This window comes from Xenopus laevis, chromosome 7S (assembly GCF_017654675.1).
Source record: "Xenopus laevis strain J_2021 chromosome 7S, Xenopus_laevis_v10.1, whole genome shotgun sequence".
Taxonomy (NCBI): domain Eukaryota; kingdom Metazoa; phylum Chordata; class Amphibia; order Anura; family Pipidae; genus Xenopus; species Xenopus laevis.
Window position 1 is genome coordinate 66610840 of NC_054384.1, and position 72089 is coordinate 66682928.

At 40.3% G+C, this 72089-nt stretch overlaps 2 pseudogenes; one reads left to right on the plus strand and one right to left on the minus strand.

Annotated features, from left to right (window-relative positions):
• The first annotated feature begins 11011 nt into the window (after positions 1-11011).
• LOC121396436 lies at positions 11012-13216 on the plus strand (annotated as a pseudogene).
• Positions 13217-37557: 24341 nt separating this feature from the next.
• LOC121396035 lies at positions 37558-42064 on the minus strand (annotated as a pseudogene).
• Between the last annotated feature and the right edge of the window lie 30025 nt (positions 42065-72089).

The following is a 72089-nucleotide window of genomic DNA, read 5'->3' on the forward strand; positions in this document are numbered from 1 at the left end:
ATGAAATTTTAATTTGAATTCGTCAACGTAATGTTGACTTCCAACCCCATTTCAGAATCAGTGTTATTTTGATGATGGTAAGTATGTGATGTGATACTGTACGTTCAAAGCTTTTTGTTATACAGGTATGGGACCGGTTATCCAGAATGCTAGGGACCTCTTATTCTACTAGTTTTTTTTATATCAACCTACTATATTCCTCCATTATTAACGGAAAACTATACCCCCCAAAAATGTAGGTCTCTATAAAAATATATTGCAGATATTGCAAAAAAACCCTGCTTTATGTAAATAAACCATTTTCATAATAATATACTTTTTTAGTAGTTTGTGCCATTGGTAATCATAAATAAGAATATTGCTATTTTAAAAAATAAGGGCCATCTCCTGGGATCCTAGGATTCACGGTGCACACAAACAAACCATATGTTAGGTCACATGAGCCAATTATCAGACAAAGCTCTGTCTTTTTCTTCCCACACTTCTTCCTGTTACAGTTAGAACTGTAGTATTTCTGGTCAGGTGATCTCTGAGGCAGCACACAGACCGTCATGAAATGGTGGTTCAAGGCAAGAAATGTAAAAGGGCAATATTTACTTATATACTATTTATTATATACGTAATATATATATATATATATACCAGTTTGGTAAGATTTCTTAATATGCCTCTTAATTTGAATATAAACTGTTGCTTAAGTCTTCATTTTGGGGGTATAGTTTTCCTTTAAGCATTTTTATCCCATAAAGAAATAGGGAATAACCATGAAATAGGCTAAATGGTTATAAGCAAGAGAGCCCACTGATACCTGGGCCTATCAGGAATTTTCCTGGTATCCCAGTGGGCCAGTCCAACACTGTCACTACATTATATTATTATTCATTTAAAACATTCATTTAATTTTTTGGAGTTACTGTTCCTTTTAGTCTCAGTGACCTGTCGACTTCTTACACCAGAAAAATGAAAATGTTATTTATACAATAACAGAAAACCCTGTCTGTTCTATAAAATATGCTTCTCTTATTGACCCCCACTCAGTGCTAGGGGATCAAAAGTTAAAATCTCTAGTTAAGTGTGACTGGATTGCAAAAATTATAGACCTTTATGGGCTACTATAAAGAAATGTAGGTCCTTTAATGTGTATGAAATGAAACAAGTCCTACTGAAGGTTGGTATTCCAATTTAGGGGTAGATTTATCAAAAAATGAAGTTAGAGATCTCCAGATTCCGCAGAGTGAAATACCACCTCTCTCCATTCATTTCTATGGGATTTTTAAAGGCGCATTTATCAAATGTGAACTTTCACTATCGCCCTTTGATAAATATGCTTTCCCATAGAAATGAATGGATTTAATTCATGTGTGCTCTCAAAAGCGGAACAAGCTCTTTGCAGCCCTGGGTGCAAGTTGTACCCCCTGCCAGGGCAAACATGAATCCAATAAAAACAGCAGCACTCCGGTATTGGCAAGGACCTGTGTAGCCCGAAATGTTGCCCTAAGGCACTTTAAGTAAAGTTATTCACTTTTTCAACAATACCGGAGTGCTGTTGTTTTTATTGGATTCATAGAAATTAATGGAGAGAGGTGCTATTTCACTCTGCGCACTGTGGAGATCTCTAACTTCACTCTTTGATAAATCTAGCCCATAGTCAATGGGTCGCTAGAGAAATTTCGGCAGAAATCCAATCTGCCGGCACAATGCCAATTTACTAACAGGCGTAGAGAACAATTCGTTAGCGAAAGAGACTGTCGCTAACTTCGTTTTGCGCCCCATCGCCTGGCGAATTTTCACCCAGCCGAATGATCGATTCTCCACTAATTCACTAAAGTGCGAATTTTACAGAACGTTACCCTCTTTCGCCAGAATTTCCTTCGCCACCTCAGACAAGGCGAACTGATTAAGATGAAGCTACATCCTCCAGTGACATTGTATCCTGCATGCTGAAAAGTCCTAAAAGTTGTAAAACATGCCGGTGTTTTTTTCATTTTTTAAAGCGGAATTGCCTTCGAAAGTCCTAACTATTAAAGATTTTTGTGTTAACATTTTTACCAACCATTTGAGGGCATGCCACATTTGTTTTAGCGTGGGCTCATGTCTAGGGCATTAGAGGATCTCTTTTGTCTTATTTTGCTTCCTTGAACATTGTTAATAATAAGTGGCCACTTCAAGCATTTGCACCAACATCTACAATAAAGACGTCTGTACGACCTATATGTACCCGCCCTATTTAAATTGACCTAAATTGCAAGAGTACTAACAAAGTTTCTATTGACGAATTTACCCTAGCGAAAACCTCGCCAGCGTTCGGCTTCTGAGACGCAACTTGCATTTTTGTGAATTAGCGTAGTGGTAACTAATTTACTCCTGGTGCAAAGTGTAGTAGAGCATTCTCTGGCGAAAATTCACCATTTCGTTAATTTGCCCCAATATTTTATTAAATCTTTTGGCATATAAACATGTGAGGCATGGGAAGGAATCAAATTCCATTATCGCATTTACTAGTTCATTGTGTAGCAGGGAGTTTCCTGCACAAAATTTATGGCCTGGTTTTCTGAATAGCAGTATATTTTGGCAAAATTGCACCACAGCAAGGGGTGACCTTGTGGCTCCCACATTTATTCTTTTCATGTGATGCCACAGTTCATTCCCTTTAAAGGAGAACTAAACTCTGAAAATTAATATAGCTAAAAATACCATATTTTATATACTGAACATATTGCACCAGCCTGAAGTTTCAGCTTGTCAATAGCAGCAATGATCCAGGACTTCAAACTTGTCACAGAGGGTCACCATCTTGGAAAGTGTCTGTGACACTCACATGCTCAGTGGGCTCTGAGCGGCTGTTGAGAGGTTAAGCTTTGGATTTGTCACTAATTGTAAAGCAGAAAATGAGGTTGGTCTGTAAGATAAGCTGATGCTACAGGGCTGATTATTAAATGCTGATGCTAATTGCACTGGTTTCTGTGCTGCCATGTAGTAATTATCTGTATTCATTACTAATCAGCCAAATGATGATGATATTGTGACATTCTATTCTATGTATATTGTGAGTGGATCCCTAAGCTCAGTAGTGACAGCAGCACAGAGCTTGTGCAGTGAATCAGCAGAAAAGAACATGGGGAGCTACTGGGGCATCTTTGGAGACACAGATCTTTACTGCTAAATGGCTGTGGTTGCCTTGGGATGGTACAGAAGCACAAAACATCATGTACAACATTTCTAGCTACTTCTTTAGTTAAGCTTTAGTTCTCCTTTAATGGTTCTTTCTGGTTCTAGACTGTATGTAGTAAGACCTTCTTTCCCAATGTTTCCTCTTTCCCTCTGCCTGTGTTATCTAAAATTGTGTAAAGCTCTGCATAAAGTGGTGTGCACTATATAAATAACATCAATATTAAATGAGGACAGACAGGCATTTTTTAGTGTAAGCCTGCATGTGTGTGTGTGCTCTCTGTCTACAGTTACTCAGCTATTGGTTTTGTTTGTGGTTCTCTATTGATTTTTCACTGTTTCTCTTCATGATTTCCTTTCCGTTGTTCTTAACTGCCTCACTGCCAGCATGCAACATTTGTTCTGGGTGTGGGTGGAACACTGGTGCAGGGCAATAGATGCCCAAGGGTTAGGGTGACAGATATACACAAAATAATATCTCATTTAACCTAACATTCCCAGTAACATTAAGCAAGTACTAGTGGTAGATTTATCAAAGAGTGAAGTAAGAGATCTCTACAGACCGCAGAGTGAAATATCGCCTTATTCCATTGATTTCTAGGGGATTTTTAAAGGCGTATTTATCAAATGGTGAACTTTCACTATCACCCTTGATAAATACACCTTTAAAAATTCCATAGAAATGAATGGAGATAGGTGATATTTCCCTCTGTGGAGATCTCTAACTTCACTCTTTGATAAATCTACCCAATAAGCTGGCTATACAAGCACACATTTGTAAGGCAACTACATGAGCAGTCTCTATAGGGATCTATCTGTTTTTTTCAGAAAAATTAAATGTTCCCAGTGTTGTACTGCCTCTGGTCACACTTTTCTACATGTCCTTATATGAACCCCTTTAATTTTGTTCTTATTGCCATTAAATTATAGGTGGCACAGATTGTGTGGCTATTTTTTTCACGCATTTCTTGTGTCCTCCTCAGAAACCAGAAAAAATACTGAATAAGTCCTCCTACCATTAAAATCATATAACACTCTCCCAAATCCCCCCACAGCAGCCCTTTGTCCCAACTCAGTCTTCATTATTATATGTCAATATCTCCTTCATACCATAAGTCCTAAGCTATTCCACTTATATCAGACTACCGCCCTCATATAGGCAGAAAGTTACCATGCCTGGTTTGCTTCTTATCATTTCATTATCCCAACTCCTGGCTTAAACCAATGTAACACACTCCCCTCTCACATCCTCCACTAGCACAGGCCTGGCATGTCTCCTGTTGCTTTGTAGGTGGCAAAATAGATTTGTGCTTCTAAATTTGGGTAAGCTGTGACTCCTCCCAGATACACATCACCAGCGTACAGTAAACCTTGCTGTAAATAACTGCATACCAGCCTCAGTAAATTCATATCATTATTTGGGGATCTTTCAATTCTAGAGTTTATTTTTAAAAAATAGATAATTGTCCATGTATTGTAATAGAAAACAAATAAGAGCTAGGGCTCTTATGTCGTCGAATGTTAAGAATCAAGAGTGTATATTTAACCTCTATATATAAAGAGGCAACTTGCGCATGCATAAGATGCAATATAACATACAGAAAAAACTAGGGATGCTCCAAATTCCTATTTTCAGGATTTATCCTAACTCTGAATCTTTCAGGAAGGTTTTGCCGAATCCCAAATTAAATTTGAATAGAACTTAAAGGGGAACTATGGCGAAAATGAAAAATTAATATAAGCTTCAGCATACTGAAATAATAAACTTTCTAAATACAATCAATTATGTTTCTGAAATAATCAAGTTTATCTTCACTATTCCTCTCTCATCATCTGTTTCTCCTCATTCTGTCTTCTTTCGGGAGTTGGGTGTTAGATGAATGATCCGATACATCTTGTAGGGGGCTCCTTTGGCCTAGAAGATGTATTAGAGCTCACTCTATTAAAATCACCAGAATCCCTGTCTCTCTACATGCAGAATTTGTGCAAAAGGCAGTTATTTTGTTTGTACTGGAATCAATTATTTGAGTGAGCTCTAATACATCTGCTAGGAAAGGGAGCCCCCCTACAAGATATATTAGATCATTCATCTGACAACCAACTCCTGCATGAAGAGAGAATGAAGAGAAACAGATGCTGAGAGAGGAATATTGAATATAAACTTGATTATTTCAGAAACAATGCAGAAGCTTATATTAAGCTTTCATTTTCGCGATAGTTCGTTCCCTTTTAAGGGGGAAATGAAAGTTTTTTTTCGGATCCCCTGTCAAGTGTTGAGGTAACAACTTCAGTTCAGCCAGGCTCTGGGATTCAAGCTAATTTAAATCCTGCTTAAAAGGCTCAGACCAAAATCTTGAACTGAATCCAGGATTAGGCACAATGAGCCACAGTGAGAGGTCAGCTTTATTAGGAAAATATTAAAATACAACCTTGGGCAACATTAACATTATACAAGCCCATCTCCTCTCCTCTTGTTGTTACCATGCCTGCGCCCCCTGTGGGCCTGCCAGAGAAGCAGAATGAAGCAGCTTTTTTGGTGTAGGAGTGCTGCCGGTAAGAGAAATTGTGCCTGGAGGGGGTCGGTCCGGTTGCGCATCCTGCACCTGGGACTGCCCAGGGGTAGTTACATAACTGTAATTAGCAATTAATTTAGATGCTTTCCTTATGACTGAGAAGAAACCAGAGCAGTCTACAATATATTTCTAAACCAAATGCAAATAAGTTATGCAGGATTGGAAGCTGGAGTTTTCAAGTGTTGAGGTAGTGAACTTTAGATATATTTATGGAGCCTGTCATAGTGTACATAGTGTATATACAATATGATTAGTAAGCAGCCAGTTAGAAGCTCTAGAAAATAATAACTCCTATAACTCTGCCATGTGAAATGTCATACATAAACCCATGTAAGACAGCACTCAAGTTATAACAGAACATTAATATACATATAAAATGCCCTGGATATTTGTCTGTTCAATGAGATATCTAAATCTGTTTTGGAGGGAATGTGCTAATGCTTGAATCTCTGAAGATGAAATAAAGTGGTCTGGCAAAACATATACCTACTTTCCTTTAGTACAGTGGGGAGAATACAACAGTCCCTGGACATTTGTTTACCTTTAAATAATATATGCTCTTTTAAACTTTTTCCCTTAGTCAACCTATAATTACAATATTAGGTTATTTAACCCCCTTGCCTGCTGACAACATAGACTGTGCTTGGCCATCAAAAAAATCAAAATCAGTCTACTGAGTATCCGCACTCCCAAGGCAAACTTTTCTTCCGTATGCAACCGGGGTGCACAGTTGTAATTTATGTATATCCACTTGTCATGGTTGGCACCCTAAAATTCAGAACCGATGTTAAGCACCCTGTTCTCGGCTCTTGCTTCTGCCTTTAACAGCCGCCTTTCAACTTGGGAGGAGCCTCGTCTAATCGGATGCCGCCAGGTCTTACTAAGAGAGGTGCCAAACGAAGGGTTCTGAAATGAGCAAAGGGGCACAATAGTAAAGCAAAAAGTCTTTTGGGGAGAAGGTCACGGATATTACGTCACGCGTATGCGCTTCAATAGGTTTGATTAAACCTGAGACATCAATAATATGCGCTCCGATTTGCGGACGCCTAACAGGGCAGTGTTAGAGGAATATGCGGATAGGCTCCGCTTTTTATAGTGAGGGATAAAGTGGGTTGGGAATGGGGGGGGGACAAATTCACAGCTTCCATCTTTGCAATATTTGAAGTTGACTGATTTGCAGACTTCTGTACCATTTATTGCCAGAGTTTCAGTCTGAATTTGTTTTTCTTTAGGTATCCGCAGTCTATAGGTGTTGGTGCTGGGGAGTAGTTCAATAACCAGTGGAGGGAAGCAGTTGCACTACAGCTTTATACATCACCTAGTAGGGACTGCCATACAGCTCTCCCTGCCCATTTAAAGTGATATGGCTTATTTACAAATGTAAAATGAACATGGTAATTAGAGGGTGTGGCCACAAAAATGGGCGTGGCCAAAAAAATTGTCCCTCTTTTGATTTACAAAATGTTAGGAGGTATGCAACTATCATCATGAAACATAAAACATGAGTGAGCTCAAGGATCAGAAAGCACTTTGGTATATAGTTTTTTCGAATATTGGATGAATACGGACTACTACTTGTAGTACTATATTATTTATTCAGGGTCTACTGCAGTATTAACACATATATCAGGTGGCTTAGTCCTAAGTACTTGTTATAACTGATCGCTAAATATTTGACTGTGCTTTTCACATTTAACAATCTGTTTTTTTTGCCATGGAATTAATTATTCCAGCATGAAAATAATTGTCAAAAGTCTTTCTCCTGTATGGGTTACATATACAGTTGCCACATTTATTTCCAAAACTCACTGGTCAGCTGTGATGTCATGGAGCAGAGGAGCAATAACATCACAGGGTAGAAAGTGGGTGGATCAAGGTTTCCAGATGGAGAGCTGCTTATCATGTAGAGTGGGGTCGGAGAACTTAAAGGAGAACTAAAGCTTAACTAAAGACTTAACTAAAGATGTAAGCTAGAAATGTTGTACATTATGTTTTGGGCTTCTACACCAGCCCAAGTAAACCACAATCCTTTAGCAGTAAAGATCTGTGTCTCTGAGAATGACCCAGTAGCTCCCCATCCACTTTTCTGCTGATTCACTGCATGTGCTCTGTGCTGCTGTCACTTACTGAGTTTAGGGACCAAAGCACAATATACTGGATATATAAACGTCACAATATAAAGCTGATTAGTAAATAATTCAGACCATTGATAACATGGCAGCTCAGAAACTGGTGCAACTAGCATCAGAATTTAATAATCAACCCTGTTGCATCAGCTTATATTACAGGCCAACCTAATTTTCTGCTTGATAATTTGCAAACGACCCCTAAGATTAGTTTATCAACAGCTACTCAAATCACACCAGGCATGAGTGTCACAGACACTTTCCAAGATGGTGACCCCCAAACATTCCCAGCCTTAACTGGTGACTTATGGTTTAGTCCGATACAGGCCATGTATATGTAGAGAGAGAGAGACAGGTGTCAGGATTCAGACAGATGAGAAATATCAAAACATTCTGATCTGCTCTGTGGTTAAACAGAGGGGAAAACATTTTGCTGTGAAAAATCTGATCCCAGTTTACACATAAAACACGACCATCTGGTAAAAAAAATAAAAAGACTATTGAAAGCAGAGGCTATGGTGGCAACCAGTATTGTGGCAAAAAGCAAACATCTTGTTTTTGCTTCCTGGCAGAAATAACTGTGTTGAATAAGAAAACAAATTAATCATATTTTGACAATATAGTGGAAGAGGCTCTGGTGCAGGGTTGCCGGGTCTAATGTTCAAATCCAGCTACAAAACCAGCCCAAAACTAGCCAAGAGTCACTTCAAAAGTAGCCCAAAAGTAGCACAATATGTTCAGTGAAAAGAAAAATTAATTTATGTGAAAATAAGCCTTTTTCAAATTTTCCATGAAGTAAAATGGGACAGATTCATCCATCACAAGGGGCGTAACTACAGAGGGGGCCCCGGATGGTATAGGCACCCCATAAGGCCTAATTCATATACACTTTCAATAAATATTGGTGAAACAGGTCAACCTCTAGACATTTTGGTGGCCAGCAGATTTTTGCCTCACAATTGTCTAAAATTGAGAAAAGGCGCCAGAAAAACGCGAGAAAGCTTAAGAGACTGGAATACAGAGCCCAAAATCTGGCAACTCCTGACTTCTACGCATTCAGTCCCATTGCCTGCTGAGTATTGTAGTCCTATAATACATTTACATTAAACTACACAGTTGGCAAATTGTTAAACAAAAACTACATTACCCAACATGCATTGGGAGACACAGGCTTGGCACATTAGTGCAACAAAAAACTTTGGCTGGTTTCCAAACCAGCCAAAGGCCCAAAAAGTAGCCCAGATCGTACCTTGGCTAGTGTGTACTTTCAAAACCCGCCTGGGCTTTAAAGTTATAGCCCAATTTGGCTGGAAACCCGCCAACCCTTACAGCACCTATTGCTCACAACCACCAGGGAAAAATGTACTGTTTTTACTTTCTATACACTGCCAGAAGCAGGAACTGTGACTAGTGTTAAAAAAAAAGAATAGCAGGTGGCTGGCGCTTGTGTGAGAACTTCCGCATCGTTTGCCTCAACCAGTTGCGTCTTACGTCACTGCGTAAAGGTAATCGACACGCATGAGTTGAGTCTCATCTCGTGAGACTTTGACGCGTTTGTCAGAGCGTCCGATAACAAGTCAAGGAGCGGGACATATAAAGTTGTGCTTTTCCTGTAGTGGTTTTGCTAGGTGGCGATGCCGAATATAGTCCTGGTCTTGTAAACATTAAAGCAGCGAGTTACAAATAATGCTGCCGTTTGACTGGGGCAGGGCTTTATCACGGTTCTTCCTCATTGGATTTGTAGGCATTATGGGCTTTCCAACCATTTAAATCTAATGTCACATACACTATTTTTTATTGAGACAGAGCAATGCTGGTGACCTATTGTTTAGTCAATTGTGAGGCCAGCCACCAAATCTGATGAGAGATTAGTACTATTCTTGCTCCTCAAACCTCTATTTTTTCTGTTTAAAGGGGTTGTTCACCTTTAAATGAACTATGATGATGTAAAGAGTGATATTCTGAGACAATTTGCAATTGATTATCATTTTTCATTATTTGTGGTTTTTGAGTTTATTCAGCAGCTCTCCAGTTTGCAACTTAAGCATTCTGGTTGCTAGGGTCCAAATGACCCTAGCAACCATGCACTGATTGGAATAAGAGACTAGAATATGAATGGAAAGTTGTCTGAATAGAAAGATGAGTAATAAAAAAGTAGCAATAACAATACATTTGTAGCCTAACAGCATTTGCTTTTTTAGATGGGGTCAGCGACGCTCATCTGAAAGCTGCAAAGTGTCGGAAGAAGAAGGCAAATCATTTTAAAACTATAATGAAGACCAATTGAAAAATTGTTTAGAATTTGCCATTCTATAACATACAAAATTTAGCTTAAACGTGAACCAGCCCTTTAAAGTACCAAAAATATTTCTTAAAGGAGAAGGAAACCCTGTAGAAAAAAAACCCTGTACCCCCCACCCACGTAGACCCCTTTCCTCCTCCCCCTATGTTAACTGCCTCCCCCGGGAAATGCCCCATACTTTATACTTACCCCTTGTCGCAGATTCTGGCAGTAGATTTCACTGGCATCCATATTCCGGGTCCTCTGTTAGCTGACTGGGAAATCAGTATGTCGGCGCATGGGCGGTTTTCAACAACTGCACATGCACCAAAATTGTTAGAGATTGCAAATCGCCCAGTCATCTTACCGAAGACCTGGAAGATGGATGCCGTGAAGTCCGTTGCCAGAATCTGTGACGAGGGGTAAGTATAAAGTATGGGGCATGTCCCCGGGGGGGGGGCTACGTGGGGTGGTGGGTACGGGGTTTTTTTCTACAGGGTTTCCTTCTCCTTTAACTGTTGTTCTGACTACACATTTTTATGCATTTAAATGTGCACGTATCTGTAATGTTTACAGACACTTGTAGACCTAGTCGTTTTTTTCAATTAGGAAAGGTTTAAACCCCCTTTAGTAAAGCCACTTAGAATGCCTATTTTCTGTATTAAATTAACATTCAGTCCACATAAAAGAAAAAGTACATAAGCAAGTAAAAGTCATATGGTTTCAAAATCCAAAATATGTCAAGCTTAATATCACTTTCCTTTCAATAGAAAATAGTTTGTAAAACTGCAGCTTTACTTGAATTATGTCTTTCAGTTTTTTTTTTTATCTAGCAGGGTTTTTTGTTCTAGTAAAAGATGGAGGGCCACAGGCTTGACATTCTAATACTGCATTTTAAAACTAATCAGTACAGCATTTTGTGTTTAACTGCTAACACACATATGTTTTTTTTGCAGGGAGTAGATGAGGAAAACTATGAAGGACGCATCTATTATCTTGCTCTGGGGATTCAAGTGAACATGCTTGATACGCTTTTCCATGAAGGGGCATACTTCCCCCTACGTCCCACCTGTTAGCAATTTCATATTTTTGCAAACATGCAGGCGATCATTTTGCTCCTCAATGGGCTTAGTTGGAGCCTGGACATGTTGCTCCTGTTGCTAGACTTAAATTACTTTCTTGTTTCCTCCATTGTATCAGTATTGTTTTGGACCATTCGCTTCATCTTCAATCTTCCCTGGACCATCACCTATGGCATTCTTCAGTTTTGGGAAGCTTTATTGGGATTTGTGTTTATGGTTGGTGATTTCTCCTGCAGCCTTGCACTGGACACAATACAGACAGTAGTGGATGTTTCCTGGGGGATGCCTTGCTGGTTTAGACAGTTTGAAGTTAATATGGAACTTGCTCTGTCATCTGCTATTCCGCAGCAGGGAGCTGATTCATCGAGGGCTCCTGAACATTGCTGTCTCTGTACAGACTTTTCACTGGAATTTCTGGGAAGCTTTAGGTATCACTGGAAGTTTGGCAGCTTACTTGGTTAATAGCCTAGTGAACAAATGTCTTATTACCATCCAAAATGTTTTATCTGCTGCAATGGCTCTATGGCTTTCCATGGTCAATGTGATCTTCATGGGTGCAGAACTAGTAATCATGATGTTTTCTCAGTTTTCCAACAGTGCTGTGGCAGTGGCAATTCTCTTGTGGACTCCTTGTCAACTTATTTTAGATGGCTTTACTTCACTTAGTAGAGGAGTAGGAATAATATTTTATAAAAACCTGTATGAGATTATCATCTTTCTGCTTCTCACTATTATTTGCAGAATCCTTCTTAGACCTTCCCCTGCTGTTCACCAGTTTCAGTTGAAGGTAATTCAGATGTACCGTATGGCACTTGTGCTTATCTGTTCACTGCTGCATTGGGAGGTTTTGAGAAGAGTTATTGCAAAAAGTGTGCAGGCAATAAGAATATTTAGAGTATATGGAGCAGCCCTGGTCAGAGGATGGAACTTGAGAAGAACGAGGATACAAAATCCACCTGCCAGGCCTGCCACTGTGCAGAATCCAGCACAAATAAGGGAACCATACCCAGTTGCCATGAGGGAACAGAACCCGCCATTGAGACCTATTCAAAGCACAGTTCCTAACAGGGTACAGAACACACAACCTGCAACCCCCATTCCTCAAGCCAGTTCAATGCATACAGAGAGAGGGGAGCCCTCACTAGACCCATGGAAGCTTCTGAAGCAGCAGGAAGAGAGCAAGAAATGTGTTATTTGCCAAGATGAGAACAAAACTGTGCTACTTTTGCCTTGTCGCCATTTATGCCTTTGTGCCTCCTGCACACAGATTCTCTTGCAACAGCCTGTTCATCAGCGCAACTGTCCTCTGTGTAGGCATATGATTCTGCAAACTCTAAACGTCTACACTTAATGAAACACCATTGATGTGTTACTATTCTGGACACTGATTATGGCTCTACTGACCCAAAGGATTTAAATAGATTGAAAATGTGAACTATGTAATATTTCGACATGTTTACCAGGACTGCCTTCTCTTAAGCCACTGCAGGACATCTGTTATGGCAATTCCAAAGATGCACAAATACATGAACTTTCCTACTTTCACTGTGCCTGCAGAGTTTTTAAATATAACATTGATCTTGTTTTTTTGACATACCTAGTATAAAATGTCTGTAAACATTTCTGAATGTAGGATGTGGCTGCGCACAACGTTTTGTCTCTAACGTTACCAATTACCCCAGTGTAATACATTTCTTTCTAGGGGGGAGGGCATAAAGTGTTTTATGCTCATTCGCTGTTTGTTTAAAAAAAATGTTTTTAAATGTATTGTGTGCTTTTTTTGTTTTAATTATCATTTTGAAGTACACAGTATGTTGTATTTCCAAGAAGATAAAAATGCTCCTTATTATCGGGAAAATATTTGTTGGGAACAATTGGATATTTTGGTTGGCTAAAAGTAATTTCAGTTTTGGCATGAAAAATGATTGCTGATTAATAATGGTTGCTAGTCGGAAGTGATCAGTTATGCCTTAAGTAAAAATATCATAAGAGCATTACAACCGTTGCAACATAAAGCACAGCAGGTAGGATGTTGCTAATGAAGTCCCAGCCCCTGACAAATTTTCACAAATATTCTTAAGGCACATAAATTCTGCAAAATCTCTGAAAATAATAAACTCCTATAAGTATCATATTCTAGAATAAACACCTGCACATCTCTGTAATTATATCTTTCCCACATCTGCATAACTAGCTGAGCACCTAGGTGGTTTCTTTAAAGGAGAATGAAAGAGGGGGTGCCAAAAGTTAGGTGATTATATTTACTTAACTATCTGGGCCGAGCGATCCTCTTCCTTATTCTTTCAGCTTAAGGCTGCGCGTACACAGTAGAGCAAAAAGCCGAACTTTAAGGAAAAAAAACTGCCTTTTTGGTTCCACTGTGCATGCGTCTGGCCCAGGAAATTTGAATAGCGAAGAAGCAGGAAGAGGATCGCTCGTGGTGGTGCTCGCTGGAAGAACTCCGGGCTGGTGAAGTTTTCTGTTGATAGGAACACCGGCCCAAAATGTCAGGTAAGTAAATACAATCACTTGGTGGTGTCTAACTTTTGGCACCCCAAGTATAAAAATACTTTCCTTCTCCTTTAAAGTACTCCAAAACAGTGCGAAAAGCTTTACTTCCACCAAGGTTATTGCTACTTAAGTAGCCAGTATTGCTCTTTGTACAGCTGCCACTTTTAAGGTTTTTTTGTTTAACTTAATTTTATAAACTGACCTGTTTGCTTCTGAAATGCTACTATAGTGTATATAATTATATTGTTGTGTAATCACGAGAGTAGCCATTCAAGCTGGTAAAAACGAGAAAAGGTACATGTTACATAGCAGATAACAGCTAATATAATTGTCTTTTATCTGTTTTCTGCTATGTAACCTGTACATTTTCTTCATTTTCTAGCTTGAATGGCGGTCCTATGGCTTCTTTTTATGAACTATAGTAATGTTTCTAAAGCAAACACACAACTCTTATCAGTGAAGGCTGACACTATGACTATACTATATTATATTTTAATTACTTTGATACATTGTTACTGTTTTCAGACATAAGTTTACATTTAAAACTCAGATGATGGTATCAGAGTTGAAACTGCATACTAATGCATTAAAATATGTAATGGTGTTTTGGAGAAAGGTATGCTTAAAAGTGAATTTTGGTATTTCCTGGTTGTTATATGCCTTTACTTTCAGTAAAAAAACTTTTTTACATGGTTATTACCACCAATATGGCTTTGTATAGATGCAACCATTTAACTGCCAACAACATAGCATTTTTATCACTTTCATCAAAGTTACAGAGTGCCAGGCTAGGTAGATTCAACAATTCTGACTGCAATTCTAAAGGAATCCCTTCATTCATTTTAAACTTTTCATATTGTGCTACATTTGCCGTATACTCCCTAAAGGCTGTCACAGTATTATCTACATAAAACATGGCAGATAACCTAGATTGTAATCTAATGTGCAGATAACCCAGTGGTGAATACTTAACTTCTTTTTACTTGTGGGACTAACATTCCTGTGAGCAAGCTGTGGCAGGTGCTGGTCAGGACATTTAAAGCAACAGTCTGGCCCTGCTCAGGAGTGAAGGACCAAAAATAAAAAACAATCCCCTTCTGTATTCTGTGATGGCTACCTGGTAGCCCCCGGGATAATGTGTCTGGAGAGACAGAAGTCTTTTACACATCATTTCTTGCATAATTGGGGAAGTTTTTGATGTTTACAAATGAAACCCGTATCTGAGAGTGACTTCTATGTCTGAGGCATAGAGGTGGAGAAAGCAATATACAGTACAGTGGTGTATAAAAGTTTTCTATATTTTTATATGAATGTGACCTAAAACATCTTCTGATTTTCAAACAAGTCCTAAAATTAGATTAAGAAAACCTAGTTAAATGAAACAAAAATTATTATATTTGGTCATTTACAGTTGTGTTTAAAAAAAAAAAGTGAATAAAGCTCAAAATCCTTATAATAGTTTTTATCTCCATACACACAAATGCATTGAGAACACTGGACATTCTATTCCAAATACAATATGAAGAAAACTTTATCATATTTGTGTTATTCCTTTACAGAAAGTTAAGAAAGGGGAATTTTAGGCTGATCCAAAACAAAAAAATTAGCAGTGTCTGCATTCTTCTTTACAAACTCAAACATTCACTGTATAAACTGTTTCAAGATTTTTCTTTTATTTGAATCACTGAACTAATATTTAGTCATATAAGCAGTGTTTCTGAGAACTGCTGCACATCTGTGTTACATGGAGTCGACCAACGTCCGGCACCTGTTACATTCCACAATTCTACATCTCTTGGTTCAGAAACAGCATTTTTGGTCACTTGTTTTCTATTGGATTAAGGTCCAGAGATTAAGCTGGCTACTCCATAACTTCAATGTTGCTTGTTAACTGCTGTGTTCGGGGGCATTTGGTTGTTAAAAACACCCATTTCAAGGGCTTTTTCTCTTTGGCATAAGACAACATGATCTATTCAAGTATTTAATGTATTCATGATCCCTAGTTTGCGATCAATAGGCCCAACACCAAACGATGAGAAACATCTAGATATGATGATGCTTCAATTAATTATTAAATTACACAGAATTGGCAGGGTCTGTTGATTTTTTATTACTCTACTACACCTACTACTAAATTATTTGCCATGTAGAAATATAATTTGTACCAAAAACAGTGATTCATCAGGTTAGTGATGGCAGACACAACTGAACACAACTGTATATATAGGCCAATATAATTATTTAATGACTTTTTTTTAAAAGGTATTTATTTTGTAGATCAACTTACAGAGGCATACAAAATGTAGTACTGACCGGAGAAAAATTGTTACAGGTATATTGCATTTAGCTGCTCTGCAAGCCATTTTTAATTAACAACCATGGGATCCCCAACATAGAATTAAGTGACAAGAGCAAAGAAAGAGAGAAAAAGTAAGGAAGAGAGAGCAGCACAGAGTAGAGGTAGGGGGGGGGGGTGGACCAACCTGCAAAGGAAATAATTAGAACAGGCAAAAAGAAAAAAAAAAAAAAAAAAAAATTGGTGCAAGTCAACTAGAGTCTAGTTGGGAGCAACAAGCCAGTCCATTGGTTGGGTGGGAACAGTTACAGTTCTATTTGTATATGTTTCGTTGCGCAATATCCAAAGTGTCCAGATTTTATTGAATTTCGTGGGGCACCCCCTTGCATAATAAATCTGTTCCAAAACAGGCAACGTTTGCTCCACCTGAGCTATCCAGAAAGATAGGGTAGGAGGACTCTCGTCTTTCCATTTTAAGGCTATTGCCCGTTTCGCATGGAACAGGAGAAAAGTGAGCAGAGTCCTTTCAGAGCGTGAGGACGTAGTATCTTGTAGGTAGTTTAGGAGTAAAACAGCAGGATGGAACTCCACTGGCATAGCCATAAGTTGAGTAATATAATCAGCAATTTCCGCCCAAAAGTGTTGAATTTGGGCACAGTCCCATACCATGTGAAAAAAGTCAGCATTAGGGCTATTGCATCTGTTGCACTTATCCGGGAAAGCCGGATTCATTTTATGTAGAATGTAGGGGGTATAATAGGCACGGTGCAAATATTTGAATTGGATAAGTCGGTCCCTGGATCTTATCAAGGGGGTAAGAGAGTTAGCCAAAATATAGGACCATTGCTCCACTGTTAAATCCGGAATATTGACAATCCACTTCTGCAGCAGATCCCGCCTTGTGGTTTGGTAACTGGTGCGCAATAGAGAGTATATCGCAGAAAGTGGTTTAGGTAGGTGCTCCTTACGTACAAGGGTCTCCAAACGGGAAAGTTCAATCCTGGGGTCAGCAGACCGAAATTGTTGAGTGAGAGCATGCCTCAACTGCAAATACCGAAAAAGCATACCATTAGGTAGGTCAAATTTGTCCTTAAGTTGTTGAAAGGAACAGAGGGTATTGTCCAAATACAAATCACCCAGATATTTCACATTGTAGTAGGCCCACAGTTGAGGGTCAGGTACAGTAAGGAGTTGTGACAAATTACCGTTAAACCATAATGGAGTATAAGGAGATAGAGTCTGGGTACCAGCACCCATTCTCTTATTACCCAGCTGCCAAGCTTTAACCACATTTTTCATCATTGGAGTAGCCCTGATAGGGAAAGAAGCCTTTCTATAAATCAAATTACACAACCCTTCAAGCGACCCTACTATTTGAGCTTCGAGAAGCGTCACTGGATCTTCAGGCGTTGGGGTTTGCCACCACCTCAAAGGTGTCAGTTGGGCTGCTATAAAGTAGTCAAACATATCAGGGGCAGCAAGACCGCCCTCCTGTGACAAGGATGTCAGGGCAGTGTATTTAACCCTAGCAGCTCCCGGAGACCAATAGAGTTTGTTAAGTTGCGTTCTAAGAAACTTAAAAAGGAGGCTGGTAGCCACACCGGTGACTGTCTAAATATATAAAGGAATTTGGGGAGGAACTTCATTTTAAACAGATTTATCCTGCCAATTAAAGATAGGGGAAGCTTGAGCCATTTATCAACTGTCTTTTGGAGAGAATCCATGAGGGGGTCTATATTCAGCGATTTAAATTTATCCAAATTCGGATGGATATGAATCCCCAAGTATTTCAATGTATCTACCCGAGTTAATGGAAGGGAAGAGTCAAGTACTTCGATAGCTTTCGGATCTAACAGCAGTAGGGAGGATTTAGTCCAGTTAATTTTGAGGCCCGAGAACAGGGTGTGATTATCAATTAGGGTTAAGGCGTGATTTAGTGAGGGGCCCGGGTCGTGTAAATAAAGTAAGGTGTCATCTGCGAATAAGGATATTTTCTCCCTAAGATTACCCAGTTCAAAACCCCGAACTCCTGTGCTATCTCTAATAAGGCATGCTAGTGGTTCCATGGCTAGTGCAAAGAGACCAGGCGATAGAGGGCAACCCTGTCTAGTTCCTCTGGTTAGTGTTATCGGATCAGATAGTTCAAGATTCGACAGTATTCTGGCTTTAGGGTTGTTATATATCGCCCTCAGCCATGTCAAAAAATTTTTCCGAAAACCAAACATTTTCAGAGTCTCCCACAAATAAACCCACTCAACCGAATCAAATGCCTTCTCGTTGTCGAGGGATGCAATGGCTCTAGTACCTGAATTATCAGAGGGCACAACAATATTAGTGTACAGCCGCCTAAGATTAAAATCTGCCGCTTTGTGAGGTATAAAGCCTACTTGGTCAGGGGCAACTAGTGACTGAATAACATGGTTGAGGCGTCTGGCTAATACCTTTGTTAAAATTTTAGAGTCCGAATTGATAAGTGATATGGGTCGGTAAGAGGAGTGATGTAGTGAGTTCTTACCAGGCTTTAAAATCAAAACTATCGTGGCGTCTGCAAAGGACGGCGGGAGAATTCCCGAAGTTAAAGAAAGATTAAAGAGCTCAGTGAGATATGGAGCTATAGTAGCCGCATACGAAACATACCAAGCGTTGGGTAAACCATCGGGGCCCGGGGTTTTGCCAGATGGAAGTGTAGCTATGGCCTCCAGGACTTCTTGTTCCTGTATTGGGAGGTCTAGGAGTTCTCTATACTCCAGAGGGAGATTTGGGAGACCCAGTTGGTGAAGGTAGGCTCGAACTTCATTAGGGTGCTTAGTAATTCTAGAAGTATATAGGGCTTGATAATAATCTGCTAAACTTTGATTAATTTGAGATGGGTTTGTAAGGAGCGTGCCATCATCTAGCTGTAATGCGTGTATAGCTGTCCTAGGTTGTTCCTCCCTTGCCAACAGAGCTAGCATTTTACCATTTTTGTCCCCTTTCTCATAGAGGGCGAATTTGTAGTGCAGATGTTTTTTGTGGGCGGTCTTCCACTGAATTTGAGTGTACAGCCTCTGGGCCACAACATATTGGTCTTTTGAATGTTCAGTAGGGGTACGAGTATATCTCGCCTCCGCCTCCCGCAACTCCCGCTCCGCTTCAGTCAAAGCATAAGCCAATTTCTTCCTCGTAAAAGCTATAGCTGAAATATACTCACCTCTAATAAAAGCTTTCATTGCATCCCAAACCAAAGGCAAGGAGGTTGTATTAATATTGTCACGAAAATAGTTAGTGAGCGAGTTTTGTATTGTTTTTTGGATATCTGGATGGGTTATCCAGTGCGGGCTAAGTCTCCACACCCTATTTCTAGGATCTGGAGACAGAGCCCATGTAATCAGCAGCGGAGCATGATCAGAGATTCCCCTAGGAAGGAACTCCGCCTTGATAATTTTGGGAGATAAGTCAGGAGAGGCAAAAGCGAGATCAATCCTCGACATTGCACCCCTAGAGTAACAAGAGAACATCTTCGTGGTGGGATTGCACTCCCTCCACACATCTATAAGCCCTGAGGTCAATGCCCATCCTCTCAGACCACCAGGATCGGCCCTACCTAAAGTAGACAGAGATAAGCGATCCTGCTCCCCATTCATGACTGCATTAAAATCCCCAAGGATCAAAGTTGGACCAAGAGGCAGGTCCGCAATATGTTGAAGTAACTCATATAACAGCACATCTTGGAATGGAGGAGGGACATATATACTAACCAGAATATATGGTGTACCAGCTAAGGAGGCTCGAATAAGGGTAAACCTTCCCTCCGGGTCGTTCTTTAAGTGAAGGAGTTGAAAGGGGAGTGACCGATTTATCAATATGGCGGTACCTCTAGAATAGTTTGAGTAGGCAGTGTGGTAGGACTGTGCAAGCCAGGGTTTCCTGAGGATGTTGGAATTAGTAGTTTGAGATAAGTGAGTCTCCTGGAGACATACTATATGGGGGTTACGTTTACGTAAGAAGCTGAATACCAAGGACCTCTTCAGTGGAGAACTTAGCCCCTAACATTCCAAGATATAGCAGTTATCTCCGTCATAGCATAAAAACATAACAATGAACCATCTCCCCCCCAAAGAGAGATACAGAGCAGAAAAGAAAAGGCAGAAGGAAAAGAGAAGAAAAGAAAAATCAGCAAAGAGGGACAGGAAAGACACAAAATAACCAACATTTCCCACCCTACCTCTCCCAAAAATGGAGAAGTTTTGTACCCTAAACATATTACAACCAAGGAGGGTGTACCCAAATCGTACACCAAGTTTGATTAACCAGCAGATCAAAAAAAAAAAAAAAAAAATGCAATGAAAGTATGCATCAATATAACTAGACGATATCAAATAACAAAAGTTGTGCTAAAGCACAGAGAATGTAGCAGGGCCTGTGCATTTTTGTAGCTCCGTAGGCCCACTTAAGCCAGGTGATATCGAGTGGCAAGTAAGGAGGGTACCCCTGAGGGTTGTGTGAAGGCAAATACGTTACCAAACCAAAACTACATGGCAGGGTTGCTGCAAGATTGAGGCAGGAGAACTTAGGGCTGTCTGCGCACTGGTGGTTGTTGGTCAAGCCAGTTGGAGACTTCAGTAGGAGTAGTAAAAAAGTGGTTGCGCCCTTCCGCTGAAATTCTGAGCTTGGCTGGGTAGAGCATAGCATATTGGAGACCGGAGTCCCTGAGACGCCGTTTAACAGCCGTGAATTGTTGTCGCAGCTTACGTAGATCATTAGAGAAATCAGGGTACAAGGAGATAACAGCATTTTCAAACCGTAGTTCCCCTTTGCGACGGGCAGCAGCAAGTGCGGCATCCCTGTCTCTGAAATTCAAAAACCGTGCAATAATAGGCCGCGGAGGGGCCCCAGGGGGTGGCGGTCTGCCTGGGATACGATGGGCCCTTTTAATAATAAAAGCAGTGGAAAAGGTCTCTGAACCAAGCTCCTGCTGGAGCCATCGTTCCAAGAACTTGGTAGCATCTGGGCCTTCAGCTCTTTCGGCAAAGCCTACAATTCTTACATTGTTCCTGCGAAGCCGATTCTCCAAATCGTCAGCTTTGGCCTCCGCAGCGTCAAGCCTGTGACGCAGTTGTTCAACGCGATCAGGTAAAGGGTTGCAAAGGTCCTCTAGGCCCCCTACCCTCCTCTCAACCTCGGTAGTGCGTTCTCTCACGTTCTGCACATCCTGTCGAAGTATTGCAAAGTCCACCTTTAATTCCTCGACCTTAGCCATTGTGGCTATATGGCAGGTTTGAATAGTGGCCTTCAGGACTGTAACCACTTCAGCCAAGGTTAAATCATCAGGCTGCAGCGATTCCGTTACGCCCAAGGGATCACCTACTTGTGACGCGCAGAAGTTTGGGGCCGATGTCGCCCCCGACTCCGTATCGTCAGATGTCGAGCGATCCCCTGAAGCATCGAGAGGTGGCTGAGAGGAGGGAGCAGGTTGTTCCTTCTGAGGAGCGGCACTGCGTAGTTCCGCCATCTTGGCGGGCCTCGTGGCGGTGCGGAGATGTGCTCTGATATCAGAAGATTCAGCGGCTTGTGGCTTCTTCTTGCCCATCTGCTAGGTTCAGTAGAGATAGATGAGTCAAATGGCTGGGTTCATGCCACTCAAATCAGGATATTTTACCGGATTCAGTAGGCGAGCTACGGAGCTAAGCAAAGAGACGTCCGCTCACATCGCTAGTTAACCACGCCCCCTATTATTTAATGACTTAAAGTAGATTCCAAAATACTAGTTAAGGTCTTGGCCATAGACCACAAGATTAGCTAATGTTATTACCACCCTAACAGAACCAGATGAATCCAGGTTCATGCCACAATAAGTCATGGTTATTCATAGCAGAAGGCTGTATGCTAAATTGCAGCTTTTTCATGACCACAAAGGATTTGACTATGTAGAACAGCCCTTTCTGTGGGAGCTATTGCGTAGGTATGGAATAGGGCCAAAATTCATCAGCTGGGTGAAAATGTTTATACAGTACCCCTACAGCAAGGGTCTGGGTTATGAAATCCTGTTCCCAGTAATTCAGCTACAAACCGGAATATGGCTGGGCTGCCCATGATTCCCCCACTATTTGCCCTGTTAATTGTGTCGTTGGCAACTATAACGCAAACTACACACATGCTGGGGCTTGTGGAGGCAAAAAAATTTATTTTTTTTGCAGATGACGTCCTCATCTAAGTCCAAGATACCGGACCATTCCTTACAGCAGCCATGGACAAAATACAAGAATTTGACACACACTCTGGGCTGAGAGTGAACTGGTGAAATTTACATTGTGTTGGCTTTGTAAATTAAAAAAATATGTACAGTGCAATGTGATTTGTATGTGGTTTTATATGCATCACACTCTATAGAGCTGACAGCCAGATGAAAAGTACCCCGTCATCCTTACCCTTCATACCCCCCGCTACTTGAATAACAAATATATATATTTTTTAATTAATATGTTGCTGAGAAACACTGACAAATTAGTGTAGGATGAATAAAATGTTTAAAAGTTAATAATAGCTCCTGACCTCTCCACACTTTTGACAGCTCCTTAACTACTGTTGCAAGGTTGGCAGCCCAAGGGGTTGATGCATTGTACAGGAGGCTTTACCAGTCCCAAACTTTCTTGACCAGGATGCTTCCTCTGCCTGTTTCTATAATTGTGCTAGGCTGTGTGCCAGTGGCTTTCATATAAGGATAGAGACATAGAAAAACTGCTTTAAATCAAGTCATCCCTCTTTAATTGCAATAGGAACCAGGGCTGAATATAAACAGTAGCTGCACAAAGGAAATGCCGAGATTTAAGTGCTTCCCCTGGTTTCAACAATCCCCATGTGGCTTATTGGTGCCATGCAGAAAGTGCTCACTATGGAGAATCAATAGTATTAAGGCAGAGACCTGTTTCAGCAAAAGCTAAAATCAAACGATTACCTACAGTATTTCATAACTGCAGTATGCATGCTTTACCTAATATGTAATTTTGTGTATGTTTATGCTGCTACGGGTTCCCCCACAGGATGGCTCAATGGGCACATGGATTATGGATTATCAGACTAAAAAGTGCCAAGAAAAGGAAAAAGATAAAAGGAAAATGGGAGAGAATGGGAATGATAGAACAAAAGAGACAACTGCATAACATGAGAAAGTGAATTGAACTGCAAAAAGGAGAAAAGGAAGAGGGAAAGACAGAGCAAGAGCATAAACTGGATGATGAAATTAAAGAGAAGAAATACTGCATATAGTAGGAAGATGGGCTAAGAAGAAAAACAAAGTTGAAAATATAAAGCAGTGATGTCCAATGTAATGGGCCAGTTAGGTGACATGATACATCTTTATGGATTGGATTATATCAAATATGATGATGTTGTACACAAGCAGTCTATGGAGCTCCTAGGGGGCTATAAAAATATTTTGGAGGGCTGCGTCCAGCCAGGAGGCCAGCAGACAGACACGTCTCGTGTAGAGCAAACAACAAAATTGAAAGGATATGAAAGAGGGCAAAATGGGAAGCAGGGCCAGAATGGAATAAAATGCAGCCCACATATAAATGTGCAACAGGGCCCCCAATAAAATGATTAACATAAATATTGGTGGTCAGGCCCCACATAAAAGGCAAAACAAAGAATTTGGTGGTCAGCCCCCCAAGTTAAAAAAACATTGGTCACCAGCCCCCCCCCCAGTTTAAAAGAAAAACTTTGGTGGCCAGCCCAACCCCAAGATAAAAGATCATTGGTGGCTAGGGTCCCCCTATTTGGCAGGTAGTCTTCTTCCTCCTAGGAGACAGCAGTGTTTTAGCTCTCCTTAGCGACTTTGGCTCTTTTCAGTTGCTTTGTCTCTCATTCAGCTTTGTCTCTCATTTGGCTTTGTCTCCCTTTCAGATCTGGCTCCCGTTCAAATTTTAGCTCCCATTCGGCTTCTGGTCCCATTTGGCGTCTCCAATTCCCCAGCCCACTTAACCCTTATTTGACTGGCCCACAGGGCTTTTGCCTGAACTGCCAGATGGCCAGTCCGGAACTGATAGGAAGAGATGAAACAGTGACAGTACACACAAAAGCATGGAATTGTTAGAATGGATGTGCAAAAGAAAAAGTTAAGAACAATTAAAGGGTAAAAACAATAAAGTGAAAGAGAAATGGTGAGAGTGGATAAGAATGAGAGAAGGGAAAATAAAGGGGGGGGAGATTTATTTATTATTTTAGATTTCTTTGGATAAAATATGAGGGTTTAAAGAATGTGACACCAGAAAGGAAAGCAGAAGATTGAGAGGTGAGGAAATGTAGGAATAAATATTATCTAAAATGGACCATAGGAGAAAGAATTGTGGGTATGATACAGAACAGGGTTATACCAGGAAAGCCGTGCAGAGGACATGAAAATAAGAAAAAACAGATTTTTCTGTAATTTGGATCTCCATACTGTACCTTAAGTCTACTAGAAAATCATGGAAAGATTAAATAAACCCAATAGGCTGGTTTTGCCTCCAATAAGTATTAATTATGTCGTAGTTGGGATCAAGTACAAGGTACTGTTTTATTATTTCAGAGAAAAAGGAAATAATTTTTAAAAAATTTGGATAAAATGGAATCTATGGGAGACCATTCTGTAATTCGAGCTTTCTGGATAATAGGTTTCCTGATAGCAGATGCCATACCTGTATAACTTTGAATCACTGGAACTAAAAGTGTCTTGGCCTGATAATTTTGTTTCTGTATCAAAAATTTTAACTTTAGGTAATACTTATGTTTTAATGTTTAAACTAGTTGCACAAGGGGCATTTTTGTCTGTCACTTTCACTTCTGACAGTATTACATGGCCAGCACCCTGGTTGATGTGCATATAAAAGGCAGTGGCAGTAAAAAAGCACCATGTGCCATAAGCTTAAAAAATTATATAATATAACAGAATTTACTCTCTGGATAAGAATACAAGCTACAAGTCGTGAATTTGAGAAAATGCCACTTATTTTAAAGGCAAACCATGTGCTGGCAATCTTTCTTCCTCTATTTGTGTACAAATATTGACTTTTTATTATTTGTAGCAGCTGGTCAACTCCAGAATGTGGGTTAGACCGAGCCCCGGCACAAGGGTGTTTCTAGCAGATGGTCAACGCCACAGCATGGGTCAGATTTTTTTATGTAGGCCACAATGATAACTGGCTGCAACTATTCAGTTACGGAAGTAATTTAACAGCAGTGGCCAGACCTTTTGTAACTTGAGAGAGAATCATCTGCACTAAAGACTTGTGTCATAGAAAGGGTTAACCTGGGTGCTAGGGGTGGGGATTTTCCTCATGGGAACTGAGATAATTTGGAGTGAAGAGATGCAAATGTCTGCCTTCTTAGACTGAGAATCCCAAGGATTGGACTGTGTTTTCAGTGTCACTGCCCCTTTCCACTCTCCTTGGGACTTTTGGTATACTCCACAATATTTATCTTTCATTACACAGTCAGAGGATTTAGAAATCATGTTACAGTATCTTCCTTGCATGGTTCGGATCAGTGAGATTTGGCAAGTCTATCAAAAGCTGACCAATAGCATGACCTTATTTGCTGTGTATGTGACACATCTACTCATGCCATAACAATGTATCCACTTGTCTTCTCCGTTTTTTTTATTTTTTTTGCATCTGTGAGCAATCCCTTGTTTTGAGAAAGCTATAGAGAAATTCACGTTGGTGACACGAATAGTTAAGAAATGTACAGGGTGATTTAATAAATAGTCATACATTTGCGAACATCTATCAACCAGAGTAACTAAATAGATGTTTGTTTTGAAACAGCTGACGAGAAAATGCCACTTGCTGATTGGTTGCTATGACCCCCAGGTGTTTGGGTCAAATTATTTTTATTGAGAATGGTGCTTTTGTGGGTGTCTATAGCTCATTAATTAAGTCATTACTTGGATGGAAAGATGCTGTTTTGACTCTTGGGGGGGAATTGACTGCCAGCAGATAGGAGTTGAATACATTTTATCCCAAAGCTGATCAAATATGTACTATGTCGCAATGATATGAATTATTTTAACCTGTCATTTGTGTACATTTAGTTGCCCAATCTTTAATGGATTTATAATAAAGGTTATACTTTAATTGATTGACTAGATATGACCTTGATTAACTGGACAAGAAGTCATGCTATATGTACAGTGTGTCTAATGTACTGTAGGTCCAGTACAGAGAGTAATGATAAGTTAAGGATGGAACACTGGTTCAGTGATTGACATTGTAAGTCATGTCCACCTCTTGGAAAATAGTGGCTGGAGTGATTGTTTTGAATGAGAGACATACAGTAGCTAATACATTTTTGGCCAGGGCCCCTCTGTGCCTTTTGTATTGGTTATTAGTGTTTCTTTTTTGTATTTTCCTGTGTGTTTAATGAATACACCCATTTATTATACAACACTGCAGCATATTTTTCTGCTTTACAAATACATATTCATAAAAATAATAATAATACAGTTTAAAAGACTCAAGTCCTGAGAGAGTGCAAATGACTTTAAATATTCATTTTAAATGAAGTTAACTGTCTTACTTAGATACAATACCTTTATACTTTGGGTTAAGGGATACTGTCGTTAATGGTTAAATATATGTGGTGGTTGTAAGCTTTTCCCTTATAATGACTTCAATGAATGAGTGAAGCTTGAATGTTGGATGGCAGAAACCAAGACTCTCTCTTAGCACACTATTGTATACCTACGGAAATGGTTAGTTAGGCTGTAAGATTTTGTTTTGAGATAGTTCTTATTATTCCAGCTCCTCTCTGTTGCGGTTATGGGAGGAAGGATGTGGTGAATGGCTATGTAAGAAAGTGATTAATGTACGTGAAAGATAGATAAGCTGTGCAAAATAAAAAAATGTTTCTAATATAGTTAGTTAGCCAAAAATGTCATCTATAAAGACTGGAGTGACTGGATTCAACTGGAGTGACGACGCAACATGTGGCGACCCCCTCAATTCACTGATTGGTTACTGTCTGGTAACCAATCAGTGGAAACAAAGAGAGCTGAAAAGCAGGAAGTAGTGTTCTGACTATTATGTTAGACATCCAGTCACTCCAGCTTTTATAGATTACATTTTTGGCTAACTAACTATACTAGAAACATGTTTTATTTTGCACAGCCTATCTATTTACTCAATTCCTTTAAAACCTTGATAAATTTGCTTTGACAACATTTTGACCAGCATTTTTATAAGGATAACAAATGTATTTACCAATGTACTGCAACTACTATACAATGGCTATGCAGATGGTGTAGATGGTGTAGGGCCACTGGAGGGGCAGGTTTTCCTATTTTAGCACAAAAATCCCCCTATTCACAAACAAGGTTTGTAACACAATGGGTGAGCTGAGATGTGAGTTAAAGAACTTGACTGGGCTGCATAATGCCCTGACCTCAACTGAACACCTGTGAGATGAACTGCAATGGCAACTGCGAGCCAGGCCTATTCCCTACATCAGTGCTTAACCTCTTGGGTTGGCACCTTTTCAACCGGTGGAGACCAGGTAGGGGGCGGGGCCGTGACAGAGAGGGGTTGTGATGCGGACGGACTGGGCTATGATACACAATTGGCCAATCGCAGTGTCAATCATGGGGAATCCTGCCCGGTTTTCCTAATTTGAAAAACCAAGCAGGAAGTTTTGACCAGGGCAGCACTTCAAAATACAGAGCAATTAGTGAGTTTAATGGGATGGCAACCCTATTAACCTCACTATGGCTGTTATGGCTGAATGGAACCAAACCCACCACATTCCAGAACATTCCAGAACATTGCATGAGCACTGAGCTGCAATTCTTATACCTTAAGGGTGCCCTAGACACATGAGGGATAGTTAGAAGGAAAATCAACATTTTCCTAGGCCTAGGCCATGTGCAGTAGCACCGTACCAACAGACACCAAAAAATATATGTATATCATTTTTTATATTGCATTTAAGAAATTTCATGTAAGCTCAAAGAGACAGAAGAGGAGAACATGTAAGGCTAGAGGCATCCAGGCAATAGATTTACCACATCAGGGAGAAGAACAGACATCAGGATTGCTTTCTTGTACTGTCAAATGGAAAAGAGAGTATTGCAAGAGAATAGAAGCTTACGTGTTTTTTTTTTTTATAACTTTCTTTTTATTGGATTTTGCGTGTTTATCTGCACTAAAACCGTTTACATGAGCCATAATTCAAGGGTTTCCTCTGACAGCACTGGAAATCAAACAACAGCGATTCCTTCTTCAGATTACAATAATGGCATTTTTCCAGCAGTCCCTTGTGAAATGAGCTCAAAAAGATATTCCTACAGAAAATTAGCTGCCATTGTACTCCATACTAGTTTGGCCTGTTCTCAGTCTCTTCCTTGGATTTCAGAGATTTAACTCATCATTGACAAAATCTAATGTAAGGAGGGCACTCATACGGAAAATTACTTTTTCATATTCCATATTAGAAACATATAAGTATATTAATATGGGTGTGAAGGTTTTGCCATTTTCCTCACCAAAACAGAACAAAATACAACTGCTAGAATAGCCCAATGTAAAATGAATACATTTAGTAATGTAGCTTTATTGTTGTATATAAGTTTTAAATATATTCTGAAGCATTTTTTTTGTTTTTGCACATACAGGTATGGGATCTGTTATCTGGAAACCCCTTATCTGAAAGGATCTGAATTACAGGAAGGCCATCTCCCATAGACTCCATTTGAAATAATTAGAATTTAAAATTAAAATGATTTTCCTTTTCTCTAAAATAAAAAAAGTACCTTATACTTGATCCTAACTGAGCTGCATAAATCCATATTGGATGCAAACCAATTGGGTTTATTTAATGTTTAAATTATTACATGGTGATACAAATTATAGAAAACCCCAGGTTCCGAGCACTCTGGACACCATGTCTTATACCATGGTGTGCTACACTTTACTACGGTGTGCATTGGGCTATTCTAGAAGCTAAAAAAACAAATCAGTCAGTTGAGATGTTAAAGAGAGATACAGAGAGGGGGAGATGAGTAGACATGGCCTACAGGGGCCCCGTTTGAAAATCCGAGCCTGCCCACTGGGCTTACGCAAAGAAATCAGCATTGCTTATAAGATAAGAATTTTAGAAATCTCAAATTTTCCTGGGGGGGGCAAGGAAGAAAACATATAACACAAATTACTTGTACCCACATTTTGGTTTCCACACAAACCTAACAACAGCTTTTCTATAAATATATAGAGTAGTAACTGTTGCACATGTATAGCATTGCCATTCTGTTAGTGACACAAACTCCTTGTTTGCCAGGACAACACTTGGTATTTTCTACTTTCTTAACAAAATTACTAGCCAGAGGTTTGTAGAAAGTTATTCCCTCTAGAGTTCCTGTTACAACTAGATACATACAGTGATGCCTCCATTTTACATAGCCTCATTTTAAATATTTCCATATGTTATACAACTTTTTGTGGCCCCACCAATATTTAATGCATAATACATTTCACTGACTTTACACCATTTTTTTTTCATTTACATATGGCAAGAGAATATCCTTTATTAATATGTGTGTGTGTGTGAGAGAGGGAATGTGTGTGTGTGGAAATATTATGCAACAAACAATGTGTTTTTCTCTCAGTCCTCATTAAAGGAAGCACTGCATGCAAACACTGTCCTTGTCAGATTTAAAGGGGTTGTTCACGTTCCAAACACTTTTTTCAATTCAGCTGTTTTTAGATTGTTCCCCAGAAATGAAATTTTTTTTTTTAACTACTTCCCATTATTTATTTTTTACTGTTTTTTCCAAAATCTAAGTTGAAAGTTGAATGTTCCTGTCTCTGGTGTTTGATTCTAGCAGCTCAGTAAATCAGGTGCAGACTCTGAACTGTTACAATTTTGCAACATTAAGTTGATACATTTCTCAGCAGCATCTCTGGAGTATTAGCAACTATTGTATCAATTCTAACAGCTGCCTCTAATGAAACCCAGAGATCAGGGGCGTAACTACAGAGGAAGCAGACCCTGCGGCTGCAGGGGGGCCCAGGAGGTATAGGGGGCCTATGAGGCCCTAATTAATGAGAAATGTCAATATATATTGGTTAAACAGGACAACCTCTGGAAATGTTGGGGGCCCTAAAATTAATTTGCTGTGGGGCCCAGTAGCATCTAGTTACTCCACTGCCAGAGATTCTGCTTAGCAGGGACAAAGATGAGAAATGTATCAACTAAATGTATCAACTAAATGTATCCACAATTTACAGGGTCGGCGACCCCCCCTCCCAGGGCTGCTTCAGAAGGTGAAAAATGACACTTTACACTTTAATAATAGAAAAACTGTGACACATAGAAAATAGAAAGTCATTGGAAAAAGTCATTCTTTCTGGTGATCTATCGGAAAACAACTAGTGTTTTGAAGGTGAACCACCCCTTTAATTAGAAGGTGGATGCCTTCCTCAGCACCTGCTACAGTATTGTACATACAAAATATCTGCGGTTTCCAGAAACTGCTTCTGATGTAGGAGCCGTGTTATCTCTTGGAGAGGACAGGGGCGTATTTATATTAAGACACCCGAGGGCCTGTGCCTAACATGGCAGGTTTTGGGGGGCGGCCCACAAGTAACAATTGGCAATAGGCTGCAAGCTTCAAGGGATACTATGCCTTTCTATGTCTATTTAAGCCTCTGCCTGGATGCTAGGGAGGTAGAACATTTGAAACAAGAAAACTATTCCTATTCAAACATAAAGAGCTGCAAAAGACTAAAGTGAAAAAACATATTCCCAATAGAATAATACTGTCTGCCTCAGTGATCCCATAACTGAATCTCTCTAGCCACTGCTAAACTACAATTCCCAGCATTCAAAGCCAGAACCAGTAGCAGAGTTGTAGCTTATGGGCTAAGAGAGGAGATCTCAGCAGGACCTTCCTTCATTGGGCATGGGAGAGTCCAGTCAGCGACCAGTGAGTTCTGATGGTGGCCCGGGTTCTATGACTGCTTATGTTTGATTTCTATTTGTTGTATTTTCATAAATGCACATGTGTGTGACTGATGTGATTGGCTGCAAATTACTGGTATATCATGCCTTACTTGAGGATGACATCACTCCCAGCTCAACACTGATTGGCTGAGAGCTGCCAGGGAAGGTGACTTAACAGCTCAGGCACAAGTGACCAGTATTTCATTTCTGGATTCAGAGGTAAGTGGAACAGACTTTATGGGGGGGGGACATAAAGTCAATGATACAAGGGGTTAGTTTGGGCAGTGTGGCTTCCATGATTTATAGTAGTGCGGGGACTAGAGCCAGGCCCGGACTGGCAATCTGTAGGATCTGGCAAATGCCAAAGGGGCTGCTGTAAGATGCCATAGACAGTCACTATTTATTGGGCTGCTGGGGGGGGGGCTGTGAGGGCCTCTGTGTGTCTCAAATGCCAGGGCCATTTTAAATCCCAGTCCGAACTTTAGTCTAGAGCCAAAGCTCCCAAAATTGCCCCACTATTACCTGCTATTGTAATTGTCTGGGTAGGTGCTTGTCATGAAATTGTCCATTGGAGATGTCAGTTTGTCTTTCCAGTTCCAACTTTTCCAATTCCATTGGAAAGGGGGGGGGGGGAGAATTTTTGGTTATAAGCCATCAGAGGGTACAAAGGGTACAACTACAAGGAAGGGGACAATCAATGAGGGGCCTTGAAAATGGTTTCTGGTGGCAGCCCTGCCCAAACTTCTAAAACTTGTGGGTGCCAAAGTACCCAAAATCTGCCTGTGTGCCATTGCTAAGGGGAGTGAGACAACATGCGAACTTGCTGTCCCACTGACTCAAAACCTGTGCTTATCTAGCTGTGCCTTAACTACAATTCCCAGCACCCCCTGTGACTGACTTGTTGTTATAGAATATAGTATGTTTGGTATTTTTTGTTAATTTGTTACAGCTTTTGAAGTGTTAGACCATTTACTCTGCTGCTTTTTAGCTGTAACTGTCAACTGCCATTTTTCCAACTGCCATTGGCCAACTGTCCCACTCATCACTCATCCTAGTGGCCTCAACATTAGAGTAGATGATGGGTAAGGGAGGACCTAAGAAGAAAGACAAGTAGCACAAGCCTAGAATTAGGGTGCCTTGTGTTATGGGTGCAGGGGCAATGATCAGAGATTGACTGGTTATGAAAAGCCCCAGTGGGCCCATTACTCACCAGTGTCTTCTGCACCTATTACACTCTGCCAGTAACATACAGCTTTACAGCAATGGCACAGAGGGGGATTTGGGATGTTTTGATCCCATGTGTTTTCCAGTTCAGTGTATGGCCAACCAAATGCTCACTCCCAAATGATCACTCAAATCATTTCTAAATTCAATTTAATTGAGCCCTGGTGAAAGCAATTGCCAAAGAAACGAATGAGGGTGATTCCAAGTGTTCATTTAACTATTAGTTTGTGCATTGTGTCACCAGGACCCAACCTTTTTAGCAGGGGTGTCTAGGGCCCTTGATTGCACCAATCACCAGTCTCTCCCAATCAGCTTCTTCATTCTATTAAAGTTGCTGCTGATTGGTGTTACTGGTTATTAATAAGGCACAACCATATTCAGTAGCGCCGTATTGAGCTATTAAGGGAAATCCAGTATATACAGATATATATGGCAGAGAGGGTTTAGTTCACAATCTCTTCTCTCTCTTTCTCTTCCCACAAAGTGAAATACGAGCGATTCCTAGTGATTCCCAGCGATTCCTAGTGATTCTCAGTGATTCTCATCGATTCTCAGCGATTCTCATCGATTCTCAGTGATTCTCAACGATTCCCAGGAGCAGAAGGAGATAAAGAAGAAACACAAAAGTCTTTTTAAAGACTATCAACGTTCATCAGGAGCAGAAGAACAACTTGCCCAACCCATTGTGGGTTATTTGGAGGAAGGTAAGGATCCTGCATTTTCCTATCCAGGGCCACCATCAGGGGGGGACAGGGAGGGACAAGTGTCTCGGGCATGAAGGGGGGCCCAGCAGTGCTGCACTTTTGAAAGAGACCCGGCCCCCCTTGAGAGCGCCCCCGAGCCGTGCGGCCATTTTTCAAAACCCGAACAGCCGAACTACTGAAGCGGCGATAAAACCCGAAGCTACGAAAATAGCCGAAGTCCCGAAGCGGCAAAAAGACCCAAAGTCACGAAAACAGGCGAAGTCCTGAAGCCATGAGTTCAATTTTACTGAACACCAATTTGTGTTTTTTTTTTTTAAATCCCCTGGCCACCAATGTATTATTTTAATATTCTATAGTGCCCCTGCCACCAATAAATATTTTCTAAAAAATATTTTTTGGGGCCCCAATTTTTTTATCTGTAAGGGGGCCCTGGAGCCAATGTGTTTTTTGTTTTTTTAAATATTGTTTGCGGTCCCAATTTTTTTTAATTGTCAAGGGGGCCTTGGCACCAATGTTTTTTTAAAAAACTGGCGCCAATGTTTTTCAAAGTCACAAAAGGAGGCGAAGTTGAAGCCATGAGTTCAATTCTAGGGGGCCCTGGAGCCAATGTTTTTTTTTAAAAAAAAAATATTCTTTGCGGCCCCAATTTTTTTTAACATATAAAGGGGACTTGAACATCAATAGCTTTTTATAACTTGTATGTGGGGGGGTTACGTTTTTAGCGCTGATGTCTGTGTGGTCTTTTAACTGTGATGTGGAGTGGGTGGTATCTGGGGTGGGGCTCAGGTGCCAGTGTGGGTGAGGCGCAGGGGGCCCCAAAAATGTTGTTGTATGGGGCCCTGTGATTTCTAATGGCGGCCCTGTTCCCATCTGTAATATGTATTACACAGTAGATGTGGGCTGAAAAAAGACGCACGTCCATCAAGGTCTACCTTTTGTGTAACTGCTGATCCAGAGGAAAGTAGGGCCCTGACAGAAATAATGGGCTGATTTGTGGACCAATAAAATGGGATGGTATTGGTCTTAAAATGGGGACATGGGGAGCTGGTGGGGAGGGGCATTCTATATACATAAGTAAGCATTTGTTTCTAATTGGAACCATATTAAAACCATAGTTTCTGAATGAAAAGGGTTCTTAGTAAATAAGGTTTAAATATGCTGCTGATTTTACCTCTTTATTGTGTTTATTTGGGGGTCTTACATCTTTACGTTAATTCTAACCTTCCCAAATCTCTATTTTATATTACAGGAACAGCAAAGATGGGCATGAGTGCAAGTAGCCGGATTTACTACCAGTGGCGCTTTGAAAAGGTAAAGGTGCTCACAGCTAATTTCCTCATTTTATTTTCTGACTGCTGCGAAAGGTATCCAAGGGGTTAAAAGGGGGGCTAACCCAATGCTAACATGTCAGATCTTCTGCGTAAATACAACGAAACAGAAATTGAACAGGGTTTAGCATAGTGTGTGCCCTGACCTCAATGTTTTCTTGCTTCTTACATTTTTCTAGCCCGCACCGTGGATCTCGCCTGATCTGGGCATCTTTGAGATCAGGGATTTTGAGGATCCACTCGCGGGCCCTTATCTCGAGTGCATCAGGGACAAGATCACCTTTGACATCAGGTTTGCACTCTACGATCTGTGGATGGCCAAGGACTGCGTGAAGATCACAAAATGGTGGAAATTACACCTTAAGAACGAGTTCTGGCAGGACAACAGATACATCAAGGCCCACCTGAAACACCTCTACAAAGAGCTAGAGAAGATCAACAAGGCCATACTGATTAAGAACAATGAGAGATATTCAGGTGCCGTATATAATCCATCCTTTTCTTTCCCACACTTGGTCAAACATTTCATTTTGCTTAATCACCTGATTTGTGCTTAATGTGCTCCTAAATATTACAGGTGTGGGATCCGTTATCCGGAAACCCATTATCCAAGAAGCTCCGAATTACGGAAAGTCCATCTCCCATATACTTCAACTAATCCAATTTTTTTTAAAATGATTTCCCTTTTCTCTGTAATAATAAAACAGTTTCATGTACTTGATTCAAACTAAGATAAAGTTATTAGAAGCAAATTCACCCTATTGGGTTTATTTAATGTTTACATGGTTTTCTAGTAGACTTGAGGTATGAAGATCCAAATTACAGAAAGATCCATTATCCAGAAAACCCCAGGTCCCAAGCATTCTGGATAACAGGTCCCATACCCATATAAGGATTTTACAGGTATATCACTTGCTAACGTAAAAAAAAATATGTAGTCTGAGTTATTTTGTTTGGTTTTACAGGTGGTCCTCGGATCAACTCGGCAAATGATACCAGCACCACCAGCAGTTTCCTTGGTACCAAATACCGATGTACCTCAGTCTAGGCACCACATCCTCAGGAAACAGCAGTAACTATGGGACATCTCAATTCCACCAGTGATGCCCCCCTTTCATCCACTGCACTTTCACCAGCGGTGCTTTCAGCCACTATAGTTCCACCAGTGGTTCCTCCCCTTTATCCAAAATATGGTGTTATACACAGGAACTCCTTTAAGCCACTTGGTAGACCCTGCATTCCTTTTCATTCCATCCCTCAGATGGGGGTCTGCAGGCTGCCAATGGAATGGAAAGGAATGCAGCATTCTTCATGCAGCTTAAATGTGTCCATGGTTATGCTGCCATATTCCCTTCTCTTTCTCATCCTTTCACCGCAGTCCCTTACCTTACCATATCCCCCCCCACTTCCCTTGATTCCATTTGGCGCATTGATCGTGGGAGCAAATCCGATTGCCTTTAAGGGGTCAGGAAGGAATTTTTCCCTCTAGAGAAGAAAATTGGCTTCTCAGAGGTTTTTTGCCTTCCTTGCGATCAAAAAGCACAGTTTATCTAATTATTAATAAAGCTGTGAATTACACAGATTAACCACAAAGTCATTGTGTGTATCTTTAATTGTGGGTATTGGGCTAGGGATTTGGCAGGGATAATATATAGAGGGGGAGGGAGAGACATTAGAATAAGGCTCTTAGAGTTCAGGAAATGGTCACATTGGTTATGTTTCTCCTTGGTTCCGGACAATGAAAGTGAAACAACATATAACTGCTGTGTCAGTCCTACTATCCTCCATAGGACTTTTAAACCTAAGTAATACTGAGAGCCAATAAATATCCTTCCTAAATCTCACCCTATCTGGCCTTCTGAGAACTCCTCCCTTTGGGCCTTTGGAAAAGGGCCGACCCCATAGTTTAGAAGGGCCCTGATGGCCTGTGTTGGTTTACGGAAGCCATGGAAATTGAATATTTAGAGAGAAAATCAGTTACATGGAGATCTGCAACCAAATTCTGTTTTAGAATCATCATCTCATGCTCTTTTACCTTAGTTGTCTAAAATTCCCTCGAATTAGGGAGGAATCTACTAATTTAACCTCTTCAGTAGATGATAACAAAGACAAATTATACTGGGTTGCAGCTGGATTAGGTGGGATTTTTATATAGACTTGACACTGCCCAGCCTTTATCACACCCATTTATTAGTGTAAGAAGGTATAATCTATAGAGGTTTTATAAAACAGATGTTGAGAATCAGACTCCTGGAATGAACACAGGGTTGAACATAGCTAGCTGTACTGTATGGAGGAAGGTTATACAAGCTAAAATTGCATTACACAATTCCCTCTGTAAAAGCAACAGGGTAATACTGAGGCTGTGGGTGGTTAAATAACAGCAAGACCAGTAGTTTTAGACATACAGTATGAATGAGGGTATTATAGATAAAGGGATCATGCAGGCAATTGGTTGGTGGAAGTGATGTCATGCGCACAGTGTAGGGGGCGTGTTTAGGTCAGGTGCCTAGGGGGGCATCGGATTTATATACAGCCCTAGGAGAGAAACAAATTATCTGAAATTAAATGTTAGTACCTTAAAATATTCAATATCATGAAATCTTTACGAGGGAACCAACAGCACTGCTTGTGCTATTTATTTCAGAACATGGAATAGTACATTAGCTCTGATCTATGTTTGCAAGTGATATCTATTGTTAATGTGGCTACACTTTCGAACAAATTAAGCCTATTGTGTGTATGTCAGAGCACAGGAATGAGATACCTGTACTTGGATTCTTTCTGGCACATCTAGATAAGTACACCAAAAGGGATTCTATACACTTACATATTACAGCAGAGTTCTGGTAAGCCCAGAGGAATGCCCAAGATGACCGTTTTATGGTATTTCTCTCGACCAAAATGCACCATTTCAGGGGCCGCTAACTACTCAAAAGTGCTGCACATTATACTTCATGTTTGTAACTCAACACAATACCTTTTAAAAAAAAAGAAATATACTAATTTTTGAGATACTATCTAGGCAGTTTTTATTGTGCAGCATAGTGGGATGTCTAAGCAGTTACTGAATGAAGCAACATTGCAGTGAGTTGGGACAAAGTGTATCATTTACGTTATATAAATACTTGAAGTCATATGGTGTATGAGCAGCACATAACATTTTCACAGGCAACACAAAGACAAAGGAGGTATGATAATAAAAAATGTTTTCACCAGGTGTAATTACCTAGAGTCAGTGTCGACTGGCCCACAGGGATACCAGGAGAACTCCCGGTGGGCCCAGGTATCAGTGGGCCCTCATGCTGCTAACATTTAGCATAGTTCATGGTCATTCTTTATTTCTATGAGAACAAAAAGACTAAATAGATGGAATAATAGATGATAGTATTATATTATGTAAAGAAAAGAGACGAGGAGAATAGCGGTTGAGTGAGGAGAGGAAGAATATTAGTACTGATAGTGGGCCCCTGGTGTCCCAGTCTGACACTGATGATCGTGTGGTGGGGTAAGTGCCTTCTCCCTCAGGGTCCCAGGCTTTGCCATTACAGATGCACATGGGCAAGATAGGCATGAAGTACAAGTCCAGGGGGGCAGTGCCCTCCCCCCCCCACTTGCCTCTATATGTGGACGCCCATGGCTGCAGGTGAAGTGATCCACGGAAGACAGTGCCATGGATGAAGAAGTACAACACAGTGGAAACATCCAGTTTCTGGCTTGTAATGCCCCTGTTCATTTATTAATACTTTTCAAAGGGAACAGGTTGCCCAGGTATGGGTGATGTGCGAGACTCTGATAGCTTGGCACTAAATGCAGAGCAGGAGGACACAGCACATTTTCCCTGCACCCCTTTCTCATCTTGTAAACCAGAAGGACTGGCCATACCGGGGAAACCTCGAGCACCTGGAATTCCTGTGGGATAATAAGCGTTTATAAGATTGGAAGGATCTTTAAAACCTACTATGGGCCTGCACCCATACACCCTGCACATTTTATAAATGTTCAAGATTACTGAGGATTGATTTACTTCCTGAGGTGACTGCAACCTTGTGTGACTTTTATGAAGAAACTGGCATCTGGACTCAGTGACTTTGAATGACTATTTAATTTTCATCAATTGTTTTGTCATTTGGAACTTACTTTTTATAAAAAGTAAGAAATTAGACTATCTGTGCCCCCTCGCTTCCGGGGGTCCTTTTATAGACCAGCGCCGCCGTCGCCGCCGTCACAATGATGTCACAAAAAGGTGTGGGGCGCGCAGACGGGAGAGTATAACCTGGAACCCGGAAGTCGGATGCCGGCATTTGAAGGTGGCCCGCGGGTATCGGGTCGGCCCGCACATCACTACTATATACTGTATATTGTATATTCGTCTGCAATCAGTCATATTGCTTTTTGGGTGGTAGCATTTAGTAGATCTGTTATGGGTTATTGTGATTATCATAGTCAAACTATGGGGCTGATTCACTAAGCGACGAAATTGCACTAGCGTCCGCTTCACTCACATCGCAACACTTCGACAGGTGTAGATTCGGCAGGACAATGCTAGTTCACTAAAATCCGAAGTGGCGTCCAGGGTGCCGAATGCTGGCAAAGTTGCGCTAGCGTTACTGCGGCAAGCGAATCGAAGTTGCGCTACCGTTGGCTAATTTGCATATGGCGGAAGTTAAAGTTGAATAGACATATATGTTGCAGCCAATAAATTATACTACACAAGCCTGGGAAACCTTAATAAAATAAAATAGAATTGTTATATTGCCCTACACATGATCCCAGTGTATAGGTTATGTGCGAAATTTTAGAAAATGTACAATCTTTTGCAGCCTATCACTCTGAAAATTAAAAGTTGCCAGCGTTTTTTGGGACTTAGAAAAATGTTCAACTATTTTTTGAGGAAGTCCTATCTACTCTATTGCACTTTGCCTGGTCTGAGGTGGCTAAGGCAAGTCTGGTGCAAGAGGTAACGTTCAGTAAAATCCACATCTTAGTGAATTCGCATAGTTACTTCCCTTCCCAGAGCGCAATTACTGCTATAGTCTATCTCCTTCGCTAGCAAAGTTACACCTGTGCCCGTAAATCGGCGAATTAGTGAAATGACATCACGCTGGTAGATTTTCGCTAACGTTAGTCACTTCGCCCTTTAGTAAATCTTCCCCTAACTCTGACTTCTGATTCCCACATGAATATTATTAAGACAAAAGAAGAAAGAAGTCCAAACTTATGTTCTCAAAACTTGAGTGTGTTTAATTGATGAATCTAAACATTACTATGGGCCTGTGCCCCTCTATTTTTATATATGATCCCACTCAACTCTCTGAAAGTATTATACCGGTATTTTATGATCAATGTAAATTATAAATTAAGTAGTAGTGCCTTTAGGGTCCCCCAAGAATGATTAGGTCTCAACCTAGTGTGATAGTATCCTGATAACAGTAATAGTTTTCTGGTCAACTGAAGAACAGAAACTATAAGCAAGATTTACAAAATAGTGTCCAGGCTTATCAGGCATTGGACATATTTTTGGAGCATACATTTATTCCACACTAACAACTATGGCAATGTTTTTTGTTCTGGTCATAGTCAAGAATTGGCATCCTCTTCTGAAGGTTCTAACATGAGAGCCACAATCTGAGAGTCTTTTTGAGCTGCAAGGAAATATAGCTCCTCTGGACCTATGTCCCAAAACCAAGGATCTCTGATGTCAAATGAAGATGTTAGTATGGATGGATTAAATGTGTCATGAGGTCATTTCATGAAAGAAACTTCATGCACCCTGTACTGATGATAAATTGAGCTGCTTAAGTTCACTGCAACATGAAGCGACTGTTGATGACAGATACAGTGATAAGCATCTTGCATGTGGAGATGGGGCTGTTAATGGACAGTATGGACAGCACACAAGTGCTCTGTTCTAATTAGGGCGTTTTCAGCAGGATTCAGAAGTAAAATTTTCCCCTTCCCATCCCTAATTTGCATATGCAAATTAGGATTCGGATTCGGTTCGGTATTCGGACAAATCTTTTTTGAAGGAATCGGCCGAATCCAAAATTGTGGATACGGTGCATCCCTAGTGCTAATGTGTTGATGAATTGGAAGCTTTTAACAGATTAAAGGTAACCTCATAAACTCTGTCAAGACAACAATGTGGGGAGAGAGAGAGCCACTCCCATAGGATGAGGGAAAGCAAGTGACAAATATGACATATCCAAGTCTGAGCCTAAGACATAACACTTAGATGCAAGTATATGTGTTTGCAGGTAGTTGAAGGGTTGACCTTCAAGATATGTTTCATGCAGGCAGGCCCGGATTTGTTGAAAGGCCACCAACGGGGGGGGGGGGGGAGCAGCATGAAGCCAACCACACCCTAATTGGTCTGGAAGCTCTGGGGCTGATCATGAAATACAATCTTTTTTAAAATTTCCCATGTGCCAATCCCCAGTGCTCCCGGCCTGTGCATGTGCACAAAAGAAGGGGAGGGGACAGGGGTGATGAATGGCAGCAGGCCTAGGGGTGTCCGCTATGTAAATCCGGCCCTGCATGCATGGTGGGGAGTATAAAAAGCCCTTGAACAACTAACCCAGCTTATGTGTTTCCTCTATGTACTTGAAATGGCAGGTCCTTTTTTGACTCCCAGTCCAAACCTGGCTTAGATGATGGATGTATAGACAGTTGGGTTAAGGCAAGTAACAAGCATGTCCCTCTCATGCACACATATCTCCCCCCCCCCACGCATGATGAACACATAACTTTGTTAGAACAAAAGTATCTAACTACCAATGTCAAACTATTTTGGATAAGATCATCCTGGACAGTAGCAAACCAGTATGTGCATAGCTCAATTGTAATTTCAATAAGTATAGCAGGCCATCTAGTGGCAGAATTCATGCAATGAGTCTTTTGGGCAAGAATCTGATGGATTACAACTTGGACACTTTTGAAGTGATTGGCACTTGAATACATTTACCATCACAAATCAGTCTAAAGACCTTATTTTATGTTGAGAATAGCAAAGTGCTTGGGCAGTGTGTTGCAGAGGACCTCTTGTCCTTTTCAACAAACATTTCCAGGAAGAATACAAAAAAATGTAACATCTCTGCCTCATGGATATAATAGTCAATGTAACGTTGATATCATATATATAACATCACTGACTGCCTCTTAAATGGGAAAGGTTTACAAGCTCCATTCTGTATACATTCAAAGTTGAAGTTTTATATGTTTTTGAAATGATTCGCCTTCCTATTCAGCCTGTTTCCATCCTGCAATAGAAAACTCTGTCTGGTATTTGGGACACTGACCCACAAAGAAATGCAGGTACTGTGAGAGCACAAGTTTGTTGCTGTTTTTTTACCGGTTATCTTTCTTTTCAAATCCTGTCCTATTTGCCTTCCATTTGGGTTTTGAGGTTGCTAAAATTATACAAAAAATAATGAATGAAAATCAAATTGCAAGTTTCTTAGAATATTACTGCCTACATCATATTAAAACGTCATTTTAATGTGAACTACACTTATAAGCTGTGCCGGGAATGGCTTTGTTTTGGTGTCAAAACAACACTCCCTTGAGCACACATATGTGCCAATATCTAATCAAATAGTTAATATTACCTAGTTCTCCAGTATCACCTTTAGATTCACTTGTGCCAGGGGACCCAGCTTTTTCATCTCTTCCATCCCTACCAGGTAATCCAGCATTACCATGTGTCCCAGGTATACCTGGAATCCCTGGTGTTCCACAGCAAGAAGGCAATCTTATTATCCTCTATTGAACTGGAGCATGGTATTAGGGTGATCAGAGATATAAGATGGAGCAATGGTATCATCCTATGGGGAAAAACAGTAGGAATGAATGGTAAAAGCAGGAGAGAATAAGACTATGCTTAGTGGAAGCAGAAAGGGAAATGTACTGAGATCAATATATAATAATGATGAAAAAATAAAATTATTTTTTTGCTAAACAAGATTCGGATACTTTCTGAAAATAGGTGGAATAGTGAAATGTAAACAAAAAAATCACAATATTCTTGATTCCTTCTCAAGTACAAGAATGTAGACTGTTTTGCCCTAACAAGGATTATGAGAGATACAGATTGAGACGAACTTGTTTAGTAATACTTCTCATATCCTTAGTGCTACCTAAAGAACACTACCAGATTATAATCACTATTGGCAGATCACTGCCAACAGACTTACCTGCAGTAGATGGAAGACTTTATTGCTCTAGTGAGGGGAAATACATTGCAGCAGACCCTGTGGTCCTGTACCCCCTGTTTCCCCAGGCTCCTTTGTGGGGGGACAGCTACTGTTTCAGGGGTTTGTACTAGAGGTGCAGAAAATGTTCACAGAGATATATACTCTAGTGTCTAGTAGTAATTTAAGTTATATAAAGCTTGCAATTTTTTTCCAATTAATACATATGATATGAGATAGGAGCTTAGAACAGCCCACAGTCCCAGATTTTTAATAAAATGTCTGAAGTTTCTCTTTGACCTTCTGCACTGATGCCAGAAAATGAAATAAAGTTTCGGAAACTTAATTTAAAAAAGATGCTTTTTTGGCAGAGGGCCCAGAAAACTCAGCAGCTGCACTTAGATACATTTGTAACTATTTCAGATAAGCAAAGATACAATAGTAACGATTTAAGATAAGCAGATCAAATCAAATCAATAAGGTGCCACACTTACACTAGATCGCCTTTTGCAGCGTCGGGTGCACAGCTATGTTCCTCTGTGCCCAAGGAAAAACTCCACTGTAAAGCAATCATTCCAGCAGCACTCCGATATGTGAATCAATGATTATTTATTCATGCCATTAGCAGAGTGACGTTTCAGGCTATTCCAGCCCTTTATCAAGCTCATATATTTAAGATAAGCAGGTCTCCCGGGAGACATGAGACTCACATCTTAAAGGGCAATTTCACCTTCATTAGCCAAACTGTAATTACATAAAACATGACCCTAAAACCCCCAGAAATGTCTTTGTCAGAAATGACTTCCCAAACCTGCTAATTTTTGTAATTGACATGGTATTTAGGAGGTGTGGCCACAAAATGAGTGTGCTCAAAAAATAACTGTTTGTCCCTCTTCCTGATTTTCAAATGTTGGAAGGCATGGTTTAGAATCAAATTTTCTATCACTTTACAAAAATCAGCTTCTGGATACAGTTCCCCTGAATGTGTTACCTTCATACTTGCTTCCATTGGCATATATATCCATGATGGCTTTAGGCTGATGGCAGACAGGGACATTAGTTATCTGTGATAAATCTGCTCTATTGTGGGAGAACAAAACAACACATTTTGCTACCCACAATTTATACTATTGTTGGAGGGAAAGTATTTTTAGGAGATTTAATCAAATCTTCAGTTTGCCATGGCCCTTAGTTTTGCCTAAACTGCTGTTGTCTCATGCTAGCTGGTTACAATCCTTTCCAGTTTGCAATAGATGTTACTCATGTGTTCAGTCAAGAAGGCAACCGGGGACATGGCCTTATAAGTTAGGGGATGTGGCCTGAGATCACTGGATATCATGGTTATCAACAGAGCTGTAAATTGAATTTGGCACAGCAGGGACAACTCTTTTTTTTCTATATTTGCTATACAAAGGGATACAATAAAACAATTCTAGGTTGTGTTTTCTCCTGTGCTAAGCACAATTCAAAACTAAACTCTACGAATTGATTTGGCTAGAAATGTCATATTTTTTTTGATCAATAATTTTTATTTCTTTTCAAAAAACAAAAATAAAAAAAAGGACAAGATCGTGCATTGCATGCATTCCATACATTACAATCTGTAAACAATTACATAGTTTAAACTAGGTATCCATTTCGTATACACAATTATATATCTTCACTTATACAGTATAGCAAGGAATACAATGCAACACTGGTATTGATATCATATTATGTACCACTGGAAAGTAAACATAATTAAACAAAAAGAAAAGGAAATAAAACAAAACAAACAACTTCTGTAAATGTCTCCTGTCATGTCTCATTGCAACCCGCGTTCTATTATCGTTATACCAAGAAATAAATGTATACATATAAAGAACACCATCATTTTACAAGGATACAAGATGTTGTGGGAAGCCCCCCTGATATCGATACTCCAACCAAGGCTGCCATTCCTTTAAAAAGTTGAGGTGTTGATCGTTGAGTACACTCGTCAATTTTTCATTACAAAATATCCAATCTAGCTTAACCTTTACCAAATTATAATTAATATATGGGGACTTCCAGGATTTTGCTATAACCTGACGAGCAGCTGAAAAATATGATTTATCAGTTTCTTCTGGGTCTTAGAAACCGAATCAGGAACAGCGCCCAATAGGGCCACAAATGGATCCCTCCTTAAATTAATACGTAAAATTGAAAAAATTAAATGAAAGATACGAATCCAGAAACGTACTACTTTGGGACAGGACCACCAAACATGAACCATCAACCCCTTAGCTGAACAACCCCTAAAGCAATTATCCTTCGCCCCTGGATAAATTTTGGCTAACCTGGCTGGAGTGAGGTACCACCGAAACAACACCTTGTATCCTGATTCTAAAACCACCGTGTTTATTGAGCAACTCTTCAAATTTTGCCAAATGCTTAACCAGTCGTTTTCAGATAGGTTTTTTTCCCAAATCTGTTTCCCACGTTTTTATATAAGATAGATCAATCAAATGATCAGGCGTGTTAAGTAGTCTATACAGAATTGAAATTGCGCCCCTAGGGGAAGCCCCATTTCTACACCACCTTTCAAAAAAGGAGGGTATCTTCTCTTGCGAAGTCGTGGAGGTCCAACACTTTGAAACAAAATGTGTGAGTTGGAGAGCTCGATAATATTCAGTTTGAGGTAAAGAAAAGTTTTCGATCAAAGCGTCTAACGAGTACGCTCCTCTAGGGGTCAACAAAGAGGAAACCGAAGTAAACCCCCTATTGGCCCACCATTTAAACTGTAAGTGAGAAATCCCTGGGGGGAATAAGGGGTTACCCAAAATTGGAGCAGCAGGAGTGTAATCCGAACGCTGATGATATATGGACGCTATCCCATCCCATACTGTAAGAGAAGTACCAAAACATTCACTACATCGTTTGGATCTCATCCCCCTAGGGATCCAAAGACAGGAAGATGTTACATATGGAAACGTGTAAAAATATTCTAAGTCAACCCACATCGGGGGCAATTCCGTATTATGCAGTACTGGTATTTGTGACAATTGTGCGGCCTTATAATAATTCCAACAATTAGGAAAACCTAAACCTCCTTGCAGTGTAGAACGGTACAGCACATTCTTATTAACCCTTGGGATACCCTTATTCCAGACAAACTGGAACATTTTAGTTTCCAGTTTCATTAGATCTTGGCGCAGAATTGGAATAGGCAATACTCTAAATAATATAAAAGCTTCGGGAGAATATTCATTTTTATGGCCCAGATACGGCCTATCCACGAAATATGATATTTTCCCCAATCTTCCAACAGTTTGCTCAGTTTACGGTACAGCGGAGGGTAATTGACCTGATATAGAGAGTCATAATTTTTCGTTAAATTGATTCCCAATATTGGAAGAGAATTTTCCTTCCATTGAAACTGAAAGTTTAAAGCCAACAATTTAACAGTATCTGGATATAGGCCTAAATTAAATGCCGCTGTCTTAGCGGGGTTAATAGATAGTCCCGAGATGTGAGAAAATTGCAGTAACGTATTATATAAATTTGGCAAAGTAGTCACAGGTCTTGTTATAAATAGGGTTACATCATCGGCAAACATACAAAGTTTATGTTCACTATTATGAACTTTTAAATCGCGAGTGGCTCAAGCGCCAAGTCCAACAATAGGGGCGACATAGGACACCCTTGGCATGTGCCCCTCGCGATTGGAAAGGGGTCTGAGGAACAAGAACCCACGTTAACTCTAGCTATAGGATTAGTATACAACGCCGAAATCCATGTGATAAAATTAGTTCCAAAGCCCCATTTCCCTAGAATATTATACAAATAGGGCCAAAGAATGGAATCAAACGCTTTCTGAAAATCAAGTTTAAGGATCATAGCCTGTTGTTGTTTCCTGGCAATCAGATTAAGTAAAATTAATCTCCTGGTTGCGTCTGACGACTAGGGATGTAGCGAATGTCGGAAAAAATGTTTGCGGACATGTCCGCGAACGTCCGGAAAAAATGCGAACGGTTCGCGAACGTTGCAAACCCCATAGACTTCAATGGGAAGGCGAATTTTAAAAGCTAGAAAAGACATTTCTGGCCAGAAAAATGATTTTAAAGTTGTTTAAATGGTGCAACGACCTGGACAGTGGCATGCCAGAGGGGGATCAAGGGCAAATATGTTTCTAAAAAATCCATTGTTGACACAGTGCTGCGTTTTGTGCTGTAAAGGGCAGAAATCACACTACGTCACTCAGGTGGTGTTTCTGGAGACGGTATTATTATTGATATTTAGGCAGAATGTGAAAAAGCTCACACAGCTAGGTGGCAGTGGTTTGAAGAACAGATGCAGATGAGAGATCAGCAGCAGGACAGACAGCTGCCCACAGCAGCTACATACAGAGCACTGCAGTAGAAGGTAGATTACTAGCCAGCAAAGCTACCTAACCTAAAATGTCCCTCAAATCCCTGCAGAGTTCTTTTTTTTTTTTTTTTTTTTGTAATCAAGTTTTGTTTATTAAACAAAAGTGCAATACAATACGTAGCAATTGTACAGTGAAATAACATCAAGAATTACAGAAGATAAGCAGAGAAATAACAGGTTCAAATGTACCATAATTGCAGCCAACCTCCCATTCTATCATCATTACGCATCATATATTAAACGTAGTTGTAAAACAAACATAAATTTGTCACCGCTTCAAGTGTCCAACAACAGATCTATATATATAGAGAAATTTTCCTTATTACTTGCCATTTGCAGGAGCGAATTGCCGACACATATACACAGGCAAGTCAATAAAGCAAAAAGTCTAAAAACAAGACATTGCAGAAAAGCAAGTATGAGTATAAACGTCTGATGCATATATAATACCAATTAATCGAGCTTCGCAATATAATCCCGCCAAGGTGACCAGATAGCCATATAAGTACCATATTTATTATTCAGAAAGGCTGTCAGGTCTTCCATGAGGCAAATATCATTAACTGCGCGGAACCAAGCGTCACGACTTGGGATATCCCTCAGCCTCCATAACTTGGGGATTTGGGCTTTAGCTGCCATAAGTAATTGCCTCAATAAGTCAGACTTTGAAAAATCTTTAGGTTCAAATTTGTGGAATAAGAGGATAGCAGGGGCATTCCATCGAACTCGCTCTCCAATAACTTCAGAACAAACCTCCATTACCTCTATCCAATAGGGTTTTATTAGAGAGCATGTGAACCACAGATGTTCCAATGTGCCAACTTCACTATTACACCTCCAACATAATGAATTGTCTATAAGGCCATGTTTTTAAGAACAACAGGCGTCCTATACCACCTAGATAGTAATTTGTAAGATGATTCCTGCATCCTGTTACTAATGGAACATTTAGATACAGTCCGAATGATTTTACCCCACTCCTCATCAGTCAGTGATATGCCAAAATCTGATTCCCATTTCTTAGTATATGCAGGGAAGGCAGGATATTTTTTATTGATAATTGTTTTATATAGAAGCGATAAAACATGTTTTAATGGGGCCGTTACAGAGCAGATTTTTTCGAAATCAGTTAAAGGTCTGGTGAGAGAACCTTTAGATTGGAGTGATTGTAAGAAATGGTTCACTTGAAAGTATCTCCATGTATCTTTGCTGTCCCAAACCTCTCTTATCTCCTCTCCTTGAGCCCGTAATCGTAGGAAACAGTTAATTGAGGGATTAGCCACCCTAAAGGCTGAGTCGTAACCTTTGTCTATGCGACTAGGTGGGAATTCTACATTATCATATAGGGGCATCAATGGTGAGGGGTAGGGCGCCAGCAAGTATTTACTATTGAGTTTATGCCATACAGTCAAGCTATTATCAATGAAAACATGTGCCTTTGCCAGTGGAGTGATGTTGTCTTTATGTATCCATGGCAAGCAGGCTAAGATATAGTCCGTCCATACGTTCGCCATGGCACGCCATTGAATCGGCGAAGAGGGGGTAGTATATTCTAGTATCAGAGAAAGGATTGCTGCGTGATAATAGGATTCGAAATCTGGCATGGCGAGGCCACCCAATGAGACAGGTTTGAATAAAGTGTCTCTACGTAACCTCCCTTTCTTTGATTGCCAAATAAAGGAAAATAAAGCCCCATTTAAGTCGGAAAAAAACATTTTTGGGATTGCTATTGGAAGCGTAGAGAAAAGGTAGATAAATTTAGGCAGAACATTCATTTTAATACTATTAATCCTTCCCTTCCATGTCAGAGTTTTCTTACTCCATCTCAAAAGGGACTGTTTAGTCTCATTAAGAAGTGGCACATAGTTCAATTCAAAAAGGAGTTTGGGATCTGCTGAAATATGAATACCCAGATATTTCAAGCTAGATTTTTGCCATTTAAACGGGAAGGAACTTTGGAGCTGTTGCTGGAGGGTCGAGGTAAGATTAATGGATAAAGCTTCCGATTTCCCCATATTGATCTTATAATTAGATAATTTCCCATACGAATGAAGCTCTAACAAAATATTAGGGAGGGAAATAATCGGATTGGATACTATAAGAAGAAGGTCATCTGCAAAGACCGCCGTTTTATGTTCTTGAAGGGGGGAATGTAATCCTGATATGTCCACATTTTTCCGAATTGCTACTAATAGGTATTCCATGCATATCACATAAAGCAAAGGGGAGAGGGGGCAGCCTTGGCGTGTACCGTTGCGGATATCAAAGGGTGTGGATAGGATGCCGTTAACTCTAATCTGCGCCGATGGTATAGTGTAAAGGGCCATGATCTTGTCAGTAAACAATTTAGGCAAACCCATAGCTTCCAGCGCCAGTTCTAAAAAGGTCCAATTCACTCAATCAAATGCTTTCTCTGCATCTGTAGATAGCAACAAAGAAGGCGATTTCCTATTGCCATTCCACAGGACACCGTTAAGCACTCTAATTGTATTCTCTTTAGCTTCTCGCCCCTGAACAAATCCAACTTGATCTCTGTGAATACTATGTGGGAGAATAGGTTTTAGACGTTGTGCCAAAATTTTTGTATAAATCTTTAGATCTAAGTTCAGCAGTGAGATCGGTCTATAATTTCCGCATATTGTGTGGTCTTTATCTGGCTTTGGAATAAGGGAAATATGGGCAAGTAAAAAGGACGGGTCTAGGGGATTGTCCTTAGATATAGCATTAAAGAAGGGAAGTAAAACTGGTAGGATAGTGGGTTCACAAAGCTTGTAAAATTTAGCAGTATAACCATCGGGGCCAGGAGCTTTGTTTAATTTCAGGTGTTTAATGGCTTTGTGTAACTCAGGACCGGTTATGGGGTCTACAAGGGTTTGCCTAAACCGTTCCGGCACCTTAGGCAGGGCATTGGCCTTTAAGTAAGCTTTGATTTTCTCCTGTAAATCAGTTGGCTCTGTCCCAGATAGGGTATTAAGGTTATATAATTGTTTATAATAGTCTCTAAAAGTTTCCGCTATCTTAGATGGAGTCATATGAAGATGGCCGGCGGAGTCCCTAATTTGTCTAATATTGGCACGTATTTGCTTACTTTTCAGCGCTCTCGCTAGTAGCCTCCCCGTTTTGTTGCCATGTTCATAATATGTTCGCCGAACTTTAGAGAGAACGTGCTTAACTTGGTTATTAAGAAGTTGGTGTAGTTCTAATCTAGCTGAGGTCAATTGAGCTAATAAGGCAGGAGAGAGAGTATTTTTATGTTCCTCTTCCAAATATAGAATCTGATCCAACAGTTGACGAGTACGATCCTGTCTTGCCTTTTTAAGCCTAGAACCATGTTTGATCAAAATTCCCCTCGCTAAACATTTCATTGCTTGCCATTTGGAGTCAAGTGAAGCTGTGTCAGTGTGTAGGGCCTCCGTATATACTGCCAAAGTTTCCCGGAGTTCCCCAATACAATCTGAGTCATCTAAGAGTGATTCATTTAACTTCCACCTCCAAGGGATGTTAGGATTGTGGGGTAATTTCAGTGTTAGTTGAACAGCTGCATGATCAGACCACAGTATACTATGTATCTTAGAGAAGGACACCCAATCTAAGTGCTGTTGCGACATTAGTATATAGTCTATCCTAGAATAGGATTGTTGGGCATTAGAAAAAAATGTATAATCTCTTTCATTCTCATGAAAACATCTCCAAGTGTCTACCAATCTAGTACGATTCAAAGCCCTTTTAATTCTATTAATAATATTGTGGGGGAGCGGAGAAGAACCTCTCGAAGTGTCAAGCAAGGGGTTGAGCACCATATTGAGGTCCCCACCAATCATTATGAGGCCCTCCGCAAATGATTCTAAAACCTGCAGCAGTTTGAGCAAATAAGGAGCCTGGTGTCGATTAGGAAGGTATACACTTCCCAACGTGCATTTAGTATTATACAATAGGCCTTTAACAAAAACATAGCGACCTTCCTCATCCTTTATAGTATCAGTACAGTGGAAAGTAGTATTTTTATGCACACCTATTGCCACCCCTTTGGTTTTAGTAGCAGGATTATTGCTAAAGAACCATTGAGAATAGTTTCCAAACTTCGCCAGCACAGTATCAGATCCCTTAAGATGAGTTTCCTGCAACATTAAAATGTGAGCTTTCTGCTTATACATTTCCCGAATTATTTTACTTCTCTTTTCCGGAATGTTTAACCCATTGGTATTCAAAGATATGATATTAATATCAGACATTGTGAATCGGGGAGGTGTGTAAGGCAATATGAATGGACCGTCTCCCTTGTCTGTCAAAAAACAAGGTCTGAAGATAGGACAAATTAAGACATATTGTTGCAGCGCAATGACAAAAAAAAATAATAACAAAACCAAAAATCATAAAATCGTGAACTTGTTGTAATCTAAACAGAATACGTCGATATTGGGGTAGTGTTAGCCTACTCCATGAGTGGCTAAAAATCGACAGACACTGTCTGTCGGAGACCCCTGGGGGGGTGATAAACACCATAACACTGGCAGGGGAAACTTGCAGTCACCATTCCCGGTGTACATAAAATAATCCTAAAAGGTGCGTCCAAACTGGAGCAATATGATTAAGGCTAAAGCGGAGATATAAGTGTAACATCACAAATATTATAGTAAAGCAACTGTTAATGTCAGAAAAAACATACTCACAAAGCGTACCACGGATGTGAATAACCTAAAAACACATTAGGATATGAAAACCATAGTCCCAAGTGGGACAAGTAAAAGCAGAAATAGTCAAGTGTCATCTTCAACCTTCAGGTTTTTGGCTCTTCTCCGGTGTCATCTTGTGCTTCTTCTTCTTACTCTTAGGTGTAGACACCTCTGTCCAGTTGTCTCTGTCTGGTAGCTCTGGAATCGCTGGAGCCAAGGTAAGTTTTTCCCAGTCTGATAAATCTGGTTCCTCAATTCCACAAATTCTGCAAAATTGGGAGATGTCATCAGGGCTTGTGAGCGATGTTGTTCTGCCATCTCTGGTGACTTGGATGCCAAAAGGATATGTCCAACGATATAAAAGGCCCTTGTCTTTCAGTCGCAGAAGAAGTGGTTGTATGGCTCTGCGCTGTTGCAACGTGTACCAAGAGAGGTCTTGTAGTATGATAACCTCCGCGTTCATAAACGGAATGGATCTCAATTTCCTGGCTTTAGCCAGTATATCTTCTTTCAGACCGAATCTGGTAAGACAGCAAATGACATCTCTCGGTTTATCCTTAGGGGAACCTCTGGGTTTAAGTGCTCTGTGTGCCCTTTCCATATCAATATCGAATGTAGCAGGTTTATCTAGAACTTGCCTGAAAAGATGCGTCACAATGTCCATGAGGTTTTCCCCATCCGGCTGCTCTGGAATGCCCCTGAGACGAAGGTTGTTGCGTCTCCCTCTATTATCGAGGTCATCTAATCTCCTCTGCATGGTGGAGATAGTTCTCACATAATGGGCATTGGCAGTGGTTAGTGCCTCCACAGTATTTTCCACATGCTCATTCCTCGTTTCGATTTCAAGTACACGTGTGTGTAACGAGGTTATCTCATTTTTTATGCCAGTAATCTCCTCCTTCAGTGTGCTCTTAAATTGAGCTATCATGTCGGTTAAGTCCGTTTTAGTCGGAAGGGATTTAAAATGCGCCATAGTAATTTGTTCGGAACTTACAGAATCAGAATCCGATTCATCTGCGGGGCTTCTGGCACGCCGCGGCGCCATCTTGGATCCCTGTTGGCAGTGTTCAGGCTCCGTTGCATTAAAAAACTGCTTCAAAAGACGTTGCGAGTCTTTAGTTTTGAGGTTACGGCATTCCTCACCACCATAGTCCTTAGGTTTACCGTGTTTACCCATAATTTCCGTCCGCTTTTAGCTTCACACCGGGAATAGGCTGCAGAGCTCTGGTATTATGCGACTGCCATGTTCGGCGGTAAACCACGCCCCCCCCCCCTGCAGAGTTCTGTCCCTACAATACAGAGCAGTATCAAGTAGATTACTAGCCAGCAAAGTTACTATCAACTGTCCCTCAAATCACTAACAGCTCTCTCCCTACACTAGCTCTTCCAAGCACACACAGGCAGAATGAAAAAAACGCTGCAGGGCTTCAGTTTATATATGGAAGGGGAGTGGTCCAGGGGGTGTGGGGGTGGTCCAGGAGGGAGAGCTTCCTGATTGGCTGCCATGTATCTGCTGGTCTGGGGGAGAAATGGCAAAAAAAAGCGCCAGCTAAGGCGAACCCAAATTGGCGAACGTTGCGTTACGTTCGCGAACATTCGGCGGACGCGAACGGTCGATGTTCGCGCGAACAAGTTCGCTGGCGAACAGTCCGCGACATCCCTACTGACGACTGCCTACCATTGATGAACCCTACCTGATCCCTATGGATCATAGATGGTAACAGAACAGCCAGCCTACTAGCTAGGATTTTAGCCAATATTTTGACATCTAAATTTAGAACTGAGATAGGTCTAAAGTGTTTGCACTCTGAATTGTCTACATCCGGTTTAGGGATTGGAGAAATGTTAGCAGCCAGCGATTCTTTAGTAAATTGATCCCCCTTCAATAAGTTATTAAACATATCTACCAGATGAGGGATCAATACTATAGAAAAATCTTTATAATACAGGGCAGATAATCCATCCGGGCCTGGGGCTTTAGACATTTTCAAAGTCTTAACTGCTATTTTAACCTCATCAGGTATTATATCAGCCTCTAACCGTTGCTTTTGTTCTTCAGTAAGGCCCGGAAGGTTTAAATTAGTAAAAAAATTATTTATCAAGGACTCTGAAGGGTGAAAGGGCTCCGCATATAAATTCTTATAATAGGAAGCAAATTCTCTAACTATAGTATCTAAAACACCTGATATTTGTCCCGAAGGTAATTTTATCGAGGTTATAGGGGTAAAACCTAACTTATTTCTAAGACGGGTGGCTAATAGTTTAGTAGGCTTATTCGCTTGAGTATAATAGCGTTGTTGTGTCCACTTAAGGGATTTCTCAGCTTGTAGGGTCAAAAGTGAATCTTGCTCCAACCTAGTAGTCTGAATACGTGCTCTGAAATCTAATTGTGGGTTGGCTGCCTGATCCAATGTGAGTAGCTGGAGGGACTGAGTCAAACGATGTACCTCTGCTTCTCTAATCTTTTTCCTGGCTGCACCTATTTTAATGAAAGTACCCATAATAACTGACTTATGTGCTTCCCAAACCAATGATTTTGATGGAACCGAACCCAAATTATAAGCAAAATATTTTTTTATGTTAGATTCTACCTCCTCTACCACGTCTGGAACAGTGAGCAATGACTCGTTTAAACGCCATCTAAATTTAGATTTCGTCCCAGACCATTTTAAGAAGATTAACTCTACTGGGTCATGATCAGACCACGGGGATACCTGAATTTTAGTACGACGAGGAGATATCCAAATATGATCTATCCTCGTGTATACCTGATGTGGGTGAGAATAATGGGTAAAACCTCTAATTCCTAAATGGTCCTCTCTCCATGTATCTATCAGACCAGCCTTGGACATACACAATTTAACCTTATTAGCTATTTTTTTACTAAGTAAGGGTGTGTTAGTAAGATGGGTTGGGGAAGTTTGCTTATCCCAATAGCTATCTATGGCTACATTAGAATCACCGCATATCACAAATTTGCCGTGCCCTTTGTCTAATAGCATCTCTACTAATTGTTCAAAGAATAGATGCTGGTTTGTGTTCGGTGCATAATAAGAAAGTAACGTTAATTTGGACCCCTCAACCAAAACATTCATTAATAGGTACCGACCCTCAGTATCAGAGTAGGTGTCGAGTACTTGTATCGGCAAGCCTGCTCTAAAACAAATCGCCACCCCTTTGGTTTTATTATCTGCCGAAGATAAACATACCGTTGGATACTTCTTATGAATAAATTTCGGGAAAGAAGTCTTAGAAAAATGAGTTTCCTGTAAACAGAGGATATCAACTTTACGGGAATTGTAATATGTAAATGCCTTTTTCCTCTTAAGTGGGGAATTAAGCCCTTGAACATTGTGGGAAAGGACAATCAGCTCCATTGTACTTTAAGTCTAGGTCCTAGCCAACATACTCGTGATACATTTAAAATCCCTTTTAACCTGCTTAATAGTATCAGTAGAACACGGAAATACCATCTGGTCATGAAAAAATATAGAAAAAGGAGACATTCAGCAATATGAAACATAAACCAAACCATCAACAACAACAATATTAAGAAGCCCAGTCTGAGGCCAAGAGGCCTGCGATTGGCCTCAGTAGACTTCTTCATGGGAGGTCACGTTAACTCCACAGGTCTTACCCTTGTACCATAATATGAACTAACCCAAAATGCAGGATTACAAAAAAAAAAAAAATGTAAAAAATTAAAATAAAAAAACAGCATTATATGCATAAGTACTCAGATGTTTCTGTAACTGAATTATACATCTTCAACACTCAAACGAGCTGTAGCATATAGAGAGAAAAGAAGAAAAAAAAAAAAAAAGGGGGGGGGGGAAGGGGGAACCTGCAATCCACATATAGGCCCATAAGGTAGTCCAGGGAAAAACCTCTTGTTTAAATGACAAGGACTTCCTTCATCACAATTAAGTCGGCGAAGAATGTCTAGGGCTATCAGCCAAAGCCTTCTTGTTACTTTCTCGGACTCTCTGCCATATTGGCGAAATCGGAAGTTGCGGGGGTCGTTGACTGGATTCCGGACCTGATTGTGAATTCCTAATCAGGGGTTCCATTAAACCAAGCCGACAAAGTTCCTCAATGCCTTGATCCAGATCAGAGAAAGTATAACTTTTATTGTTATACAGGAAAAACAAGCGAAATGGAAAAAGCCATCTGTAGCGTATTTTATTGTGTTGCAGCGCCGTAACAATAGGGGAAAACGTTTTTGCAAAGTAGTCGGAGATATATCCGCAAATATCTGGAAAGAATGCCCCTCATATTGTAACTGTTGCGCTGTTCTGGCAGCTTGTAATATTTTCACCTGAGTCTGGTGATAGTGCAAGCGGAGAATAATATCTCTAGCTGGACCCTCCTTAGCCTTTGGCCGAAGAGCCCGATGAATCCTATCACATTCCAATCGCTCAGTAGACAGATCTGGTAGTAAAGTTGTAAATATTACATGAACAACTTGTTGTATATCCACCACCGATTCCGGTATTCCCCGGATATGTATATTATTCCTCCGAGATCTATTAACCGCATCTTCAATTTTATCCATGGCCTCTTTCAGTTGGGACTGTAGAAGAACAATATCCTGTTCATGAGCGTCCAGAACCGTTACAACATCATCTATTTTATGTTCCAAAATATCAGTCCGTTGGCCGAGATCATGAATTTGAGAAGATATCTTTTCAGTTATGTTATCTGCAGTTTTAGATAATTCCTGTTGCAAAAGTACCTTAAATTTGTCAAAGATTTCCGTTTCTTCCGACGACGTCAACTGTCGTTGAGATGGAGCTAGCTGGGATTCAGGGCCTGACCAGGAATCGTCCTCTGACAGCCTCGGAGCACGTCTCGTAGTTTGTGGCGTAGTTAAATAAGCCTCAACCGTACGCGCTGGTTTCTGTACCTTAGGCGGTGCCCCTTTGTGATCCCTCGGTTGCCTTTTGCTGGCCATTAATCAAATGTGCTGGGCTCCAACTACCGTTGAGCTAAAAATCTCAGGTTAGTCTTGTCCAAAATGTGAGTAAAATTGGGATCCGGAACTTGTGGATGAGGAGCGATCTCAATGCGCAGCCATCTTCGATCCCGCCCCACGTGACCTTCCAGAAATGTCATATTTTTTATACTGAACTTATTGTACCAGCCTAAAGGTTCAGAATCTCTGTAATAGTAATGATCCAGGCCTTCAAAGTTATCACAGCAGTTTGCCATATTGGATTTTGTTAGGAGTGTCTGTGATATGTACATCCTCAGTGTACTTTGAACAGCTGTTGAAAAGCTAAACTTCATCTCAAATCATTAGGCAGAAAACTAGATTTCCCTGACATTTAAGCTGATACTAATTATATATATTATATTGTGAGTGGGCCATGGTTGAGCTTAGGTATTGAAAGCAGCACAGAGCATGTGCAGTGAATCAGCATAAAAAGATGGGGAGCTACTGGAGCATCTTTGGAAGCACAGATCTTCCCTGCTAAAGGCGTTGGTCTTCTTAGGATGGTACAGAACCCGAAAACATAATATGCAGCATTTCTAGCCTACTTCTTAATGTTTTAGTTCTCCTTTAAGGTAAAGTGGTCATTAAAACCCTTTCAGATAGTGGATCATTTTTGGAACAAATATTAGGGCAGCTTTGCACCAGTACAGTTTTACATAGCAACAAACAGACTTTGAATTTGGATGAATGAAAACTGATTGCCAATTGGATTGGAAACACTGAATGACTGCAACAATTGTGAATTTCCATTCATTGCTCATCTGAGCCATTCCCCCCCCCCCCCAGAAAATCACAGAGATAATTTCAGGATGTGCACAAAATAAGTAGCAACTGTTGTTAGCGACAACTTTATTCCCTTGCCTCCAGCTATCTAATTGTGGCATTTCAATGTTTAGTACATTTTAACAAGTGTCAACTTTATATAGTATCAGTGAGGAACAATGCTGGAAAGTTGACAATCTGAAGCATCAGTTTAATTAGTAATTAGGATATTAAAGAGCAAGTAACAATTGAATGATGAAAAACCATTCCCCGCTCCCTCAGAAATCATACACACAGGCTTCACGTGTTACGTGCTGTCTATATGCCACTAAGGGGCCGATTCACTAACTTCGAGTGAAGGATTCGAAGTGTTTGAAGTGTTTTTTGGGCCACTTCGACCATCGAATGGGCTACTTCGACCTTCGACTATGACTACGACTTCGAATCGAAGGATTCAAACTAAAAATCGTTTGACTATTCGACCATTCGATAGTCGAAGTACTGTCTCTTTAAGAAAAAACTGCGACCCCTAGTTCGCCATCTAAAAGCTACCGAACTCAATGTTAGCCTATGGGGAAGGTCCCCATAGGCTTTCCTAAGTTTTTTTGGTCGAAGGATAATCCTTCGATCGTTGGATTAAAATCCTTCAAACCGATCGCACTATTTGCACTAAAATCCTTCGACTTCGATATTCGAAGTCGAAGGATTTTAATTCCCAGTCGAATATCGAGGGTTAATTAACCCTCGATATTCGACCCTTGGTGAATCGGTACCGGTAATTGGTAAATTATTGCATGGTGATACAAATGACAGAAAACCCTAGGTTCCGAGCATTCTGGACACCATGTCTTATACCATGGTGTGCTACACTTTACTACGGTGTGCATTGGGCTATTCTAGAAGCTAAAAAACAAATCAGTCAGTTGAGATGTTAAAGAGAGATACAGAGAGGGGGAGATGATTAGACACGGCCTACAGGGGCCCCATTTGTAAATCCGAGCCTTCCCACTGGGCTTACGCAAAGAAATCATCATTGCTTATCAGATAAGAATTTTAGAAATCCCAAATTTTCTTTTCAAAAGTGCTGCTATGCCAAATTACATTCTGCGGCCTTACCTTAATATTGATGTTAGTTCCCATGGATGTTGCTTGTTAAAAGATCCATGCTATAAACTCTCTAGCAGCCATAGATTTTTTATTGAAATTTTACTATTTTATTTATATTTTACATGAAAAACAAGGTGTTCATTAAGAAGCAATGTTAACAATCACAATAAATAACAAACATTACAGTAAATACTATAAAAATTAATAGTTCAATATTTTTCAAATAACGGTGAATTGTAGGATTACATAGAATACATTTTTGTATAACTCTGATTTTGTAGGCACTATGTGTTCATGGAACAACTGAGGATATTTTAGATTGTTTCTCAGGGGCGTAACTATAGAGGAAGCAGACCCTGCGGCTGCAGGGGGGCCCAGGAGGTATAGGGGCCCCACGAGGCCCTAACTCATATACAATTTCAATAAATATTGGAGAAACAAGTCAACCTCTAAATATTTTGGGGGCCTGAAAAATAATTTGCTGTGGGGCCCAGTAATATCCAGTTACGCCACTGTTGTTTCTCTTTCTATAGTGTCTAGGTTTTCCATTTGGAATTGAAGTTTAGGCAACTGTAAGTATTATCGAATCTTTAACCTATAGTTTCGCTGGTGTGAAGGGTTTATAATTCAAGTATCACCTTGCTCATGGTTGGTATAGATTTTTCGAACCATTTTCTGAAGATATTTATTCGTGATGACGCTAGTATTAGTTTTATATATTCTGAAATGTGTGTTGCATTATTGTCTTTGATTCTCCATGCTATTGATGTTAATTTTAAAGTGTTGGTCATCCCTAGGAGGACAGTTTTGGGAGACAATGAAATCTGTGAATGTAAAATGGTCTTTAGATGATTTTCAATATCTTTCCAGAACTTTTTAATTAATGCACATTCCCAAAGTAGATGAAATGGATTTGGGGCAGGAGCTTCGCATTTAGGGCAAGAGTTTCCTTTGAATGAATTCCTTTGAATGAATATTAAATCTTTTGTATGCTAAATGGGCTAGTCTAGAATTCTGTTCCCTCCATATTTTAGATGGAATTATTAATTTGTCTAAATTATTTATAGGGTTGAACAAAGTCTCAGTGGTAACTTTGTTTTGAATATATTTAGACCATTTTTTTGCTGTTGATTCCATTCGGTGAGGTGCAGAATCCATATTGTTCCATAGGTTTGATTGAATGAGTATGATGTTAACCTCTAGAGTGAAATCAATAAATTTATTAAAAAAAAAAAGGAGATATTGGAATTACAAGCGTTTTAAGGAATCCTTTGAGTCAAGTCTGTTGAACCAGTGTGAAAATTGAAGACAAAATAATTTCTCTTTGTCTGGTATATGAAATTTTAATTTGAAATCGTCAACGTGAATTCGTTGACTTTCCAACCCCATTTCAGAATCAGTGTTATTTTGATGATGGTAAGTATGTGATGTGATACTGTACGTTCAAAGCTTTTTGTTATACAGGTATGGGACCGGTTATCCAGAATGCTAGGGACCTGGGGTTTTCCGGATAACGGATCTTTCCGTAATTTGGGTCTTCATGCCTTAAGTCTACTAGAGATTCATTTAAACATTAAATAAACTCAATAGGCTGGTTTTGCTTCCAATAAGCATTAATGATATCTTAGTTTGGATCAAGTACAAGATACTGTTTTATTATTACGGAGAAAAAGGTAATCATTTTTAAAAATCTGGATTATTTGGATAAAAAGGAGTCTATGGGAGGCAGCCATTCTGTAATTCGGAGCTTTCTGGATATCGGGTTTCCTGGATAAGGGATCCTATACCTGTTCTAATGATTCCAGTAATGGCACTGCAGAAAGGATGCAGTTTCCTTCCCCCTTTTATTGTCCTGCGTATAACAGATCATTGTTCTGTCAGTTTTGGTAGGTGCAGAATTAATAGTATATGTGGCTTTTACAGACACACATCTGTCTCCACAGCTCATAAGCTGATTTAGTAAAAAAAGGAAATAGATTTGATGTTTTGTATAGCCCTACATGAACCTGCCATTGCACAGTATTATTGTATAATTGTATATCATGTAATAAAATAGGATATGGAATACTATAATTCTAAATCTGCCTAGATTTAACAAAAGATTAGATGTGTTAATGGAAAAATCCCATTCATTAAACCCTGAAGCTACTGTCTCCTCATAACGTAGTAGTTGCAGCTCCAGGGTTGCTTCAACTGGCACAGCACACTTGCATCCAAAGAATCATGCACAGGTGTTTTGACAGCAAGTGGTGGAAGAGACACTATATGGACTTGGAAGATTTTTAGTGCAATTGCATCCAAATTGTGTTTTTAGTGTGATCTAATTTTATCAGTTTCCATGCCAGAGCTGCTATAAAATACAACTATAATCTATTACTAGAGTATTTGTTGTTGCTTAAGATGCCAGCAGGCTCTCAGATTACCATGCAGAATTGTATTTACTAGGTAAAAGTGAAGGTACAGAGGCAATTTAAGATTTAAGAAAGGTATGTTAAATTAATCTTACATTGTATGGTATCCATTTAAGGGGGGAGAATAATGATATTATAGCAGTGGAGCAATCAAATTGGCGACACAATGAACCTATTACTTTAATAAGGGACTGTTTCAATCATGACATTTTATTTTGTAGTTACAGCATCACAAATTACAAGAGTACCTTACAGCAGATTAAACAGATCACATTGTAGGATTCAATTCTTAAACAATTGCATTACTTGTCATCTTAGGGTGTACAAAACCTGTGCAGTAATTGTAATAATAATAGATTGCTGATAATGCCCATATGTTCTGTTCTCACAACAGCCTTAAAGGTGATCTAGGCTAAAAAATGACATTGCAAAATCAAACATTCTGTAAAAAAGGAAGCATATAAAAAAATAATGAGTACCATTGTACAGGGTAAAGAACTGTATGTCTGTGTTAAGCTCATACCTCCAAACTCTCCCGTTTTCTGCTGGACAGCCCGGATTTTGACAGCTGAGCCCACAGTCCCGGCTTTATTTATTAAAAAGTGCCCAGTTTCTCTTTGATCCCCTGCACTGATTTCAGAAAAAGATACCAAGTTTCTCTGGTAGAGAGCCCAGAAAACTCAGACCCTACACTTAGATACATTGGTAACAATTTAAGATAAGTAAAGACACAATTGTAACTATTTAAGATAAGCAAGTATCTTTGGAGAACTGTGACTCACATCTTAAAGGGCAATTTCGCCTTTATTTGTAAAACTGTTAAAACACATAAAATAAGACCCTATAGCTCCCAGAAATGTGTTCAAACTTCATAACCTGCCAAACTTTGTAAAATAGACATGGTAATTAGAGGGGGTGGCCATAAAATGTGTGTTGTCAAAATTTATTTCGACAAGCGGCAGATCTTTTTGTCCCTCTTTCCATTTTACAAATGTTGGGAGGTAAGTAATCTCAGTTATCAATAGACAGTATATATAGTATATGTTACACAATTCAGATGTGTAATAATTTACGCATTACCTTCCAAAAATAATGGACATCTTTCTGCAAAATATAATCAAGATCATGGTCCCACTAGAAAATAAATGAACTGAAACACCTCATTGAGTTGCCTCATCAGTTTACTTTAATCTCACAGACCATGAGAAATTAACAGCCTTCAGCCTAAGCAGAAAGTAAGGTCACATTTTCTTTTGAAAAGAAACAATTGGTTTTGGTCCTTTATTGGTCTGGTGAAATATTTACCTGCAATTACTGATATCCTACCATATCTAGTTAGAAATGAATACCAATGAAATCTAATTTGACTCATGCAATAACGTATGAACAGAAATATTAACCCAGAAGGACCATTATAGATTTTTGGCAATGCCTTTCTACAACCAGTTAACACCCTGTTATGCCCCTGGCTACACCCCAGTCATGCTATTACCCCTACCCAATTCTGTCTGCTTCTAAGGCAATATTGGGATTGCTTTAGATCTTTTTAACTGGGAGGGTTTAAATGAATATGGATGCAATTTTGGGGAGAGGGAGACTGGGCTGTTACTGTGACTGATCAGGTAAAGGGGCACCAGAGTTGACAAGTCTGTATGAAATATGTCTAATGTCCTTTATATGTTATCTGGTTTATTTAATCTGGTTTATAAGTTATCCCAATCATGAGTTCACTTCACATAAGACAGAGTAACCCCAAAACTACAGTCAGAGATCCTCTTGCTTGATTTTACATGACCCAGGATAATAAATAACCAAACGCTCAACCACTGTGCTATAGTTGTAGGTACATAAGTCAATGAACCCCTACAAAGTCCCAGAGCAGACTGAAGATGATTGATAATGTATGACACATATTTTCTTACTGAGTTAGTTCATATGTCGGAACATCTTATTTTAAACACAGACATACAGTAGGTAGAGAACTGATAGAATCTGCTGCAATAAAGGGCCACATTATCCTAAAATACATCTGATGAATTAAGCTTTTTTAATAAGAAATATTCATATGTTTTTGATATACAAGCTTTAAACTTAAGGGCTGTATTTGCTAATGTTATTCCTATATTGAACTGCTCTTGATCTCATCAACATTAGAGTATAGTATGAATCTTGTATTAACAGTGGGCTTTTGTTACACCTAACTACTATTATACTTGATTCTAATGTTTATAACAGGGAAGGAAGCTACAATTATTTTTCCAGAAATATTTTCAACCCTACTTGGAAACAGCAGTTTATTGTTACTCTTTGCTGCACAGAATGGGTCTGATTCATGTGACAGTATTGGATATTGCATTTAAAGGTTGTGAGACACACTGATATCATTAGAATGCATGAGATAGATGTCAGACTATTATTTCTCTAACACATGGGCACAATCAATAGAGAATTATAATACCCTGGATGGCATGGTTTGAATATGTGGCATAAAATGGTAAGGAAGCACTGGGTAAAATGGTTATCATGCCTGTGATAGACTAAATTTATTTTATTTTGAATTTTTATTTTTATTGTGACCATCAGGCAGAATACAATTATTATCAAATGTGAGATAGCTGAAATTATGAAATAACATAAGTGTTTGGATGTCCATTTTACAATATTCATGAGAATAACCAGCTCTTGTGAGAAGACAGATACTGTGTAACCTGTGGTTATCTGCCCAACTATAGATAACGATAGGGGTATTGATATTTAATTCTCTCCATGTGGCAGATTTACTAAAGGGTGAATTGTCGCAGCGAACGATTCGCGACCGATTGGCACCCATCCAAATGTGCCCACTGTAAAATTAATGTTCCGTATGTTTGCAAATGTATTGGGAAAACCGGTTACCCAAAAAAAGTTCAAGTAAGGTGTTTTGCAGGCAATTAGGCTGAAAAAAGGAAAAGATGCCAGCGTTTTTGCACTTTGATGCATTTTCAGCTCACAGAATATAATGTAAGTGACAGAAGATTGAGGAAGATCTAGCTACTTTAATGCACTTTGCCTGGTCTGAGGAAGTCGCCTGGCTATAGAGTGCGAATAGAGTGTGAATGACTGCTAGTGCCAGTCTCTTTCGCTAGCGAATTGGCGCCTGCGTCAGTTAGTAAATTGGCAATGTCCCTACTGGCGGTAACGCTCTGGTGTTTAATTCTAGCAGCTCAGTAAATCAGGGGCAGACTCGGAACTGTTACAATTTTGCAACATTAAGTTGATACATTTCTCAGCAGCATCTCTGGAGTATTAGCAACTATTGTATCAATTCTAACATCTGCCTGTAATGAAACCAAGAGATTCTGCTCAGCAGGGACAAAGAAAAGAAATGTATCAACTAAATGTATCCATTTATAACAGTTTACAGGGTCGGCGACCCCCCCTCCCAGGGCTGCTTCAGAAGGTGAAAAATGATACTTTACACTTCAATAATAGAAAAACTGTGACACATAGAAAATATAAAGTCATTGGAAAAAGTCATTCTTTCTGGTGATCTATCTGAAAACAACTAGTTGTTTAAAGGTGAACCACCCCTTTAATTAGAAGGTGGATGCCTTCCTCAGCACCTGCTACAGTATTGTACATACAAAATATCTGCGGTTTCCAGAAACTGCTTCTGATTTAGGAGCCGTGTTATCTCTTGGAGAGGATAGGGGCGTACTTATATTAAGGCACCCAAGGGCCTGTGCCTAAAACGGCAGGTTTTGGGGGGCGGCCCTTGAGTGCCTATAAATTTATTTAAAAAAAAAAAAAAAAAGATTCCCCAGCCTCTGCCACCGATTTACATTGGAAATCCGGTGACGGAGCTATGTGTGTGTGTGTGTGTGTGTGGGGGGGGGGGGGTTGTTGGGTGCAGCTCTAGTCTCAGTCTCTATAGGTAAAGTGACAATAGGCTGTGGCAATAGGCTGCAAGCTTCAAGGGATACTATGCTTTTTTATGTCTATTTAAGCCTCTGCTTGGTTGCTAGGGAGGTAGAACATTTGAAACAAGAAAACTATTCCAATTCATACATAAAGAGCTGCAAAAGAGTAACGTGAAAAAACATATTCCCAACAGAATAATACTGTCTGCCTCAGTGATCCCATAACTGTATCTCACTAGCCACTGCTAAACTACAATTCCCAGCATTCAAAGCCAGAACCAAACTACAATTCCCAGCATTCAAAGCCAGAACCAGTAGCAGAGTTGTAGCTGATGGGCTAAGAGAGGAGATCTGAGCAGGACCTTCCTTCATTGGGCATGGGAGAGTCCTGTCAGGGACCAGTGAGTTCTGATGGTGGCCCTGGTTCTATGACTGCTTATGTTTCATGTCTATTTTTTGTATTTTCATAAATGCACATGTGTGTGACTGATGTGATTGGCTGCCAATTACTGGTATATCATGTCTTACTTGAGGATGACATCACTCCCAGCTCAGCACTGATTGGCTGAAAGCTGCCAGGGAAGGTGACTTAACAGCTCAGGCACAAGTGACCAGTATTTCATTTCTGGATTCAGAGGTAAGTGGAACATACTTTATGGGGGGGGGGCATAAAGTCAATGATACAAGGGGATAGTTTGGGCAGTGTGGCTTCCATGATTTATAGCAGTTTGGGGACTAGAGCCAGGCCCGGACTGGTAATCTGTGGGATCTGGCAAATGCCAAAGGGGCTGCTGTAAGATGCTATAGACAGTCACTATTTATTGGGCTGCTGGGGGGGGGGCTGTGAGGGCCTCTGTGTGTCTCAAATGCCAGGGCCGTTTTTAAATCCCAGTCCAGACTTTAGTCTAGAGCCAAAGCTACCAAAATTGCCCCACTATTGCCTGCTATTGTAATTGTCTGGGAAGGTGCTTGTCATGAAATTGTCCATTGGAGATGTCAGTTTGTCTTCCCAGTTCCATCTTTTTCAATTGCATTGGAAGGGGGGGCATTTTTGGTTATAAGCCACCAGGAGGTACAAAGGGGTACAACTACAAGGAAGGGGACAATCAATGATGGTGCCTTGAAAATGGTTTCTGGTGGCAGCCCTGCCCAAACTACTAAAACTTGTGGGTGCCAAAGTACCCAAAATCTGCCTGTGTGCCATTGCTAAGGGGAGTGAGACAACATGAGAACTTGCTGTCCCACTGTCTCTAAACCTGTGCTTATCTAGCTGTGCCTTAACTACAATTCCCAGCACCCCCTGTGGCTGACTTGCAGTTATAGAATATAGTATGTTTGGTATTTCTTGTTTACTTGTTTCAGCTTTTGAAGTGTTAGACCATTTACTCTGCTACTCTTTAGCTGTAACTGTCAACTGCCATTTTTCCAACTGCCATTGGCCAACTGTCCCACTCATCACTCATCCTAGTGGCCTCAACATTAGAGTAGATGATGGGTAAGGGAGGACCTGAGAAGAAAGACAAGTAGCACTAGCCTAGAATTAGGGTGCCTTGTGTTATGGGTGCAGGGGCAATGATCAGAGCTTGACTGGTTTTGAAAAGCCCCAGTGGGCCCATTACTCACCTGGGTCTCTAATGGGAACCAGTGTCTTCTGCACCTATTACACCCTGCCAGTAACATTTACAGTAATGGCACAGAGGGAGATTTGGGATGTTTTTTCCCCATGTGATTTACAGTTCAGTGTATGGCCAACCAAATGCTCACTCCCAAATGATCACTCCCGTTCATTTCTAAATTCAATTTAATTGAGCCCTGGTGAAAGCAATTGGCAAAGAAATGAATGAGGGTGATTCCAAGTGTTCATTTAACTATTAGTTTGTGCATTGTGTCACCAGGACCCAACCTAGATTAGCAGGGGTGTCTAGAGCCCTTGATTGCACCAATCACCAGTCTCTCCCAATCAGCTCCTTCATTCTATTAAAGTTGCTGCTGATTGGTGTTACTGGTTATTTATAAGGCACAACTATATTCAGTAGCACAGTATTGAGCTATTAAGGGAAATCCAGTATATACAGATATATATGGCAGAGAGGGTTCAGTTCACAATATCTTCTCTCTCTTTCTCTCCCCATAAAGTGAAATACGAGCGATTCCTAGTGATTTCCAGTGATTCCTAGTGATTCCCAGCGATTCTCAGCGATTCTCAACGATTCCCAGGAGCAGAAGAAGATAAAGAAGAAACACAAAAGTCTTTTTAAAGACTATCAACGTTCATCAGGAGCAGAAGAACAACTTGCCCAACCCATTGCGGGTTATTTGGAGGAAGGTAAGGATCCAGCATTTTCCTATCCAGGGCCACCATCGGGGGGGACAGGGGGGACAAGTGTCCCGGGCATGAAGGGGGGCCCAGCAGTGCTGCACTTTTGAAAGAGACCCGGCCCCCCTTTGAGAGCGCCCGAGCTGTGCGGCCATTTTTCAAGTCCCGAACAGCCGAAAAACAGAAGTGCCGAAAAGGAACCGAAGTCACGAAAACAGTCGAAGCCGAACTACTGAAGCGGTGAAAAAACCCGAAGCTACGATTTTTTAATTGTAAAAGGGGCCCTGGCACCAATGGTGTTTTAAAAAAACTTTTATGGGGGGCACTGGCGCCGGTTTTTTCAAAGTCACGAAAGAAGTCCTGAAGCCATGAGTTTAATTCTACTGAACACCAATTTGTGTGTGTTTTTTTTTTTTTAAATCCCTTGACCACCAATGTATTATTTTAATATTCTATAGGGCCCCTGCCACCAATGTTTTTTTTAAAAATATATTTTTTAACTTGTAAGGGGGCCCTGGAGCCAATGTTTTTTTTTAAAAAAAATATTCTTTGGGGCCCAAATTTTTTTTAACTTATAAATGGGCCTTGAACATCAATAGCTTTTTATAACTTGTGTGTGTGGGGGGGGTTACTTTTTGAGCGCTGATGTCTGTGTGGTCTTTTAACTGTGATGTGAAGTGGGCGGGATCTGGGGTGGGGATCGGGTGCCAGTGTGGGGGGGCCCCGAAAATTTTGTTGTTCGGGGCCCCCTGATTTCTAATGGCGGCACTGTTCCCATCTGTAATATGTATTACACAGTAGATGAGGCTGAAAAAAGACACACGTCCATCAAGGTCTACCTTTTTGTTTAACTGCTGATCCAGAGGAAAGTAGGGCCCTGACAGAAATAATGGGCTGATTTGTGGACCAAATAAAATGGGATGGTATTGTCTTAAAATAGGGACATGGGGAGCTGGTGGGGAGGGGCATTCTATATACATAAGTAAGTAATTTGTTTGTAATTGGAACCATATTAAAACCATAGTTTCTGAATGAAAAGGGTTCTCATTAAATAAGGTGTAAATATGCTGCTGTTTTGACCTCTTTATTGTGTTTATTTGGGGGTCTTACATCTTTACGTTAACTCTAACCTTCCCAAATCTCTATTTTATATTACAGGAACATCAAAGATGGGCATGAGTGCAAGTAGCCGGCAATACTACCAGTGGCGCTTTGAAAAGGTAAAGGTGCTCACAGCTAATTTCATCATTTTATTTTCTGACTGCTGCGAAAGGTATCCAAGGGGTTAAAGGAGGGGCTAACCCAATGCTAAACATGTCATATCTTCTGTGTCAATACAACGAAACAGAAATTTGACAGGGTTTAGCATAGTGTGTGCCCTGACCTCAATGTTTTCTTGCTTCTTACATTTTTCTAGCCCGCACCGTGGATCTCGCCTGATCTGGACATCTTTGAGATCAGGGATTTTGAGGATCCACTCGCGGGCCCTTATCTCGAGTGCATCAGGGACAAGATCACCTTTGACATCAGGTTTGCACTCTACGATCTGTGGATGGCCAAGGACTGCGTGAAGATCACAAAATGGTGGAAATTACACCTTAAGAACGAGTTCTGGCAGGACTACAGATACATCAAGGCCCACCTGAAACACCTCTACAAAGAGCTAGAGAATATCAACAAGGCCATACTGATTAAGAACAATGAGAGATATTCAGGTGCAGTATATAATCCATCCTTTTCTTTCCCACACTTGGCTTAATCACCTGATTTGTGCTTAATGTGCTCCTAAATATTAGGAGCACGTTATCCGGAAACCCATTATCCAAGAATCTCCGAATTACGGAAAGTCCATCTCCCATATACTTCAACTAATCCAATGTTTTTTAAAAATGATTTCCCTTTTCTCTGTAATAATAAAACAGTTTCATGTACTTGATTCAAACTACGATAAAGTTAGGTTGAGGTTTGAAGATCCAAATTACAGAAAGATCCATTATCCAGAAAACCCCAGGTCCCAAGCGTTCTGGATAACAGGTCCCATACCCATGTAAGGATTTTACAGGTATATCACTTGCTAACGTAAAAAAAATAATTAGTCTGAGTTATTTTGTTTGGTTTTACAGGTGGTCCTCGGATCAACTCGGCAAATGATACCAGCACCACCAGCAGTTTCCTCGGTACCAAATACCGATGTACCTTAGTCTAGGCACCACATCCTCAGGAAACAGCAGTAACTATGGGACATCTCAATTCCACCAGTGATGCCCCCCTTTCATTCACTGCACTTTCACCAGCGGTGCTTTCAGCCACTCTAGTTCCACCAGTGGTTCCTCCCCTTTATCCAAAATATGGTGTTATACACAGGAACTCCTTTAAGCCACTTGGTAGACCCTGCATTCCTTTTCATTCCATCCCTCAGACTGCAAATGCGGGGGTCTGCAGGCTGCCAATGGAATGGAAAGGAATGCAGCATTCATCATGCAGCTTAAATGTGCCCTTGTTTATGCTGCCATATTCCCTTCTCTTTCTCATCCTTTCACTGCAGTCCCTTACCTTACCATATTCCCCCCCCCCGCTTCCCTTGATTCTATTTGGCGCATTGATCGTGGGAGAAAATCCGATCGCCTTTAAGGGGTCAGGAAGGAATTTTTCCCTCTAGTGAAGGAAATTCGCTTCTCAGAGGTTTTTTGCCTTCCTTGCAATCAAAAAGCGCAGTTTATCTAATTATTAATAAAGCTGTGAATTACACAGATTAACCACAAAGTCATTGTGTGTATCTTTATTGTGGGTATTGGGCTAGGGATTTGGCAGGGATAATATATAGAGGGGGAGGGAGAGACATTAGAATAAGGCTCTTAGAGTGCAGGAAATGATCACATTGGTTATGTTTCTCCTTAGTTCCGGACAATGAAAGTGAAACAACATATAACTGCTGTGTCAGTCCTACTATCCTCCATAGGACTTTTAAACCTAAGTAATACTGAGAGCCAATAAACATCCTTCCTAAATCTCACCCTAACTGGCCTTCGGACAACTCCTCCCTTTGGGCCTTTGGAAAAGGGCCGACCCCATAGTTTAGAAGGGCCCTGATGGCCTGTGTTGGTTTACGGAAGCCATGGAAATTGAATATTTAGAGAGAAAATCAGTTACATGCAGATCTGCAACCAAATTCTGTTTTAGAATCATCATCTCATGCTCTTTTACCTTAGTTGTCTAAAATTCCCTCGAATTAGGGAGGAATCTACTAATTAACCTCTTCAGTAGATGATAACAAAGACAAATTATACTGGGTTGCAGCTGGATTAGGTGGGATTTTTATATAGACTTGACACTGCCCAGCCTTTATCACACCCATTTATTAGTGTAAGAAGGTATAATCTATAGAGGTTTTATAAAACAAATGTTGAGAATCAGACTCCTGGAATGAACACAGGGTTGAACATAGCTAGCTGTACTGTATGGAGGAAGGTTATACAAGCTAAAATTGCATTACACAATTCCCTCTGTAAAAGCAACAGGGTAATACTGAGGCTGTGGGTGGTTAAATAACAGCAAGACCAGTAGTTTAGACGTACAGTATGAATGAGGGTATTATAGATAAAGGGATCATGCAGGCAATTGGTTGGTGGAAGTGATGTCATGTGCACAGTGTAGGGGGCGTGTTTAGGTCAGGTGCCTAGGGGGGCATCGGATTTATATACAGCCCTAGGAGAGAAACAAATTATCTGAAATTAAATGTTAGTACCTTAAAATATTCAATATCATGAAATCTTTACGAGGGAACCAACAGCACTGCTTGTGCTATTTATTTCAGAACATGGAATAGTACATTAGCTCTGATCTATGTTTGCAAGTGATATCTATTGTTAATGTGGCTACACTTTCGAACAAATTAAGCCTATTGTGTGTATGTCAGAGCACAGGAATGAGATACCTGTACTTGGATTCTTTCTGGCACATCTAGATAAGTACACCAAAAGGGATTCTATACACTTACATATTACAGCAGAGTTCTGGTAAACCCAGAGGAATGCCCAAGATGACCGTTTTATGGTATTTCTCTGCACCATTTCAGGGGCCGCTAACTACTCAAAAGTGCTGCACATTATACTTCATGTTTGTAACTCAACACAATACCTTTTAAAAAAAAAGAAATATACTAATTTTTGAGATACTGTCTAGGCAGTTTTTATTGTGCAGCATAGTGGGATGTCTAAGCAGTTACTGAATGAAGCAACATTGCAGTGAGTTGGGACAAAGTGTATCATTTACGTTATATAAATACTTGAAGTCATATGGTGTATGAGCAGCACATAACATTTTCACAGGCAACACAAAGACAAAGGAGGTATGATAATAAAAATGTTTTCACCAGGTGTAATTACCTAGAGTCAGTGTCGACTGGCCCACAGGGATACCAGGAGAACTCCCGGTGGGCCCAGGTATCAGTGGGTCCTCATGCTGCTAAACATTTAGCATAGTTCATGGTCATTCTTTATTTCTATGAGAACAAAAAGACTAAATAGATGGAATAATAGATGATAGTATTATATTATGTAAAGAAAAGAGACGAGGAGAATAGCGGTTGAGTGAGGAGAGGAAGAATAATAGTACTGATAGTGGGCCCCTGGTGTCCCAGTCTGACACTGATGATCGTGTGGTGGGGTAAGTGCCTTCTCCCTCAGGGTCCCAGGCTTTGCCATTACAGATGCACATGGGCAAGATAGGCATGAAGTACAAGTCCAGGGGGGCAGTGCCCTCCCCCCCCCCCACTTGCCTCTATATGTGGACGCCCATGGCTGCAGGTGAAGTGATCCACGGAAGACAGTGCCATGGATGAAGAAGTACAAGAGCCCTCGTACAACACAGTGGAAACATCCAGTTTCTGGCTTGTAATGCCCCTGTTCATTTATTAATACTTTTTCAAAGGGAACAGGTTGCCCAGGTATGGGTGATGTGCGAGACTCTGATAGCTTGGCACTAAATGCAGAGCAGGAGGACACAGCACATTTTCCCTGCACCCCTTTCTCATCTTGTAAACCAGAAGGACTGGCCATACCGGGGAAACCTCGAGCACCTGGAATTCCTGTGGGATAGTAAGCGT